This window comes from Macaca thibetana, chromosome X, assembly GCF_024542745.1.
Source record: "Macaca thibetana thibetana isolate TM-01 chromosome X, ASM2454274v1, whole genome shotgun sequence".
Taxonomy (NCBI): domain Eukaryota; kingdom Metazoa; phylum Chordata; class Mammalia; order Primates; family Cercopithecidae; genus Macaca; species Macaca thibetana.
This window is the reverse complement of record NC_065598.1, coordinates 58636662-58708750: the sequence shown is the minus strand read 5'-3', so window position 1 is coordinate 58708750 and position 72089 is coordinate 58636662.

Genomic DNA, 72089 nt, shown 5'->3' with positions numbered 1-72089 from the left:
GGTTTCTCAGAAAGCTTCTTTCTCATTTTTATCAGAAAATATTTAATTTTTCACTATAGGCCTCCATGCACTCCCAAATATCCCTTTGCCAATTCCATGTAAACAGTATTAGGAAACTGTTCCATGAAAAACAAGGTGTAACTCCGTGAGATGAATTCACATATCACAAAGAAGTTTCTCAGAAAGCCTCCTTCTAGTTTTTATCTGAGGAGATTTCCTTTGTGACCATAGGCCTCAAAGTGATCCGAAATATCCCTTCTCAGATTCCCCAAAACAGAGCTACCAAACTGATCCATGAAAAGAATCATTTAACGCTATGATTTGAATTACCACATCATAAAGCAGTTTCTCAGAAAGCTTCTTTTTAGTTTTCATATGAGGATATTTCTTTTGTTACTTAAGCTTCAATGCTCCCTTTGCAGATTCCATGAAAAGAGTGTTAGCAAACTGCTCAATGAAAAGAATGGTGTAACGCTGTGATATGAATTCACACATCACTAAGCAGTTTATCAGAACGATTCTTTCTAGTTTTTATCTGAGGATATTTTCATTTTCACAATAGGCCTTCTTGCACTCCCAAATATCCCTTTGCAGTTTGCATGAAAAAAAGTGTTAGCAAACTGCTGAATGAAAAGAACGGTGTACTCTGTGAGATTAATTCACGCACCACAAAGCAGTTTCTCAGAAAGCTTCTTTCTTGTTTTTATCTGAGGATATTTCCTTTGTCACCATAGGCTTCAATGCGATTCAAAATATCCCTTCTCAGATTCCCCAAAAACAGAACTACAAAACTGCTCCATGAAAGGAATCGTGTAACTCTGTGAGATGAATTCACAACTCACAATGCAGTTTCTCAGAAAGATTCTTTCTAGTTTTTGTCTGTGGATATTTCTTTGTCACCATAACCTTCAATACACTCCGAATATCCCATTGCAGATTCCACGAATTCAGTGTTAGCAAACTGCTCAATGTAAAGAACAGTGTGACCCTGTGAGATGAATTCACACATCACAAAGTGGTTTCTCAGAAAGCTTCTTTCCAGTACTTTCATGAGGGTATTTCCTTTTGTCACCATAAGCTTCAATGAGATCCCAAATATACCTCTGCAGATTCCATGAAAACAGTGTTAGCAAACTGCTCGGTGAAAAGAACAGTGTAACTCTGTGAGATGAATTCATGCATCAGAAAGCAGTTTCTCAGAAAGTGTCTTTCTAGTCTTTATCTGACTATAATTCCTTTGTCACCATAGGCTTCAAAGCGATCCAAAGTATCCCTTCTCGGATTCCCCAAAAACAGTGCTACTAAACTGATCCATGAAAAGAATCGTGTAACTCTGTGAGATGAATTCACACATCACAAAGCAGTTTCTGAGAAAACTTCTTTCTCGTTTCTATCTGAGGATATTTAGTTATTCACCATAGGCGTCAATGCCCTCCCAAATATCCATTTGCAGTTTTCACGATAACAGTAATAGCAGGAGCAAGATGGCCGAATAGGAACAGCTCCAGTCTCCAGCTCCCAGTGTGAGTGACACAGAAGACAGGTGATTTCTGCATTGTCAACTGAAGAACGCAGTTCATCACCATCAACGGATCAAAGCTGGATGGAGAATGAACTTGATGAGATGAGAGAAGAAGGCTCCAGTCCATCAAACTTCTCAGAGCTAAAGGAGGAATTACATACCCAGTGCAAAGAAACTAAAAAGTTTGAAAAAAGAGTGGAAGAACTGATAACTAGAATAATTAATGCAGAGAAGGCCATAAACGAACTGACAGAGATGAAAACCATGACACGAGAAATAAGTGACAAATGCACAAGCTTCAGTAACCGACTCGATCAACTGGAAGAAAGAGTTTCAGCGATTGAGGATCAAATGAATGAAATGAAGCGAGAAGAGAAAGCTAAAGAAAAAAGAAGAAAAAGAAATGAACAAAGCCTACAAGAAGTATGGGATTATGTAAAAAGACCAAATCTATGTCTGATTGGGGTGCCTGAAAGTGACGGGGAAAATGGAACCAAGCTGGAAAACACTCTTCAGGATATTACGCAGGAGAACTTCCCCAACCTAATAGGGCAGGCCAACATTCAAATTCAGGAAATACAGAGAATGCCACAAAGATACTCCTCGAGAAGAGCAACTCCAAGACACATAATTGCCAGATTCACCAAAGTTGAAATGAAGGAAAAAATCTTAAGGGCAGCCAGAGAGAAAGGTCGGGTTACCCACAAAGGGAAGCCCATCAGACTAACACTGGATCTCTCAGCAGAAACTCTACAAGCCAGAAGAGAGTGAGGGCCAATATTCAACATTCTTAAAGAAAAGAATTTTAAACCCAGAATTTCATATCCAGCCAAAGTAAGTTTCATAAGTGAAGGAGAAACAAAATCCTTTACAGATAAGCAAATGCTTAGAGATTTTGTCAACACTAGGCCTGTCTTACAGGAGACCCTGAAGGAAGCACTAAACATGGAAAGGAACAACTGGTACCAGCCATTGCAAAAACATGCCAAAATGTAAAGAACATCGAGGTTAAGAAGAAACTGCATCAACTAACGAGCAAAATAATCAGTTAATATCATAATGGCAGGATCAAGTTCACACATAACAATATTAACCTTAAATGTAAATAGACTAAATGGTCCAATTAAAAGACACAGACTGGCAAACTGGATAAAGAGTCAAGACCCATCAGTCTGCTGTATTCAGCAGACCCATTTGACATGCAAAGACATATATAGGCTCAAAATAAAGAGATGGAGGAAGATCTACCAAGCAAATGGAGAACAAAAAAATTCAGGGGCTGCAATACTAGTCTCTGATAAAACAGACTTTAAACCATCAAAGATCAAAAGAGACAAAGAAGGCCATTACATAATGGTAAAGGGATCAATTCAACAGGAAGAACTAACTATCCTAAAAATATATGCACCCAACACAGGAGCACCAAGATTCATAAAGCAAGTCCTTAGAGACTTACATAGAGACATGGACTCCCATAGAATAATAATGGGAGACTTCAACCCCCCAGTGTCAACATTAGACAGATCAACGAGACAGAAAGTTAACAAGGATATCCAGGAATTGAGCTCATCTCTGCAGCAAGCAGACCTAATAGACACACATAACTCTCCACCGCAAATCAACAGAATATACATTCTTCTCAGCACCACATCACACTTATTCCAAAATTGACCACATAATTGGAAGTAAAGCACTCCTCAGCAAATGTACAAGAACAGAAATTATAACAAACTGTCTCTCAGACCACACTGCAATCAAACTAGAACTCAGAAATAAGAAACTCTATCAAAATCACGCAACTACATGGAAACTGAATAACCTGCTCCTGAATGACTACTGGGTACATAACGAAATGAAGGCAGAAATAAAGATGTTCTTTGAAACCAATGAGAACAAAGATACAACCTACCAGAATCTCTGGGACACAATTAAAGCAGTGTGTAGAGGGAAATTTATAGCACTAAATGCCCACAAGAGAAAGCAGGAAAGATCTAAAATTGACACTCTAACATCGCAATTAAAAGAACTAGAGAAGCAAGAGCAAACCCATTCGAAAGCTAGCAGAAGGCAAGAAATAACTAAGATCAGAGCAGAACTGAAGGAGATAGAGACACAAAAACCCTCCAAAAAATCAATGAATCCAGGAGTTGGTTTTTTGAAAAGATCAAGAAAATTGATAGACCGCCAGCAAGACTAATAAAGAAGAAAAGAGAGAAGAATCAAATAGATGCAATAAAAAATGATAAAGGGGATATCAACACCGACCCCACAGAAATACAAACTACCATCAGAGAATACTATAAACACCTCTATGCAAATAAACTAGAAAATCTAGAAGAAATGGATAATTTCCTGGACACTTACACTCTCCCAAGACTAAACCAGAAAGAAGCTGAATTCCTGAATAGATCAATAGCAGGCTCTGAAATTCAGGCAATAATTAATAGCCTGCCAACGAAAAAAAGTCCAGGACCAGATGGATTCACAGCTGAATTCTACCAGAGGTACAAGGAGGAGCTGGTACCATTCCTTCTGAAACTATTTCAATAAGTAGAAAAAGAGGGAATCCTCCCTAACTCATTTTTTGAGGCCAACATCATCCTGATAACAAACCTGGCAGAGACACAACAAAAAAAGAGAATACTAGACCAATATCCCTGATGAACAACAATGCAAAAATTCTCAATAAAATATTGGCAAACCAGATCTAGCAGCACATCAAAAAGCTTATCCACCATGATCAAGTGGGCTTCATCCCTGGGATGCAAGGCTGGTTCAACATATGCAAATCAATAAATGTAATCCAGCATATAAACAGAACCAAAGACAAAAACCACATTATTATCTCAATAGATGCGCAAATGGCCTTTGGCAAAATTCAACAGCCCTTCATGCTAAAAACGCTCAATAAATTCGGTATTGATGGAACGTATCTCAAAATAATAAGAGCTATTTATGACAAACCCACAGCCAATATCATACTGAATGGGCAAAACCTGGAAAAATTCCCTTTGAAAACTGGCACAAGACAGGGATGCCCTCTCTCACCACTCCTATTCACGTAGTGTTGGAAGTTCTGGCTAGGGCAATCAGGCAAGAGAAAGAAATCAAGGGTATTCAGTTAGGAAAAGAAGAAGTCAAATTGTCCCTGTGTGCAGATGACATGATTGTATATTTAGAAAACCCCATTGTCTCAGCCCAAAATCTCCTTAAGCTGATAAGCAACTTCAGCAAAGTCTCAGGATACAAAATTAATGTGCAAAAATCACAAGCATTCTTATACACCAGTAACAGACAGAGAGCCAAATCATGAATGAACTTCCATTCACAATTGCTTCAAAGCGAATAACATACCTAGAAATCCAACTTACAAGGGATGTAAAGGACCTCTTCAAGGAGAACTACAAAACACTGCTCAGTGAAATAAAAGAGGACACAAACAAATGGAAGAACATATCATGCTCATGGATAGGAAGAATCAATATCATGAAAATGGCCATACTGCCCAAGGTAATTTATAGATTCAATGCCATCCCCATCAAGCTACCAATGAGTTTCTTCACAGAATTGGAAAAATCTGCTTTAAAGTTCATATGGAACCAAAAAAAGGCCCACATTGCCAAGACAATCCTAAGTCAAAAGAACAAAGCTGGAGGCATCACACTACCTGACTTCAAACTATACTACAAGGCTACAGTAACCAAAACAGCATGGTACTGGTACCAAAACAGAGATATAGACCAATGGGACAGAACAGAGTCCTCAGAAGTAATACCACACAGCTACAGTCATTTGATCTTTGACAAACATCAGAAAAACAAGAAATGGGGAAAGGATTCCCTATTTAATAAATGGTGCTGGGAAAATTGGCTAGCCATAAGTAGAAAGCTGAAACTTGATCCTTTGCTTACTCCTTATACGAAAATTTATTCAAGATGGATTAGAGACTTAAATGTTAGACCTAATACCATAAAAACCCTAGAAGAATACCTAGGTAATATCATTCAGGACATAGGCATTGGCAAGGACTTCATGTCTAAAACACCAAAAGCAATGGCAACAAAATCTAAAATTGACAAGTGGGATCTAATTATACTAAAGAGCTTCTGATCAGCAAAAGAAACTACCATCAGAGTGAACAGGCAACCTACAGAATGGGAGAAATTTTTTGCAATCTACTCATCTGACAAAGGGCTAATATCCAGAACATACAAAGAACTCAATCAAATTTACAAGAAAAAAACAAACAACCCCATCAAAAAGTAGGCAAAGGACATGAACAGACATTTCTCAAAAGAAGACATTCATACAGCCAACGGACACAGGAAAAAATGCTCATCATCACTCGCCATCAGTGAAATGCAAATCAAAACCACAATGAGATACCATCTCACACCAGTTAGAATGGCAATCATTCAAAAGTCAGGAAACAACAGATGCTGGAGAGGATGTGGAGAAATAGGAACACTTTTACACTGTTGGTGGGATTGTAAACTGTTTCAACCATTGTGGAAAACAGTATGGCGATTCCTCAAGGATCTAGAACTAGAAGTACCATATGACCCAGCCATCCCATTACTGGGGATATACCCAAAGGATTATAAATCATGCTGCTATAAAGACACATGCACATGTATGTTTATTGCGGCACTATTCACAATAGCAAAGACTTGGAATCAACCCAAATGTCTATCAGTGACAGATTGGATTAAGAAAATGTGGCACATATACACCATGGAATACTATGCAGCCATACAAAAGGATGAGTTTGTGTCCTTTGTAGGGACACAGATGTAGCTGGAAACCGTCATTCTCAGCAAACTATCTCAAGAACAGAAAACCAAACACCGCATGTTCTCACTCATAGGTGGGAACTGAACAATGAGATCACTTGGACTCGGGAAGGGAAACATCACACACCGGGGCGTATCATGGGGAGGGGGGAGTGGGGAGGGATTGCATTGGGAGTTATACCTGATGTAAATGACGAGTTGATGGGTGCTGACGAGTTGATGGGTGCAGCACACCAACATGGCACAAGTATACATATATAACAAGCCTGCGTGTTATGCACATGTACCCTAGAACTTAAAGTATAAAAATAATTAAAAAAAGAAAAAAATGATATAAGTCTGTGAGATAAATTGTTCCATCACAAAGCAGTTTCTCCAAAGCAGTTTTCTAGTTTTTATCGGAGGATATTTACTTTTCCACCATAGGCTTCAAGGTGCTTCCAAATATCCCTTCTCAAACACCACAAAAACAGTAATACCAAAGTGCTCCCTCAACAAAAATGTTTAGCTCTGTGACATGAATGCACACATCACAAAGATTTTCTCAGAAAACTTTTCTCCAGTATTTACCTGAAGAATTTTCTTTTTTCTCCTTAGGCCTCTACGTGCTCGGAAATATCCCTCTGAAGATTCCACAAAAACAGTTCTAACAAACTGCTCCATGAAAAGAAAGGTGTATCTCTGTGAGATGAGTTCACTCATCACAAAGCAGTTTCTCTGAAAGCTGCATTTCTAGTTTAAATCTGAGTATATTTCCTTTTTCACTGTAGACTTCAATGTGTTCCTAAATATCTATTTTCAGATAGCACAAAAACAGTAATGCCAAACTGCTCAATCAACAAAGAGTCTAAACTCCATGAGATGAATACACACAACAAAACTGTTTCTCGAAAAGCTTCTCTCTCATTTTTATCTGAAGTTATTTCCTTTTTCACCATAGATCTCGGGGAGCTCCCGAATATACCTTTGCAAATTCTTTGAAAACAGTGCTACCAGACTGTTCCATAAAAAGAATCGTGTAACTCTGTGAGATGAAATCACAAAAGACAAAGCAGTTTCTCAGAAACCTTCTTTCTGGTTTTTGTCTGAGGATATTTCCTTTGTCACCCTAAGCATTGATGCACTCCAAAGTATCCCATTGTAGATTCCAGGAAAACAGTGGTAGCAAACTGATCAATGAAAAGTATAGTGCAACTCTGTGAGACGAATTCACACATCCCAAAGCAGTTTCTCAGAAAGCTTCTTTTTGGTTTTTATCTTGGATATTTCCTATGTCACCGTAGGCTTCAATGCATTCCAAAATATCCTATTGAAGATTCCATGAAAACATTGTTACCAAACTGCTCCATGAAAAGAAGGTTGTAACTCTGTGACCTGAATTCACACATCACAAAGCAGATTCTCAGAAAGATTCTTTCTAGTTTTTATAACAGGATATTTCCTTTTTCACTATGGGCCTCAATGCACTCCCAAATATCCCTTTGCAGATCCCATGAAAACAGTGTCAGCAAACTGCTCCATGAAATAAAGGTGTAACTCTGTGAGAATAATTCACACATCACAAAGAACATTCTCAGAAAGCTTCCTTCTACTTTTAATCTGAGGATATTTCCTTTGTAATCATAGGCTTCAATGCGATCCAAAATATCCCTTCTCAGATTCAACAAAAACAGTGCTACCAAACTGCTAATCGTGTAACTCTGAGATGAATTAACACATTACTAAGCGGTTTCTCAGAAAGCTTCTTTCTATTTTTTATATGAGGATATTTCCTTTTCCACCTTAGGCTTCAATGCATTCCCAAATATCCGTTGTCAGTCACCACAAAAACAGTGATACCAAAGTGCTCCCTTAACAGAAATGTTTACTTTTATGAGATGAATGCACACCTCAAAAAGGAGTTTCTCAGAAAGTTCTCTCCAGTTTTTACCTGAAGAATGTTTTTTTCACCTTAGGCCTCTATGCGCTCCCAAATATCCCTCTGCCAATTCCACAAAATCAGTGCTACCAAACTCTGCATTGAAAACAAAGGTTTAACTCTGTGAGATATATTCACCCATAACAAAGTTGTTTCTCAGGAAGCTTGTTTCTAGTTTTTATTTGAGGATATTTCTGTTGTCAGCATAGGCTTGCATGTGATCCAAAATATCCTTTCTCAGATTCCACAAAAACAGTGTTAACAAACTGTTCCATGAAACGAAATTGTAACTCTGGGAGATGAATTCACAAATTACAAACCAGTTTCTCAGAAAGCTTCTTTCTAGTTTTTATCTGAGGATATTTTCTTTTCCACCATAGACTTCAGTGGGCTCCCAAGTATCCCTTCTCAGATACCATAAAAACAGTGAAGCCAAAGTGCTCCCTCAACAGAAAGGTTTAGCTCTATGAGATGAATACACACATAATAAAGTAGTTTCTCAGAAATCTTCTCTCCAGTTTTTACCTGAAGAATTTTCTTTTCTCACGTTAGGCCTCTATGTGCTCCCAAATATCCCTGTGCAGATTCCACAAAAACAGTGCTACCAAGCTGCTCAATAAAAAGAATGGTGTAATTCTGTGAGATGAATTCACCCATTACAAAGCAGTTTCTCAGAAAGCTTCTTTCTAGTTCAAATCTGAGGATATTTCCTTTAGAACCATAGCCTTCAATGTGCTCCCAAATATATCCTCTCAGATACCACAAAAACAGTGATGCTGAACTGCTCAATCAACAAAAATGTTAAACTCTATGATATGAATAAAAACATCAAAAACCAATTCTCAAAAACCTTCTCTCCAGTTTTTATCTGAAGTTATTTCCTTTCTCACCATAGGCCTCTGGGAGTTCCCGAATATCCCTTTGAAGATTCCATGAAAACAGTGCTACCAAACTGCTCCATGTAAAGAATCAGGTAACTCTGTGAGATGAATTCACAAATCACAAAACAGTTTTTCAGAACGCTTCTTTCTAGTTTTTGTCTGAGGATATTTTCTTTGTTACCCTAAACTTAAATGTGCTCCAAAATATCCCATTGCAGATTCCAAAAACACAGGATTTAGCAAACTTCTCAATGAAAAGAACAGTGTAATTCTATGAGATGAATTCACTCATCACAAAGCAGTTTCTGAAAAAACTTCTTTTCGGTTTTTATCTGAGGATAATTCCTTTGTCACCATAGGCTTCAATGTGCTACAAAATATACTATTGAATATTTCACGAAAACATTGCTAGCAAAATGCACAATGCAAGAACAGTGTAACTCTGTGAGATTAATTCACACATCACAAAGCAGTTTCTCAGAAAGCTTCTTTCTAGTTTTAATCTGAGGATATTTCCCTTTTCGCCATATGTCTCAAATCGCTCATAAATATCCCTTTGCAGATTCCACGAAAACAGTGTTAGCAAACTTTCCCATGAAAAGAAAGGTGTAACTCTGTGAGATGAATTCACACATCACAAAGCAGTTTCTCAGAAAGCTTCTTTCTAGTTTTAAACTGAGGATATTAACTTTGTCACCATAGGCTTCAATGCGATCCAAAGTATGCCTTCTTAGATTTCCCCAAAACAGTGCTACCAAACTGTTCCATGAAAAGAATCGTGTAACTCTGTGAGATGAATTCAGAAATCACAAAGCAGTTTCTCAGAAATCTTCTTTCTAGTTTTTGTCTGCGGATATTTCCTTTTTCACCATAAGCCTCAAGGCATTCGTGAATATCACTTTGCAGATTCCACGAAAACAGTGTTAGCAATCTGCTCCATGATAAGAAAGGTGTAAATGTGTGAGATGAATTCACACATCACAAAGAAGTTTCTCAGAAAGCTTGCTTTTTGTTTTTTTCTGAGGACATTTCCTTTGTCACCATAGGCTTCAATACACTCCCAAATGTCCTATTGCAGATTCCACGAAAACAGTATTATCAAACTGCTAAATGAAAACACCTGTGAATCTCTGTGAGATTAATTCACCCATCCAAAAGTAGTTTCTTAGAAAGCTTCTTTCTTGTTTTTATCTGAGGATATTCTCTTTTCCACCATAGGCTTCAATGCACTCCCAAATATCCCATCTCAGACATCACAAAAACACTGATGCCAAAGTGCTCCCTCAACAGAAACGTTTAGCCCTATGAGATGAATGCAGACATCACAAAGGAGTTTCTCTGAAAGCTTCACTAAAGTTTTTAACTGAAGAATTTTGTTTTTTCACCTTAGGCCTCTATGTGCTCCCAAATATCCCCTTGCAGTTTCCACAAAAACAGTGTTACAAAACTAGAAAAAGAAAAGAAAGGTGTAACTCTGTGAGATGAATTCAACCATCACAACGACATTTCTCAGAAAGCTTCTTTCTAGTTTAAATCTGAGGATATTTCCTTTTTCACCATTGGATTCAATGTGCCCCCAAAAACTCTTCTCAGATACCACAAAAACAGTGATGCCAAATTGCTCAGTAAACAAAAAGGTTAAACTCTATGACATGAATACAAACATCACAAAACCGTTTCTTGAAAAGTTTCTCTCCAGTTTTCATCTGATGTTATTTCCTTTTTCACCATAGGCCTCTAGCAGCTCCTGAATATCCCTTTGCAGATTCCATAAAATCAGTGCAGCCAAACTGCTCAAAGAAAACTAAGGTGGAACTCTGTGTGTTGAATTCACCCATCACAAAGAAATTTCTCAGAAAGGTTCTTTCTAGTTTTTATCTCAGGATATTTCCTTTTCCACCATCGGCTTCCATGTGCTCCTAAATATCCCTTCTCAGACACCACAAAAACACTGATGCCAAACTGCTCTCCCAACTGAAAGCTTCACCTCTATGAGATGAATGCACGCATCACAAAGGAGTTATCAGAAACATTCTCTCCAGTTTCAACCTGAAGATATTTCCTTTTTCAACTTTGGCATCTATCTGCTCTTGATTATCCCTTTTCATATTCAAAAAAAAAAAAAAAACAGTGTTACCAAACTGCTCAATGAAAAGAGAGATTTAACTCTGTGAGAAAATTTCACCCAACACAAAACAGTATCTTAGAAAGCTCCTTTCCAGTTTTCATCTGAACATATTTACTTTTCCACCATCAGCCTCAATGTGCTCCCAAATATCCCTTCTCAGACACCACAGAAACAGTGAGGCCATACTGCTCAATAAACAAAATGGTTTATCTTTATGAGGTGAATACGCACATCACAAAACAGTTTCTCAAAAGCCTTCTCTCCAGTTTTTATCTGAAGATATTTCCTTTTTCACATTAGACCTCTGTAAGCTCCCGAAAATTCCTTTGCAGATTCCCCAAAAACAGCACTACCAAACGGCTCAATGAAAAGAAAGGTGTAACACTTTGAGACGAATTCATCCATCACAAAGCAGTTTCTCACAAAGCTTCTTTCTAGTATTCATCTGAGGATAACTCCTTTTTCACTATAGACCTCAATGCGCTCCAGAATATTCCATTGCAGATTCCATGAAAACAGTGTTAGCAAACTGCTTCATGAAAAGAAAGGTGTAACTCTGTGAGATGAATTCACACATGAAAAAGAACTTTCTCAGAAAGCTTCTTTCTAGATTTTATCTGAGAATATTTCCGTTGGCACCATCAGCTTCAATCCAATCCAAAATATCCCTTCTCATATTTCACAAAGAGTGCTCTACCAAACTGCTACATGAAAAGATTCGTGTAACTCTGTGAGAAGAAGTCACAAATCACAAAACGGTTTCTCAGAAAGCATCCTTCTAGTTTTTGTATGAGGATATTTCCTTTGTCACCATAAGCATCTAGGCGCTCTAAAATATCCCATTGCAGATTACAAGAAAACACTTTTAGCATCCATCTCAACGAAAAGAACAGTGTAACCCTCTGAGATGAATTCACACATCACAAAGCAGTTTCTCAAAAAGCTTCTTTCTAGTTTTTATCTGAGGATATTTCCTTTTTCACCATAGACCTCAGTGCGCTCCCAAGTATCCCTTTGCAGATTCTATGAAAACAGTGTTAACAAACAGCATCATGAAAGGAAAGGTGTAAGTCTGTGAGGTGAATTCACACATCACAAAGAACTTTCTAAGAATGTTTCTTTCCAGTTTTTATCTGAGGATATTCCCTTTGTCACCATAGGCTTCATTGCGATCCAAAATATCCCTTCTCAGATTCCCAGGAAGCCCTGCTAACAAACTGCTCCATGAAAAGAATTGTGTAACTCTAAGATGAATTCACAAATTGCAAAGCAGTTTTTCAGAAAGCTTCTTTCTAGTTTTTGGCTGAGGATATTTCCTTTGTCACCATAAGCTTCAATGTGCTCCGAAATATCCCATTGCAGACTCAAAGAAAACGATGTTAGCAAACTGGTCAATGAAAAGAACAGTGTAACTCTGTGAGATGAGTTGACACAACACAAAGTTTTTCAGAAGGCTTCTTCTTGGTTTTCATCTGATTATAGTTCCTTTGTCACCGTAGGCTTCAGTGTGCTCTGAAATAACCATTGCAGATTCCAGGAAAACAGTGTGACCAAGCTTCTCAATGAAAACAACAATGTAACTCTGTGAGATGAATTCACATATCACAAAACAGTTTCTCAGAAGGATTGTTTTTAGCTTTTAACTGATAATATGCACTTTTTCAACATAGTCCTCAATGAGCTCCCAAATATCCCTTTGCAGATTCCACGAAAACAGTGCTAGCAAACTGCTCCATGAAAAGAAATTTGTAACACTGTGAGTTGAATTCTCACATGATGAAGAACTTTCTCAGAAAGCTTCTTTCTGGTTTTCATCTGAGGATATTTCCTTAGTCAACATATACTTCAATGCACTCAAAAATATCCCTTCTCAGGTTACCAAAAACAGTGCTACCAAACTGATTGATGAAAACAGTGGTGTAACGCTGTGAGATGAATTAACACATCACATAGCAGTTTCACAGAAAGCTTCTTACTAGTTTTTATGTGAAGATATTTCCTTTGTCACCATAAGTTTCAAGGCGCTCCGCAATATCCCATTGCAGATTCCAAGAAAACACTGTTAGTAAACTGCTTGATGAAAAGAACCGTGTAACTCTGTGAGATGTATTCACACATCACAAAGCTGTTTCTCAGAAAGCTTTTTTTCTAGTTTTTATCTGAGGATATTTACTTTATCACCCTACACTTCAATGCAATTCAAAATACCCCTTCTCAAATTCCCCCAAAACAGTGCTGGGGAATTGCTCCAGGAAAAGAAAGTTGTATCACTGTAAAGTGAATTCACACATCACAAACAGGTTTCTCAGAAAGCTTCTTTCTAGTTTTTGTCTCAGGATATTTCCTTTGTCACCATTAACTTCAATGTCCTCTGAAATATCCAATTGCAGATTCCAAGAAAACAGTGTTAGCAAACTGATCAATGAACAGAACAGTGTAATGCTGCGAGATGAATTCACACATGAAAAAGCAGATTCTCAGAAAGTTTCTCTCTAATTTTTTTCTGAGGATATTTCCTTTGTAACCATAGGCTTCAGTGCACTCTGAAATATCCTATTGCAGACTCCATGAACACAATGTTATCAAATGGCTCAAAGAAAACAATGATGTAGCTCTGTAAGATGGATTCACCCATCACAAAGCAGTTTCTCAGAAAGCTTCTTTTCAGTTTTTACCTGAGGATATTTCCTTTTTCACCATAGGCCTCATTGCGCTCCCAAATATCCCATTGCATAATCCGTGAAAACAGTGTTAGCGAATTGCTCCTTGAAAAGAAAGGTGTACAATTGTGAAGTGAATTCACGCATCACAAAGAAGTTTCTCAGATAGCTTCTTTCTAGTTTTCATCTGAGGATAATTCCTTTGTCACCAAAGGCTTCAATGCAATCCAAAATATCCCTTCCCAGATTCCTCAAAAACAGTTCTACCAAACTGCTCCATGAAAAGAATGATGTAACTCTGTGAGGTGAATTCATACATCACAAAGCAGTTTCTCAGAATGCTTCTTTCTAGTTTTTATCTGAGGATATTTTCTTTTTCACTATAGGCCTCCATGTGCTCCCAAATATCCCTTTGCAGATTCCACAAAAACAGTGATGGCAAAGTGCTCCAAGAAAAGAAAGGGGTATAACTCTGTTAGGTGAACTAACACATCACAAAGTGGTTTCTCAGAGAGATTCTTTCCAGTTTTTGTGAGGATATTTCCTTTGTCACCATAACATTCAATGCAACGCAAAAAATCCCTTCTCAGATTCCCCAGAAACACTGCCGGTAAACTGCACCATTAAAAGAGTCGTGTAACTCTGTGGGATGAATTAACACATCACGAAGTGGTCTCAGAAAGCTTCTTTCTAGCTTTTATGTGATATTATTTATTTTGTCACCATAAGCATCAATGTGCTCTGAAATATCCCGTTGCAGATTCCAAGAAAACAGTGTTAGCAAACTGCTTAATGAAAAGAACAGTGTAACTCAGTGAGTTGAATTCACACATCACAAAGGAGTTTCTCAGAAAGCTTCTTTCTAGTTTTTACATATGGATATTTCCTTTTAAACTATAGGTTTCAATGTACTCCCAAGTATCCCTTCTCAGACACCACAAAAACAGTGATGCCAAAGTGTTCACTCAACAGAAATGTTTAGCTGTATGAGATGAATGCACAAATCACAAGGGACTTTCTCTGAAAGATTCTCTCCAGTTTTTACCTGGAGAATTTTCTTCTTTCAACTCAGGACTCTATGTGCTCCCAAATATCCCATTACTGATTCCACAAAAGCAGTGTTACCAAACTGCTCAATGAAAAGAAAGATTTAACACTGTGAGATACATTCACCCATCACTAAACAGTCTCTCAGAAAGCTTCTTTCTAGTTTTTATCTGAAGTTATTTCTTTTTTCACCATAGGCTTCTCTGTTCTTCATATATCCCTTTGTAGATTCCACAAAAACAGGGTTAACAAACGGCTCAATGAAAAGAATGGTTTACCTCTGGGAGATGAATTCACCCATCACAAAGAAATTTCTCAGAAGTCTCCTTTCTACCTTTCATCTGTACAGCATATTTACTCTTCCACCATCAGCCTCAAAGCGTTCCAAAATATCCCTTCTCAGACACCACAAAAACAGAGATGCCAAACTGGTCAATCAAAAATATGGTTTATCTCTATGAGGTGAACGCACACATCACAAAACAGTTTCTCAAAAACCTTCTCTCCAGTTTTTATTTGAAGATATTTCCTTTTTCACCATCAGCCTCTATGAGCTCCAGAATATCCCTTTGCAGATTCCCCCAAAAAAGTGCTACCAAACTGCTCAATGAAAATAAAGGTGTAACTCTGTGAGATGAATTCAACCATCATGCAGCAGTTTCTCATAAAGCTTCTTTCTACTTTTTATCAGAGGATGTTTCTCTTCTCACCATAGGCCTCAAGGTGCTCCCAAATATCCCTTTGCAAATTGCAGGAAAGCAGTTTTAGCAAACTGCTCCATGAAAAGAAAGGTGGAACTCAGGAAGATGAACTCACACACCACAAAGTAGTTTCTCAGAAAGCTTCTTTCTAGTTTTTATCTGAGGATATTTCCTTTGTCACTATGGGCCTCAATGCACTCTAAAGTGCCCTATTGCATATTCCACGAAAACAGTTTTGGCAAACTGCTCCATGAAAACAATGGTGTACTTCTGTGAGATTAACTCAGGCATCACAAAGACCTTTCTCAGAAAATTTTTTTTTTAGTTTTTAACTGTGGATATTTCCTTTGTCACCAGAGGCTTCAATGTGATACAAAATATCCGTTCTCAGATTCCCCAAAAATAGTGCTACCAAACTGCTCCATGAAAAGTATTGTGTGACTCTGTGAGATGAATGATCACATCACAAAGCGGTTTCTCAGAATTATTTTTTCTAGTTTTTATATCAGGATTTTCATTTGTCACCATAAGCTTCAATGCACTCCCAAATATCCCATTGCAGATTCCAAGAAAACTGTGTTAGCAAACTGCTCATTGAAAAGAACAGTGTAACTCTGAAATGAATTCACACATCAGAAGGACCTTTCCCAGAAAGCTTCTTTCCAGTTCCTCCCTGAGGATATTTCCTTTGTCACTATAAGCTTCAATGTGATCCAAAATATCCCTTCTCAGATTTACCAAAAACAGTGCTACCTTACTGATCCATGAAAGAATCGTGTAATTCCATGTGATGAATTCACACATCACAAAGTGGTTTCTCAGAAACCCTCATTCTAGTTTTTATCTGAGGATATTTCCTTTATCACCATTTGCCTCAGAGCACTCCCAAATATCCTTTGGCAGATACCACAAAAACAGTGTTAGTAAACTGCTCCATGAAAAGTAAGGTGTAACTCTGTGAGATGAATTGACACAACAGAATGTAGTTTCTCAGAAAGCTTCTGTTTGGTTTTTATCTGAGCATATTTCCTTTGTTACCATAGGCTTCAATGCACTCCCAAACACCCTATTGCAGATTCCACGAAAAACAGTGTTATCAAACTGCTCAAGGAAAAGTGTGGTGTAACTCTGTGAGATGAAATCACACATCACAAAGCAGTTTCTGAGAAAGGTTCCTTCTAGTTTTTATCTGAGGGTACTTCCTACTTCACCATAGTCCTCAATGCACTCCCAAATATCCCTTTGCAGATTCTAGGAAAACAGAGTTAGCAAACTGCTCCATGAAAAGAAAGGTGTAACACTGTGAGGTGAATTCACACATAACAAAGAACTTTCTCAGAAAGCTTCTTTCTACTTATAATCTGAAGATATTACCTTTATCATCGTAGGTTTCAATGAGATCAACATATACCTTCTCAGATTGAGTAAAAACAATGCTAACAAACTGTGCCATGAAAAGAATTGTGTAACTCTGTAAGATGAATTCAGAAATTCCAAGGCAGTTTCTCAGAATGTTTCTTTCTAGTTTTTGTCCTTTGTCACCTTAAACTTTAATGTGCTCTAAAGTATCCCATAGGAGATTCCAAGAAAACAGTGTTAGCAAACTGCTCAATGAAAAGAACAGTGTAACACAGAGAGGTGAATTCACACATTACAAACCTGTTTCTCAGAAGGCTTCTTTTTTTTTGTCTGAGGATATTTCCTTTGTCTCCATAGGCTTCAATGCACTCCCAAATATCCTATTGCAGTTTCCACAAAAACAGTGTTATCAAATGGCTCAATGAAAAGCACAGTGTAACTCTGTGAGATGAAATTACACATCACAAAGCTGTTTCTCAGAAAGGTTCTTTCTAGTTTATATCTGAGGATACTTTCTTCTTCACCCTATGCCTCAATGCTTTCCCAAATATCCCTTTGCAGATTCCAGGAAAACAGTGTTAGCAAACTGCACCATGAAAAGAAAGGGTTCAGTCGTTCACATGAATTCACACAACAAAAGGAATTTTCTCAGAAAGCTTCTTTCTACTTTTTTGTCAGAGGATATTTCCTTTGTCACCATAGGCATCAATGCATTTCAAAATATCCCTTCTCAGATTCCCCAAAAGCACTGCTACCAAACTGCTCCATGAAATGAACACTGTATCTCTGTAAGATGAATTCACACATCACAAAGCAGTTTGTCACAAAGCTTCTTTCTAGTTTTTATCTGAGGATATTTCCTTTTTCACTATTGGCCTCAACGTGCTCCCAAATATCCCTTTGCAGATTCCACGAAAACAGTGTTAGCAAACTGCTCCACAAATACAAAGGTGTAACTCTGTGAGATGAATTCTCACATCACCAAAGCCTTTCTGAGAAAGCTTCTTTCTAGCTTTTATCTGAGGATAATTTCTTGTCACCCTAGGCTTCAATGCTATCCAAAATATCCCTACTCAGATTCCCCAAAAACAGTGATAAAAAATTGATCCAAGTACAGATTTGTGTAACTCTGGGAGATGAATTAATACATCACAAAGTGGTAAACTAGAAAGCTTCTTTCTAGTTTATATGTGAATGTATTTCCTTTGTCACCATAAGTCTCAATGCACTCCAAAATATGAAATTGCAGATTCCTTGAAAACAGTGTTAGCAAACTGCTCAATGAAAACAACAGTGTAACTCTGTGAGATGAATACACACATCACAAAGAAGTTTCTCAGAAAGTTTATTTCTAGTTTTAACCTGAGGATATTTCCTTTTTCACCATAGGTCTTGGTACACTCCAAAATATTCCTTTGCAGATTCCATGAAAACAGTGTTAGCAAACTGCTCAATGAAAAGAAAGTTGTAACTCTGTGAGATGAATTCACACATCACCAAGAAGTTTCTCTGAAAATTTCTACTTAGTTTTAATCTGAGGATATTTCCTTTGACACCAGGCTTCAAAGTGATCCAAAATATCCCTTCTCAGATTCCCCAAAAACAGGGCTACAAAGCTACTCCATGAAAGGAAAGGTGTAACTCTGTGAGATGATTTTAGAAATCAAAAAGCAGTTCATCAGAAAGCTTCTTTCTAGTTTTTGTCTCAGGATATTTCCTTTGTCACCATAAACTTCAATCCACTCCGAAATATCATATTGCAGATTCCAAGAAAACAACGTTAGCAAACTGATCAATGAAAAGAACAGTGTAACGATGTGAGATGAATTCACATGTCAAAAAGCAGTTTCTCAGAAAGCTTCTTTCTAATTTTTTTCTGAGGGTATTTCCTTTGTCACCATAGGCTTCAATGCACTCAAAAATGTCTTATTGCAGACTCTATGAAGACAGAGTTATCAAACGGCTCAAAGAAAAGCATGATGTAGCTCTGTGAGATGAATTCACCCATCACAAAGCAGTTTCTCAGAAAACTTCTTTCAACTTTTTATCTGAAGTTAATTCCTTTTTCACTACAGGCCTCAATGTGCTCCAAAATATCCCTTTGCAGATTGCATGAAAACAGTTTTAGCAAGCTACTCCATGAAAAGAAAGGTGTAACTCTGTGAAATGAATTCACACATCACAAAAACTTCCTCAGAAAGCCTCTTTCTAGTTTGTATCTGATTATATTTCCTCAGTCACCATAGGTTTCAATGCGTTCCAAATTATCCCTTCTCAGAATCCCCAAAAACAGTGCAATCAAACAGATCCAAGGAAAGAATCATGTAACTCTGTGAGATGAATTCACAAATCACAAAGCAGTTTCTCAGAAAGTATCTTTCTAGTTTTTGTCTGATGATTCTTCCTAATTCGCAGTAAGTTTCAATGCACTCTGAAATATCTCATTGCAGATTCCAAGAAAACAGTGTTAACAATCTCCTCAATGAAAAGAACTGTGTAACTCTGTGAAATGAATTCACACATCACAAAGCAGTTTCTCAGAAAGCTTCTTTTTGGTTTTTCTATGAGGATATATCCTTTGTCAGCAGAGGCTTCATTGACCTCCTAAATATCCTATTGCAGATTCCAAGACAAAAGCGTTAGCAAACTTCTCAATGAAAAGAATGATGTAACTTTGTGAGATGAATTCACACATCAGAAAGCAGTTTCACTGAAACCTTCTTTTTGGTTTTAAACTAAGGATATTTCCTTTGTCAACATAGGATTCAAGTGCCCCAAAATGTAATATTGCAGATTCCATGAAAACAGTCTTAAAAAACTGCTCAATGAAAAGATAGTGTACCGATTCAATGCCATCCCCATCAAGCTACCAATGAGTTTCTTCACAGAATTGGAAAAAACTGTTTTAAAGTTCATATGGAACCAAAAAAGAGCCCGCATCTCCAAGACAATCCGAAGTCAAAAGAACAAAGCTGGAGGCATCACGCTACCTGACTTCAAGCTATACTACAAGGCTACAGTAACCAAAACAGCATGGTACTGGTACCAAAACAGAGATATAGACCAATGGAACAGAACAGAGTCCTCAGAAATAATACCACACATCTACAGCCATTTGATCTTTGACAAACCTGAGAGAAACAAGAAATGGGGAAAGGATTCCCTATTTAATAAATGGTGCTGGGAAAATTGGCTAGCCATAAGTAGAAAGCTGAAACTGGATCCTTTCCTTACTCCTTATACGAAAATTAATTCAAGATGGATTAGAGACTTAAATGTTAGACCTAATACCATAAAAATCCTAGAGGAAAACCTAGGTAGTACCATTCAGGACATAGGCATGGGCAAAGATTTCATGTCTAAAACACCAAAAGCAACGGCAGCAAAAGCCAAAATTGACAAATGGGATCTCATTAAACTAAAGAGCTTCTGCACAGCAAAAGACACTACCATCAGAGTGAACAGGCAACCTACAGAATGGGAGAAAATTTTTGCAATCTACTCATCTGACAAAGGGCTAATATCCAGAACCTACAAAGAACTCAAACAAATTTACAAGAAAAAAACAAACAACCCCATCAAAAAGTGGGCAAAGGACATGAACAGACATTTCTCAAAAGAAGACATTCATACAGCCAACAGACACATGAAAAAATGCTCATCATCACTGGCCATCAGAGAAATGCAAATCAAAACCACAATGAGATATCATCTCACACCAGTTAGAATGGCAATCATTAAAAAGTCAGGAAACAACAGGTGCTGGAGAGGATGTGGAGAAATAGGAACACTTTTACACTGTTGGTGGGATTGTAAGCTAGTTCAACCATTATGGAAAACAGTATGGCGATTCCTCAAGGATCTAGAACTAGATGTACCATATGACCCAGCCATCCCATTACTGGGTATATACCCAAAGGATTATAAATTATGCTGCTATAAAGACACATGCACACGTATGTTTATTGCAGCACTATTCACAATAGCAAAGACTTGGAATCAACCCAAATGTCCATCAGTGACAGATTGGATTAAGAAAATGTGGCACATATACACCATGGAATACTATGCAGCCATAAAAAAGGATGAGTTTGAGTCCTTTGTAGGGACTTGGATACAGCTGGAATCCATCATTCTTAGCAAACTATCACAAGAACAGAAAACCAAACACCGCATGTTCTCACTCATAGGTGGGAACTGAACAATGAGATCACTCGGACTCAGGAAGGGGAACATCACACACCGGGGCCTATCATGGGGAGGGGGGACGGGGGAGGGATTGCATTGGGAGTTATACCTGATGTAAATGACGAGTTGATGGGTGCAGCACAGCAACATGGCACAAGTATACGTATGTAACAAACCTGCATGTTATGCACATGTACCCTACAACTTAAAGTATAATAATAATAAATAAATTAAAAAAAAAAAAAAAAAAAAAGAAAAGATAGTGTACCTCTGTATGATGAATTCACACATCACAGAGCAGTTTCTCAGAAAGCTTCTCCCTAGATTTTATCTGAGGATATTTCCTTTGTCACTACAGGACTCAATGCGCTCCTACATATCCTACCTCAGATTCCACGAAAACAGTGTTATCAAACTGCTCAATGAAAAGAATAATGTAACACTCTAAGATGAATTCACACATTGCAAAGCAGTTTCCACAGAAACTGTGCTTCTTTCAGGTTTTAATCTGAAGATATTTCCTTTGTCACCATAGGCGTCAATTTGATAGAAAATATCCCTTTTCAGATTCCCCAAAAACAGTGCTAACAAACTGATCCATGAAAAAAAAAGCTGTATCTCTGTGAAATGAATTCACAAATCAGAAAGCAGTTTATCAGAAACCTTCTTTCTAGGTTTTCTCTAAGGATATATCCTTTGTCACCATCGGATTCAATGCACTCTGAAATGTCACATTGTGGATTCCAAGAAAACAGTGTTAGCAAACTGCTATATGAAGAGAACAGTGTAACTCTGTGAGATAAATTCACACAGCACTAAGCAGTTTCTCAGAAAGCTTCTTTCTAGTTTTTATCTGAAGATATTTCCTGTTAATCCATAGGCCTCAATATGCTCATGAATATCCCTTTGCAGATTACACGAAAACAGTGTTAGCAAATTGCTCCATGAAAAGAACGGTGTAAATCTCTGAGATGAATTTACACATCTCAAAGCAATTTCTCAGAAAGCTTCTTTTTAGATTTTGTCTGAGGCTATTTCCTCTGTCACCACAGGCTTCAAAGCCATCCAAATATCACTTCTCAGATTCCCCAAAAACAGTGCTACCAAACTGCTCCATGAAAAGAATGGTGTAACTCTCTGAGATGAATTCACACATCACACACCAGTTTCTCAGAAAGCTTTTTTCTAGTTTTAATCTGAGGATATTTCCATTGACACCATATGCTTCAATGCAATCCAAAGTATGCCTACTCAGATTCAACAAAAACAGTGCTACCAAACTGCTCCATGAAAGGAGTGGTGTAACTCTGTTAGTTGAATTCACACATCACAAAGCCATTTCACAGAAAGCTTCTATCTAGTTTTTACTTGAGGATATTTCCTTTTTCACCAGAGGCCTCAACTCGCTCCCAAATATCCCTTTGTAGATCCGCAAAAGTTTTAGCAAACTGCTCTATGAAAAGAAAGGTGTTACTCTGTGACATGAATACATGAATCACAAGAAAGTTTTTCAGAAAGCTTCTTTATAGTTTTTATCTGAGGATATTTCCTCTGTCACCATAGGCTTCAATGCAATCCAAAATATCCCTTCTCAAATTCCCTGTAAACAGTGCTATCGAAGTGATTCATGAAAAGAATCGTGTAACTCTGTGAGATGAATTAGCACATCACAAAGCACTTTCTCAGAGAGCTTCTTTCTAGCTTTTCTGTGAGGATATTTCCTTTTTCAAATTAAACTTCAAACGTTCTACAATATCCCATTGCAGATTCCAAGAAAACAGAGTTAGCAAACTGCTCAATGAAAAGAACAGTGCAACTCTGTGAGATGAATTCACACATTGCAATGCAGTTTCTCAGAAAGATCCTTTCTATTTTTTTATCTGAGGAAATTTCTTTTATCATTGTAGGCCTCAATGTGCTCACAAATATCCCTTTGTGTATTGCACGAAAATAGTGTTAGCATACTGCTCCATGAAAGGAAAGGTGTAAATCGGTGATTAATTCACACACCACAAACCAGTATCTCAGAAAGATTCTTCTTGGTTTTTGTCTGAAGATATTTCCTTTGTCACCATAGGCTTCAATGAGCTCCCAACTATGCTCTTGCAGATTCCACAAAAACAGTGTTAGCACACTTCTCCAAGAAAAGAATCTTGTAACTCTGTGAGATGAATTCACATATCACAAAACAGTTTCGTAGAAAGCTTCTTTCTAGTTTTTATCTGAGGATATTTCCTTTTTCAACATAGGCTTCAATGTGATCGAAAATGTCCCTTCTCAGATTCCCCAAAACAGGCCTACCAAACTGCTCCATGAGAAGAATGGTGAAACCCTGTGAGATGAATTCACACATCACAAAGCTGTTTCTCAGAAAGCTTCTTTCTGGTTTTTATCTCAGGATATTTCGATTTTCACCACATTCCGCAATGCGCTCCAGAATATCCCATTGCATATTCCACGAAGAAAGTGTTAGCAAAGTCCTCAATGAAAGGGAAAGTGTAACTATGTGAGATGAATTCACAACTCACAAAGCAGTTTCTCAGAAAGATTCTTTCAAGTTTTTTTCTAAGGATATATACTTTTTCACCACAGGCCTCAATGCACTTGCAAATATCCTTTTGCAGATTCCACGAATATAGTGTCAGCAAACTGCTCCATGAAAGGAAAGGTGTAAATCTGTAAGATGAATTCACACATCAGAAAACAGTTTCTCAGAAAGCATCTTTTTCGTTTTTGTCTGAGGATGTTTCCTTTATCACTCTAGGCTTCAATGTGCTCCCAAATATCCTATTGAAGTTTCCACGAAAACAGTGTTAGCAACCTATTCCAATAAAACAATCATGTAACTCTGTTAGATGAGTTCACACATCACAAAGGAGTTTCTCAGAAAGCTTCTTTCTACTTTTTATCTGAGGAGATTTACTTGGTCAACATAGGCTTCAAAGCAATCCAAAATATCTCTTGTCAGCTGCCTCAAAAACAGTTCTACCAAACTGATCCATCAAAAGAATCGTTTAACTCTGTGAGATGAATTAACATATCACAAAAGGGTTTCTCAGAAATCTTCTTTCTAGTTTATATATGGGGTTATTTCCTTTCTCACCATAAGCTTCTGGGCACTCCAAAATATGCCAATGCAGTTTCGAAGAAAACAGTGTTATCAAACTGCTCAATGAAAAGAGTGAACTTCTTTCTAGTTTTAATCTGAGGATGTTTCCTTTTTATTATTACTATTTTTTTTTATTATACTTTAAGTTCTAGGGTACATGTGGATAATGTGCAGGTTTGTTACATATGTATACCTGTGCCATGTTGGCGTACTGCACCCATCAACTCGTCAGCACCCATCAACTCGTCATTTACATCAGGTATAACTCCCAATGCAATCCCTCCCCCCTCCCCCCTCCCCGTGAAAGGCCCCGGTGTGTGATGTTCCCCTTCCCATGTCCAAGTGATCTCATTGTTCAATTCCCACCTATGAGTGAGAACATGCAGTGTTTGGTTTTCTGTCCTTGCGATAGTTTGCTGAGAATGATGGTTTCCAGCTGCATCCATGTCCCTACAAAGGACACAAACTCATCCTTGTTTAAGGCTGCATAGTATTCCATGGTGTATATGTGCCACATTTTCTTAATCCAGTCTGTCACTGATGGACATGTAGGTTGATTTCAAGTCTTTGCTATTGTGAATAGTGCCGCAATAAACATACATGTGCATGTGTCTTTATAGCAGCATGATTTATAATCCTTTGGGTATAGACCCAGTAATGGGATGGCTGGGTCATATGGTACTTCTAGTTCTAGATCCTTGAGGAATCGCCATACTGTTTTCCATAATGGTTGAACTAGTTTACAATCCCACCAACAGTGTAAAAGTGTTCCTATTTCTCCACATCCTCTCCAGCATCTGTTGTTTCCTGACTTTTGAATGATTGCCATTCTAACTGGTGTGAGATGGTATCTCATTGTGGTTTTGATTTGCATTTCTCTGATGGCCAGTGATGATGAGCATTTTTTCATGTGTCTGTTGGCTGTATGAATGTCTTCTTTTGGGAACTGTCTGTTCATATCCTTTGCCCACTTTTCGATGGGGTTGTTTGTTTTTTACTTGTAAATTTGTTTGAGTTCTTTGTAGGTTCTGGATATTAGCCCTTTGTCAGATGAGTAGATTGCAAAAATTTTCTCCCATTCTGTAGGTTGCCTGTTCACTCTGATGGTAGTTTCTATTACTGTGCAGAAGCTCTTCAGTTTAATTAGATCCCATTTGTCAATTTTGGCTTTTGTTGCTGTTGCTTTTGGTGTTTTAGACATGAAGTCCTTGCCCATGCCTATGTCCTGAATGGTACTACCTAGGTTTTCTTCTAGGGTTTTTATGGTATTAGGTCTAACATTTAAGTCTCTAATCCATCTTGAATTAATTTTTGTATAAGGAGTAAGGAAAGGATCCAGTTTCAGCTTTCTACTTATGGCTAGCCAACTTTCCCAGCACCATTTATTAAATAGGGAATCCTTTTCCCATTTCTTGTTTTTCTCAGGTTTGTCAAAGGTCAGATGACTGTAGATGTGTGGTATTATTTCTGAGGACTCTATTCTGTTCCATTGGTCTATATCTCTGTTTTGGTACCAGTACCTTGCTGTTTTGGTTACTGTAGCCTTGTAGTATAGTTTGAAGTCAGGTAGCATGATGTCTCCAGCTTTGTTCTTTTGACTTAGGATTGTCTTGGCAATGCAGGCTCTTTTTTGGTTCCATATGAACTTTAAAGCAGTTTTTTCCAATTCCGTGAAGAAACTCATTGGTAGCTTGATGGGGATGGCATTGAATCTATAAATTACCTTGGGCAGTATGGCCATTTTCACGATATTGATTCTTCCTATCCATGAGCATGGTATCCCTGGGATGCAAGGCTGTTTCAACATACGCAAGTCAATAAACGGAATCCAGCATATATAAACAGAACCAAAGACAAAAACAACATGATTATCTCAATAGATGCAGAAAAGGCCTTTAACAAAATTCAACAACCCTTCATGCTAAAAACGCTCAGTAAATTCGGTATTGATGGAACGTATCTCAAAATAATAAGAGCTATTTATGACAAACCCACAGCCAATATCATACTGAATGGGAGAAAACTGGAAGCACTCCCTTTGAAACCTGGCACAAGACAGGGATGCCCTCTCTCACCACTCCTGTTCAACATAGTGTTGGAACTTCTGGCTAGGGCAATCAGGCAAGAGAAAGAAATAAAAGGTATTCAGTTAGGAAAAGAAGAAGTCAAATTGTCCCTGTTTGCAGATGACATGATTGTATATTTAGAAAACCCCATTGTCTCAGCCCAAAATCTCCTTAAGCTGATAAGCAACTTCAGCAAAGTCTCAGGATACAAAATTAATGTGCAAAAATCACAAGCATTCTTATACACCAGTAACAGACAAACAGAGAGCCAAATCATGAGTAAAGTTCCATTCACAATTGCTTCAAAGAGAATGAAATACCCAGGAATCCAACTTACTAGGGATGTAAAGGACCTCTTCAAGGAGAGCTACAAACCACTGCTCAGTGAAATAAAAGAGGACACAAACAAATGGAAGAACATACCATGCTCATGGATGTTTCCTTTTTAACCAGAGGACTCAATGTGCTCTCAATTATCCCTTTGCAGATTCCAGGAAGGCAGTGTTAGCAAATTTTTCCATGAAAAGAAAGCTTTAACTCTGTGAGATGAATTCACTCATCACAAAGAGTTTCCACAGAAAGCTTTTTTCTAGTTTTTATCTGAGGATATTTTCTTTGTCACCATAGGCTTCAATGTGTTCCTAAATATCCTATTCCAGATTCCACAAAACCAGAATTAGCAAACTGCTCCATGAAAAGATTCGTGTAACACTGTTAGATGAATGCACACATCACAAAGGAGATTCTCAGAAAGCTTCATTTTGTGTTTATCTGAGTATCTGTCCTGTGTCACCATAGGATTCAATGCACTCCCAGATATCCCATTGAAGATTCCACGAAACCAGTGATATCAAACAGGACAATGAAAAGAAAGGTTTAACTCTGTGAGATGAATTCACATATAACAAAGAAGTTTCTCAGAAATCGTCTTTCTAGTTTTTATCTGAGGATATTTCATTTTTTACTATAGGCCTCAAAGGGCTCCCAAATATCCTTTCACAGATACCACAAAAACAGTGTTATTAAACTGCTCAATGAAACGAAAAGTGTAACCCTGGGGGATGAATTCACACATCACAAACCATGTATTCAGAAAGCTTCTTTCTAGTTTTGTCTAAGGATATTTCCTTTGACACCATAGGCTTCAATGCACTCACAAATATCCCATTGCATATTGCAGGAAAACAGTGTTATCAAACTGCTCAATGCAAATAATGGCCTAATTCTGTGAGTTGAATTCACACATCACAAAGCAGTTTCTCAGAAAGCTTCTGACTAGTTATTATTGGAGGATACTTCCTTTTTCTCCATAGGCCTCAATGTGTTCCCAAATATGGCTTTACAGGCTCCACGAAAACAGTGGTAGCAAACTGCTCAATGAAAAGAACGGTGTAACTCTGTGAGATGAATTCACACATCACAAAGTAGTTTCTCAGAAAGCTTCTTTCTAGTTTTTATCAGAGGATATTTCTTTTTTCAGTATAGGCTCCAAAGCATTCCAAAATATCCCTTCTCAGATTCCCAAAAACAGTGTTATCAAACTGCTCAATAAAAAGAAGAGTGTAACTCTGTGAGATGAATTCACACATCACAAAGCAGTTTCTCAGAAAGCTTTCCAGTTTTTATCTGAGGATAATTAATTGTCACCATAGGCTTCAATATGATACAAAATATCCTTTCTCAGATTACACCAAAACAGTGCTACCAAACTGATCCATGAAAAGAATCATTAACACTGTGAGACGAATTAACACACCACAAAGCAGTTTCTCAGAAAACTTCATTCTAGTTTTTATATGAGGACATTTTCTTTGTCACTATAGACTTCAATGTGATCCAAAATATCCCTTCTCAGATTCCCCAAAAACAGTGCTACCATACTGCTCCATGTAAAGAATCACGTATCTGTGTGAGGTGAATTCACGTATCACAAAGGAGTTTCTCAGAAAGCTTTTTTCTAGTTTCTGTCTGAGGATATTTCCTTTGTCACCCAAAGCATCAATGCGTTATGAAATATCCCATAGCATATTCCAAGAAAACAGCATTAGCAAACTGCTCAGTGAAAAGAACAGTATAATTCTGTGATGTGAATTCACACATCACAAAGCAGATTCTCAGATAGCTTGTTTTTGGTTTTTATCTGAGGATATTTCCTTTGTCACAATTGGCTTCAATGTGCTCAAAAATATCCCATTGCATGTTCCAGGAAAACAGTGTTAGCAGACTGCTCAATGAAAAGAACAGTGTAAATCTGTGAGATGAATTCGCACATCACAAAGCAGTTTCTCTGAAAGCTTCTTTCTAGTTATTATTGGAGGATACTTCCTTTTTCTCCATAGGTCTCAATGCTCTCCCAAATACGGCTTTGCGGATTCCACGAAAACAGTGGTAGCAAACTGGTCAATGAAAACAATGGTGTAAATCTTTGAGTTGAATTCACACATCACAAAGCAGTTTCTCAGAAAGCTTCTTTCTAGTTTTTATCTGAGGATATTTCTTTTTTCACTATAGGCTCCAAAGCATTCCAAAATATCCCTTCTGTGATTTCCAAAAACAGTGTTATCAAACTGCTCAATAAAAAGAATGGTGTAACTCTGTGAGATGAATTCACACATCACAAAGCAGTTTCTCAGAAAGTTTCTCTATAGTTTTTATATGAGGATATTTCCTTTTTCACTGTAGTCCTCAATGTGCTCCTAAATATCCCATTGCAGATTCCACGAAAACAGTTTTAGCAAACTTCTCCAGGAAAAGAAATATGTAGCTCTGTGAGATGAAATCACAGATCACAAAGAACTTTCTCAGAAAGCTTCTTTCTAGTTTTTATCTGAGGATATTTCCTTTGTCACTGTAGGCTTCAATGCAACCCACAATATCCCTTCTCACATTCTCCAAAAACTGTGCTAAGAATCTGCTCCATGAAAAGAATGGTGGTACTCTGTTAGATGAATTCACGTATCAAAAAGCAGTTTCTTAGAAAGCTTCTTTCAAGTTTTTGTCTGAGTATATATCCTTTTTCACCATAAGCTTCAATGCACCCCAAAATATCCCATTGCAGATTCCAATAAAACAGTGCTAGCCAACTGCTCAATGAAAACAGCAGTGTAACTCTGTGAGATGAATTCACACATCACAATGCTGTTTCTCAGAAAGCTCCTTTCTTGTTTTTGTATGATGATATTTCCTTTGTCACCATGAGCCTCAATGCACTCCAAAGTATCCCATTGCAGATTCCAAGAAAACAGTGTTAGCAAACCGCTCAAGGAAAAACACAGTGTAACTCTGGGAGATGAATTCATACATCACAAAGAGCTTTCTCAGAAAGCTTCTTTCTAGTTTTTATCTGAGGATATTTACTTTGTCACCATTGGCTTCAATGTGATCCAAAATATCCGTTTTCAGATTACCCAAAAACAGTGCCACCAAACTGCTCCAAGAAAAGAATCATATAACACTGTGAGATGAATTAATACACCAGAAAGTGTTTATTCAGATAGCTTCTTCTAGTTTTTATATGTGGATATTTCCTTTGTTACCAAATGGTTCAATGCGCTCCAAAATATCCCTTTGCAGATTCCACGAAAACTGTGTTCCCAAACTGTTCAAACAGAAGTACTGTGTAACTCGTTGAAATGAATTAACACATCAGAAAGCCGTTTCTCAGAAAGCTTCTTTCTAGTTTTTATCTGAGGATATTGCCTTTTTCACAATAGGCCTCAATGCACTCCCAAGTATCCCTTTTAGGATTCCACAAAAACAGTGTAAGCAACCGCTCCAAAGCAAGAAAGGTGTAACTCTGTGAAATCAATTCACACATCACAAATAACTTTCCCAGAAAATTTCTTTCTAGTTTTTATCTGAGGATATTTCCTTTGTCTCCTTAGGCTTCAATGCAATCCAAAATATCCCTTCTCAGATTCCCCGGAAACATTGCTACCAAACTGCTCCATGAAAAGAATCGTGTAAGTCTGTGAGATAAATTCTCAAATCAGAAAGCAGTTTCTCAGAAAGCTTCTTTCTGTTTTTTGTCTCAGGATATTTCCTTTGTCACAATAACCTTCAATGTTCTCCGAAATATCCCATTGCAGATTCCAAGAGGGCAGTGTCAGTAAACTGCTGAGGGAAAAGAACAGTGTAACTCTGTGAGATGAATTTACACATCAAAAAGCAGTTTCTCAGATATCTTCTTTTTGGTTTTTTTTATGAGGATATTTCCTTTGTCACCTAGGCTGCAATGCACTCCCTAATATCCTATTGCAGATTACATGAAAACAGTGTTACCAAACTGATAAATGATAAGAAAGGTTTATCTCTGTGAGGTAAATTCACACATCACAACGAATTTTCTCAGAAAGCTTCTTTCTAGTTTTTATCTGAGGATATTTTCTTCGTCACCATTGGCTTCAAAGTGATCCAAAATATACTCTCTCAGATTCCACAAAAACAGTGCTAACAAACAGATCCATGTAAAGCATCGTGAAGTGCTGTGAGTTGAATTAACACATCACAAATTGGTATATCAGAAAGCTTCTTTTTAGTTTTTATATGAGGATATTTCCATTGTCTCTATATGCTTCAATGCAGTCCGAAATATCCCATAGCAGATTCCAAGAAAACAGTGTTAGCAAACTGCTCAATGAAAAGGATAGTTTAACTCTGTGAGATGAAACCACACATCACTAAGGAGTTTCACAGAGGCTTCTTTCTAATTTTAATCTGAGGATATTTCCTTTTCAGTGTAGACTTCAATGCAATTCAAAATATGCCATCTCAGACCCCCAAAAATAGTGCTACCAAACAACTCCATAAAAACTGAAGTGTAACTCTGAGAGATTAATTCACACATCTCAAAGCTGTTTCTCAGAAACCTTTTTTATAGTTTCTTCTCAGAGTTTATATCCTTTTTGACCATAATCCTCAATGAGCTATGGAATACCCCATTGCAGATTCCACGAAAAAAGTCTTGGAAAACTTCTGAAAGAAAAGAAAGGTGTAACTCTGTGAGATGAATTCACACATCCCAAAGGAATTTCACAGAAAGCTTCTGTTTGTTTTTTATCTGAGGATAATTTCTTTGTCACTATTGGCTTCAATATACTCCCAAATATCGTATTGCAGATTCCATGAAAACAGTGTTATCAATCTTCTCAATGTAAAGAATGGTGTGTCTCTGTAAGATGAAAAAACACATCACAAAGCAGTTTTTCAGAAAACTTCTTTCTAGTTTTCATCTGAGGATATTTCCCTGTTTACTGTAGGCCTCAATGCACTCCCAAATATCCCTTTACAGATTCCACAAAAATGGTGTTCGCAAATTGTTCCATGAAAAGAAAGGCGTAAATCTGTGAGATGAAATCAAACACCTCAAAGAACTTTCTCAGAAAACATATTTCTAGTTTTTATCTGAGGTTATTTCCTTTGACACCATAGGCTTCAATGTGATCCAAAATATCCTTCCTCAGATTCTGCCAAAACAGTGGTACCAAACTGAACCATGAAAAGAATCATGTAACTCTGTGAATTGAATTAACACATCACAATGCAGTTTCTCAGAAAGCTTCTTTCTAGTTATTATCTGAGGATAATTCCTTTGTCACCATAAGTTTCAATGTGCTCCAAAATATCCCACTGCAGATTCCAAGAACAGTGTTAGCAAACTGCTCAATGAAAAGAACAGTGTAACTCTCTAAGATGAATTCAAACATCATGAAGCAGTTTCTCAGAAAGCCTCTTTCTATTTTTTTATCTGAGAATATTTCCTTTTTCACCATAGGCTCTATGTGTTCCCAAATATCCCTTTGCAGATTCCAGGAATACAGTGATAGTAAACTACTCCATGAAAAGTTTCAATACATTCCAAAATATCTCATTGCACATTCCATGAACACAGTGTTAGTAAACTGCTCAATGAAAAGAACAGTGTAATTCTGTGAGACCAATTCACACATCCCAAAGCAGTCTCTCAGAAAGATTCTTTTTGGTTTTTATCTGAGAATATTTCCTTTTTCACCATAGGCTTCAATGTGCTCCCAAATATCCTTTTGCAGGTTCCATGAAAACAGTGTTAGGAAACTGCTCCAAGAAAAGAAAGGTGTAACTCTGTGAGATGAATTCATACATCCAAAGAAATTTCTCAGAAAGCTACTTTCTCGTTTTTCTCTGAGGATATTTCCTTTGTCACCATAGGCCTCAGCTCACTCCCATATGGAGTGACCTTTGTAGGTTCCATGAAAACAGTGTTAGCAAATTGCGCCATGAAAAGAAAGGTATTATTCTCTGAGATGAATACACACACCACAATGCAGTTTCTCCTAAAGCTTCTTTGTAGTTATTTTCTGAAGATATTTCCTTGGTCACCATATGCTTAAATGTGATCCAAAATATCCCTTCTCAGATACCCCAAAAATGTGCTACTAAACTGCTCCATGAAAAGAATGGTGTAACTCTGTGGAATGAATTCACACATCACAAAGCTGTTTCTCAGAAAGCTTCTTTCTAGTTTTTATCTGTGCATATTTACTTTTTCACCATATTCCTCAATGCACTACCAAATATCCCATTGCAGATTCCAGAAAAAATGTGTTAACAAACTTCTCAATGAAAAGAACAGTGTAACACGATGTGTGAGGTGATTACACACATCACAAAGTAGTTTCACAGAAAGTTTCTCTTTGGTTTTTATCTGATACATCCTCTGCAACCATAGGCTTCAATGCTTCAATGTGTTCCAACATATCAGAATGCAGGTTCCAAGAAAACACTGTTAGCAAACTGCTAAATGAAAACAACAGTGTAACCTTGTGAGATGAATTCACACATCACTAAGCAGTTTCTCAGACAGTTTCTTTCTAGTTTTTGTCTGAGAATATTTCCTTTGTCACCATAGGCTTCAATGCAATCAAAAATATCCCTTTCCAGATTCCCCAAAAACAGTGGTACCAAACTGTGCTATGAAAATAAAGTGTAACTCTGTGAGGTGAATTCATACATCACTAAGCAGTTTTACAGAAAGCTTCGTTTTGGTTTTTGTCTCAGGATATTTCATTTGTCACCAAAGGCTTCAATGAACTCCAAAATATCCTATTGCAGATTCCATGAAATCAGTGTCAGCAAACTGCTCCATGAAAAGTGTGGTGTAACTCTGTGAGATGAAATCACACAACACAAAGAAGTTTCTCAGAAATCTTCCTTCTAGTTTTTATCTGAGGATATATTCCTTTTCACCATAGGTCTCAACTCACTTCCAAATATCACTTTGTAGATTCCACAAAAACAGTGTTAGCAAACTGCTCCCTGAAAAGAAAGATATTACTCTGAGAGGTGAATACACACATCACAAAGAAGTTTCTCAGAAAGCTTCTTCTAGTTTTTAACTGATTATATTTCCATATGTCACACATAGGCTTCAATGTGATAAAAAATATCCCTTCTCAGATCCCCAAAAACAGTGCTACCAAACTGCTCCATGAAAGGAATAGTGTATCTCTGTGAGATAAATTCACACGCCACAAAGCCATTTCTCAGACCGCTTCTTTCTAGATCTTGTCTGAGAATATTACCTTTTTCTCCATATTCCTCAATGCTCTCTGGGATATCCCATTACAGATTTCACGAAAAAAGTGTTACCAAACTTCTCAATGAAAAGAACGGGGCAATGCGGTGATATGAATTCACACCTCACAAAGCAGTTTCACAGAAAGTTTCTTTCTTTATTTTTATCTGAGGATATTTCCTCTTTCACCATAGGCATCAATGCGCTCCCAAATATCTATCCCTTTGCAGATTCCATGAAAACAATGTGAGCAATCGGTTCCATGAAAGGAAAGGTGTAACTCTGTGAGATGAATTCATGCATCATGAACTTTCTCAGAAAGCTTCTTTCTAGTTTTTATCTGAGGATATTTCCTTTTTCACTATAGACCTCAAAGTGCTCGCAAATATCCCTTTGCAGATTCCATGAAAAGAGTGTGAGCAAACTGCTCCATGAAAACAAAGGTGGAATTCTGTGAGATGAATTCAGACATCACAAAGCAGTTTCTCGGAAAGCTGCTTTCTAGTTTTCTTCTGAGGATATTTCCTTTTCCAAAATAGGCTTCACCTCGCTCCCAAATATCCCTTTGTTGATTCCATGAAAAGAGTGTTAGCAAACTGCTCCATGAAAAAAAAGGTGTTACTCTGTGAGATGAGTACAAGCATCCCAAGAAGTTTCTCAGAAAGCTTCTTTCTATTTTTATCTGAGGATATTTCCTTTGTCACCATAGGCTTCAATGCAATCCAAAATATCCCTTCTCAGACTCCCCCAAAACAGTGCTATTAAACTGCTCCATGGAAAGAATGGTGTAATTCTGTGAGATGAATTGACACATAACAAAGCAGTTTCTCAGAAAGCTTCTTTCTAGTTTTTAACTGAGAATATTTCCTTTTTCACCATATTCCTTCATGAGCTCTGGAATATCGCAGATTCCAGGAAAAATGTGTTAGCAAACTTCTCAATGAAAGCAACAGTGTAACACTATGAGGTGAACTGACACATTACAAAGCAGTTTCACAGAAAGATTCTTTTTGATTTTTATCTGAGGATATTTCATTTATCACAATAGACATTAATGCACTCCCAAATATCCTATTGTAGATTCCAAGAACACAGTGTTATCAAACTGCTCAAAGATAATAACAATGTAACTCTGTGAGATGAGTTCACACGTTACAAAGCAGTTTCTCAGAAATCTTCTTTCTCGTTTTAATCTGGGGTATTTCCTTTTTCACTATAGGCCTCAATGCGCTCTCAAATATCCCTTTGCAGATTCCATGAAAACAGTGTTAGCAAACTGCTCCATGAAAGGAAAGGTGTTACTCTGTGAGATGAAGACATACATTAAAAAGAATCTTCTTGGAAAGCTGATTTCTACTTTTTATCTGAAGATACTTCCTTTATCAGCATAGGCTTCAATGCAATTGAAAATATGCCTTCTCAGATCCCCCACAAGTAGTGCTACCATACTGCTCCTTGAAAGGGACCATGTAACTCTGTGAGATGAATTCACACATCACAAAGCAGTTTCTCAGAAACCTTCTTTCTAGTTTTTGTCTGAAGATATTTCCTTTGTCACCCTAAGCTTCAATGATCTCTGAATTATCCCATTGCATATTCCAAGAAAACTGTGTTAGCCAACTGCTCAATGATAGGAACGGTGTAACTCTGTGAGTTGAATTCACACATCACAAAGCAGTTTTTCAGAAAGCTTCTTTCTAGTTTTTATCTGAGGATATTTCCTTTTTCACCATAGGCTCTATGTGTTCCCAAATATCCCTTTGCAGATTCCAGGAATACAGTGATAGCAAACTACTCCATGAAAAGAAAGGTCTAACTCTGTGAGATGAATTCATACATCACAAAGAACTTTCTCAGAAAGCTTCTTTCTAGTTTTAATCAGAGGATATTTCCTTTGTCATCATAGGCTTGAATGAGATCCAAAATATTCCTTCTCAGTTTCCCCAAAACTATTGCTACCAAACTGCTCCATGAAAAGAATCGTGTAACTCTGAGACATGAATTAACACATCACAAAGCAATTATCAGAAAGCTTCTTTCTAGTTGTTATATGAGCCTATTTCCTTTACAACCATAGGCTTCAATGTACTCCAAAATATCCCTTCTCAGACACCAAAAAATCAGTGATGCCAAAGTGCTCCCTCAATAGAAACGTTTAGCTCTATGAGATGAATACCCACATCACAAAGGGGTTTCTCAGAAAGCTTCTCTTCAGTTTTTACCTGAAGTTATTTCCTTTATCACCATTGGACTCTGTGTGCTCCCAAATATCCCTTTGCAGATTCCCCAAAGCAGTGTTACCAAATTGCTCAATGAAAAGAAAGGTGTAACTCTGTGAGATGAATTCACCCAGCACAAAGCAGTTTCTCAGAAAGCTTCTTTCCAGTTTAAATCTAAGGATACTTCCTTTTTCACCATAGTCTTCATTGTAATCCCAAGTATCTCTTCTCAGATACCACAAAAACAGTGATGCCAGACTGCTCAATCAACAAAAAGGTTAAACTCTATGAGATGAATACACACATCACAAAACTGTTTCTCAAAAAGCTTCTCTCCAGTTTTTATATGAGGTTATTTCCTTTTTCACCATAGGGCTCTAGGAGCTCCCGAATATCAGTTTGGACATTCCACAAAAACAGTGCTACCAACGTGCTCAAAGAAAACAAAGGTTTAACTTGCTGTGATGAAATCACCCATCAAAAGAAATTTCTCAGAAAGCTTCTATCCAGTTTTTATCTCAGGATATTTCCTTATCCACCATCGGCTTCGTGTCCTCTGAAATATCCCTTCTAAGGCAACACAAAACTGTGCTACCAAACTGATTCTTAAAAAGAATCGTGTAACTCTGGGAGATGAATCAACAAATCACAAAGGGGTTTCTCAGATAGCTTCTTTCTACTTTTTGCCTGAGGATATTTTCTTTGTCAACATAAGCTTCAATACGCTCCGATATATACCATTGCAGATTCCAAGGAAACAGTTTTAGCAAAGTGCTCAATGAAAAGATCTGTGTAACTCTGTGAGATGAATTCACACATCACAAAGCAATTTCCCTGAAAGACTCTTTTTAGTTTTTATCTGAGGATATTTCCTTTTTCACTATAGGCCTCAGTGCACTCCAAAATATCCCTTTGCGGATTCCACATAAATGGTGTTAGTAAACTGCTCCATGAAAAGAAAGGTGTAACTCTGTGAGATGAATTCACACAACACAAAGAATTTTCTCATAAAGCTTCTTTCTAGTTTTTATCCTAGGATATCTCCTTTGTCACCATAGGCTTCAATGCAATCCTAAATATCCCTGCTTAGATTATCCAAAAGCAGTGCTACCAAACTGATCCATGAAAAGAATCATGTAACTGTGTGAGATTAATTCACAGATCACAAAGCAGTTTCTCAGAATGATTCTTTCTAGTTTTTGTCTAAGGATATTTTCTTTGTCTCCCTAAGCTTCAATGCGCTCCAAAATATCCCATTACAGGTTCCAAGAAAACAGTGTTATCAAACTGCTCTATGAAAACAACAGTGTAACTCTGTGAGATGAATTCACACATCACAAAGCAGTTTCTAAGAAATCTTCCTGTTGGCTTTTATCTGAAGATATTTCCTTTTCCACCCTAGGCTTCAATGTGCTCCCAAACATCCTATTGCAGATTCCGTGAAAACAGTGTTATCAACCAGCTGAATGAACAGAACGGTGTACCTCTGTGAGATAAATTCACACATCACAAAGCAGTTTCTCAGAAAGCTTCTTTCTAGTTTTTATGTGAGGATATTTAGTTTTTCACCATAGGCCACAATGTGCTCCTAAATATCCTTTGCAGATTCCATGAAAATTATGTTAGCAAATGATTCCATGAAAAGGAAGGTGTAATTCTGTGAGATGAATTCGCACATCACAAAGAAGTTTCTCAGAAAGATTCTTTCTAGTGTTTATCTGAGGATATTTTCTTTCTCACTATAGGCCTCAATGCACACCCAAATATGTCTTTGCATATTCCACAAAAATATTGTTATCAAACTGCTCAATGAAAAGAACAGTGTAACTCTCTGAGATGAATTCCCATGTCACAAAGCAGTTGCTCACAAAGCTGCTTTTTGCTTTTTAGCTTGGATATAACCTTTGTCACCATAGGCTTCAATGCGCTCCCAAATATCCCTTTGCAGATTCCAGCAAAACAGTGATAGAAAACGGCTCCATGAATAGGAAGCTGTAACTCTGTGAGAAATCACACATCACAAAGAACTTTCTCAGAAAATTTTTTTCTATGTTTTTTCTAAGGATATTTCCTTTGTCAGCATAAAGTTCAATGCTCTCCTAAGTATGCCATTGCATATTCCAACAAAAGAGTGTAAGCAAACTGCCCAAAGAAAAGACCAGTGTAACTCTGTGAGATGAATTCAGAAATCACAAAGCAGTATCTCAGAAATCTTCTTTTTGCTTTTTATCTGAGGACATTTCCTTTGTCACAATAGGTCTCAAAGCACTCCCAGATATCCCTTTCCAGATTCCTCAAAAACAGTGTTTACAAATTGCTCCCTTGAAAGAAAGGTGTCTACCCAACTTCAAACTACACTACAAGGCTACAGTAACCAAAACAGCATGGTACTGGTCCCAAAACAGAGATATAGACCAATGGAACAGAACAGAGTCCTCAGAAATAATACCAGACATCTATAGCCATCCGATCTTTGACAAACCTCAGAAAAACAAGAAATGGGGAAAGGATTCCCTATTTAATAAATGGTGCTGGGAAAATTGGCTAGCCATAAGTAGAAAGCTGAAACTGGATCCTTTCCTTACTCCTTATCCTTTCCTTACTCCTACAAAAATTAATTCAAGATGGATTAGAGACTTAAATGTTAGACCTAATACCATAAAAACCCTAGAAGAAAACCTAGGTAATACCATTCAGGACATAGGCATGGGCAAGGACTTCATGTCTAAAACACCAAAAGCAATGGCAACAAAAGCCAAAATTGACAAATGGGATCTAATTAAACTAAAGAGCTTCTGCACAGCAAAAGAAACTACCATCAGAGTGAACAGGCAACCTACAGAATGGGAGAAAATTTTTGCAATCTACTCATCTGACAAAGGGCTAATATCCAGAACCTACAAAGAACTCAAACAAATTTACAAGAAAAAAACAAACAACCCCATCGAAAAGTTGGCAAAGGATATGAACAGACAGTTCTCAAAAGAAGACATTCATACAGCCAACAGACACAAAAAATTGCTCATCATCACTGGCCATCAGAGAAATGCAAATCAAAACCACAATGAGATACTATCTCACACCAGTTAGAATGGCAATCATTCAAAAGTCAGGAAACAACAGATGCTGGAGAGGATGTGGAGAAATAGGAACACATTTACACTGTTGGTGGGATTGTAAACTAGTTCAATCATTATGGAAAACAGTATGGCGATTCCTCAAGGGTCTAGAACTAGAAGTACCATATGACCCAGCCATCCCATTACTGGGTCTATACCCAAAGGATTATAAATCATGCTGCTATAAAGACACATGCACATGTATGTTTATTGCGGCACTATTCACAATAGCAAAGACTTGGAATCAACCCAAATGTCTATCAGTGACAGACTGGATTAAGAAAATGTGGCACATATACACCATGGAATACTATGCAGCCATAAAAAAGGATGAGTTTGTGTCCTTTGTAGGGACATGGATGAAGCTGGAAACCATCATTCTCAACAAACTATTGTAAGAACAGAAAACCAAACACCGCATGTTCTCACTCATAGGTGGGAACTGAACAATGAGATCACTTGGACTCGGGAAGGGGAACATCATACACCGGGGCCTATCATTGGGAAGGGGGAGGGGGGAGGGAATGCATTGGGAGTTATACCTGATGTAAATGACGAGTTGATGGGAGCTGACGAGTTGATGGGTGCAGCACACCAACATGGCACAAGTATACATATGTAACAAACCTGCACGTTATTCACATGTACCCTAGAACTTAAAGTTTAATAAAAAAAAAAATTGCTGAACCTTTTATTTGGTCATTTACCAAACTGGTAATAATGCCTGCTTCAAAATATTTGCTAAAATTAAACAACATAGTATTTGAGGTACATGCAGTAAAAATAAATAAAATTCACTTAAAAAAGAAAGGTGTAACTCTGTGAGGTGAATTCACACATCACAAAGAACTTTCTCAGAAAGCTTGTTTCTAGTTTTAATCTGAGGATATTTCCTTTGTCACCATAGGTTTCAATGCAATCCAAAATATCCCATCTCAGATGAACCAAAAACAGTGCTAACAAACTGCTCCATGAAAACAATTGTGTAACATTGAGGGATGAATTAACACATCAGAAAGCGGCTTCTCAGAAAGCTTCTTTCTAGTTTTTGTATGAGGATATTTACTTTTTCACCATAAGCTTCAAAGTGCTCAGAAATATCAGATTTCAGATTCCAAGAAAGCAGTGTAAGTAAACTGCTCAATGCAAAGAACAGTGTAACTCTGTGAGATGAATTCACGCATCACAAAGAAGTTCCTCAGAAAGCTTCTTTCTAGTTTTTATCTGAGGATATTTCCTTTTTCATCATATTCTTCAATGCCCTCTGGAATATCCCATAACACATTCCATGAAAAAAGTGTTAGCAAACTTCTCAATGAAAAGAATGGTGTAACTCTGAGATATGAATTCACACATCACCAAGAAGTTTCTCAGAATGATTCTTTCAAGATTTTATCTGAGGATATTTCCTTTGTCACCACAGGCTTCAATGCGATCCAAATTATCCCTTCTCAGATTCCCCAAAAGCAGTGCTACCAAACTTCTGCATGAAAAGAATGGTGTAACTCTGAGAGATGAACTCACAAATCACAAAGCAGTTTCTCAGTAAGCTTCTTTCTAGTTTTGTCTGAGGATATTTCCTTTTTAACCTTTTACCTCATTGTACTCTCAAATATCCCTTTGTAGATTCCAGGAAAATAGTGTTTGCAAACTGCTTCGTGAAATGAAAGCTGTAAACCTGTGAGACAAATTCAAACATCACAAAGCAGTTTCACAAAAAGCCTCTTTTTTTTCTGAGGATATTTCCTTTGTCACTATAGGCTTCAATGTTCTCCTACATATCCTATTGCAGATTCTACAAAAACAGTGTTATCAAACTGCTCAATGAAAAGAACGGTATAACATGGTAAGATGAATTCACACATCACCTAACTGTGTCTCAGAATCCTTCTTTAAAGTTTTTATCTGAGGATATTTCCTTTTTCACCACAGGCCTCAATGTGCTCCAAAATATAACTTTGCAGTTATTATAACAGTGTTAGCAAACTTCTTCATGAGGAGAGAGTTGTAACTCTGTGAGATGAATTCTCACATCACAAAGCAGTTTCTCATAAAGCTTCTAGTTTTTATCTGAGTTTTTTCTTTGTCACCATAGGTTTCAATGCGATCCAAAATATCCCTTCTCAAATTCCCCAAAAACAGTGCTACCAAGCTGCTACATGAAAAGAAACGTGTAACTCTGTGAGATGAATTCACAAATCACAAAGCAGTTTCTCAGAAAGCTTCTTACTAGTTTTTGTCTGAAGATATTTCCTTTGTCATTATAAGCTTCAATGTGCTCCGAAACATCCCATTGCAGATTCCAACAAAACAGTGTTAGCATACTGCCCAATGAGAAGAACAGTGTAACTCTGTGAGATGAATTCACACATCACAAAGCAGTTTCTCAGAGAGCGTCTTTTCGGTTTTTATTTGAGAATATTTCCTTCTTCACTACAGGCCTGAATGCACTCCCGAATATTCCTTTGCAGATTCCAGGGAAACAGGATTAGCAAAGTGTACCATGAAAAGAATGATGTATCTCTGTCAGATGAATTCATACATCCGAAAAAACTTTTGCAGAAAGCTTCTCTTTAATTTTTATCTGAGAATATTTCCTTTGTCACCATAGGCTTCAATGCGATCCAAATTATCCATTCTCAGATTCCCCAAAAACATTGCTACCAAACTTCTGCATGAAAAGAATCATGTAACTCTGAGAGATGAATTCACAAATCATAAAGTAGTTCTCAGTAAGCTTCTTTCTAGTTTTGTCTGAGGATACTTCCTTTTTCACCTTTTGCCTCAATGTGCTCATGAATACCCCTTTGCAGATTCCAGGAAAATAGTGTTAGCAAATTGCCCCATTAAACGAAAGGTAAACCTGTGAGATGAATTCACACATCAAAAAGAAGTTTCACAGAAAGCTTCTTCTTGGTTTTTATCTAAGGATATTTCCTTTGTCACTATAGGCTTCAATGTGCTCCCAAATATGCCATTGCAGATTAATTGAAAACAGTGTTATCAAACTGCTGAATGAAAAGAACGGTGTAGCACTGTTAGATGAATTCACATATCACAAAGCTGTTTCTCAGAAAGCTTCTTTCCAGTATTTATCTGAGGACATTTTCTTTTTCACTACAAGCCTCAAGGTACCCTGGAATATCCCTTTGCAGATTCCATGAAAACCAGATTAGCAAACTGCTCCATGAAAAGAAATGTGTAAATTTGTGAGATGAAACCACACATCACAAAGCAGTTTCTCAGAAAACTTCTTTCTAGATTTTATCTGAGTTTTTCCTTTGTCACCATAGGCTTCAATGCAATCCAAAATATCCCTTCCCAGATTTCTCAAAAACAGTGCTACCAAACTGCTACATGAAAAGAAATGTGTAACTCTGTGAGATGAATTCACAAATCACAAAGCAGTTTCTCAGAATGCTTCTCACTAGTTTTTGTCTGAGGATATTTCGTTTGTCACCATAATCTTCAATGTGCTCCAAAATTCCAACAAAACAGTGTTAGCAAACTGCCCAGTGAGAAGAACAGTGTAATTCTGTGAGATGAATTCACGCATCAAAAAGCAGTTTCTCAGAGAGCTTCTTTTCGGTTTTTATTTGAGGATATTTTCTTTTTTCACTACAGGCCTGAATGCGTTCCCAAATATCCCTTTGCAGATTCCGGGGAAAACGTGTTAGCAAACTGCACCATGAAAAGACTGGTGTAACTCTGTGAGATGAATTCAAACATCACAAAGAACTTTCCCAGAAAGCTTCTATCTAATTATTTTCTGACAATATTTCCTATGTCAACCAAGGTTTCAATGCTATCCAAAACATCCCTTCACAAATTATCCAAAATCCATGCTACCAATCTGATCCATGAAAAGAGTCATATATCTCTGTGAGATGAATTAATATAGCATGAAGCAGTTTCTGAGAAAGCTTCACTCTAGTGTGTATATGAAGTTATTTCCTTTGTCACCAGAAGATTCAATGTGCTCTGAAATATCCCATTGTAGAATCCAAGAAAACTGTGCTAGAAAACTGCTCAATGAAAAGAACAGTGTAATGCTGTTACGTGAATTCACACACCACAAAGTACTCTATTAGAAAGTTTCTTTCTTGTTTTAATTAGAGGATATTTCCTTTCTCACCATAGACCTCAATGCACTCCAAAATATTCCTTTGCAGATTCCACGAAAACAGTGTTAACAAACTGCTCCATGAAAAGAAAGGTGTAACTCTGTGAGATGAATTAACAAATCACTAAGCAGTTTCTCAGAAAGCTTGTTTCTAGTTTTGTTCTGTTAATATTTCCCTTGTCACCATCAGCCTCAATGTGCTTCGAGATATCCCATTCCAGATTCCAAGAAAACAGTAAATTAAGCAATGAAAACACAGTGTAACTCTGTGAGATGAATTCACATATCACAAAGCAGTTTCTCAGAAAGCTTCTTTTTAGTTTTTATCAGAGGACATTTCCTTTTTCATAATAGGTCTCAATGTGCTCATGGATAGCTTTGCGGATTCCACGAAAATAGTGTTAGCAAACTGCTCCATGAAAAGAAAGATGTAAATCTCTGAGATGAATTCACACATCATGAAGCAGTTGCTCAGAAAGTTTCTTTTTGATTTTTGTCTGAGGATATTTCCTTTGTCACCATGGGTTCAATGTGCTCCCAAATATCCTATTGCAGATTCCCCCAAAACAGTGCTACCAAGGTGATCCATGAAAAGAGTTGTGTAACTCTGTGAGTTGAATTAAGACATCACAAAGTGGTTTATCAGAAAGCTTCTTTCTAGTTTTTATATTAGGATATTTCCTTTGTCACCATAAGCTTCAATGCACTCCGAAATATCCCATTACGGATTCCAAGAAAACAGTGCTACCAAACTACTCCATGGAAAGAATTGTATAACACTGTGAGATGAATTCACATATCACAAAGCAGTTTCTCAGAAAGCTTCTTTCTAGTTTTTGTCTGAGGATATTTCCTTTTTCTTAATAGGCCTCAATGCACTCGCGAATGCCTTTGCAGATTCCACGAAAATAGTGATAGCAAACTGCTCCATGAAAAGAAAGGTGTAAATCTCTGAGGTGAATTCACACATCTCAAAGCAGTTTCTCAGAAAGTTTCTTTTTGGTTTGTGTCAGGATATTTATTTTGTCACCATAGGCTTCAATGCACTCCCAAATATCCTATTGCAGATTCCCCAAAAACAGTGCTACCAAATGGATCCATGATAAGTATCATGTAACTCTGTGAGATGAATTAACACATCACCAAGTGGTTTCTCAGAAAGCTTCTTTCTAGTTTTTATATGAGGATATTTCCTTTGTCACCATAAGCTTCAATGAGTTCCAAAATAGCTGATCCGATTGCAGATGCCAAGAAAACAGTGTTCACAAACTACTCAACAAAAGCAACATTGTAACTCTCTGAGATGAATTCACACATCACAAAGCAGTTTTTCAGAAAGCTTCTTTCTAGTTTTTTCTGAGGATATTTCCTTTGCCATCATAGGTTTCAATGCAATTCCAAATATCCCTTCTCCAGTTCCCCAAAAACAGTCATAATAAACTTCGTCATGAAAAGTGTGGTGTAACTCTGTGAGATGAATTCTCACATCACAAAACTGTTTCTCAGAAAGCTTCTTTATACTTGTTATCTGAGGATAAATCCTTTTTCACCATATTCCTCAATGCGCTCCTGAATATCCCTTTGCAGATTCCATGAAAACAGTTTTAGAAAACTGTTCCAAGGAAAGAATTGTACTACTCTATGAAATGAATGCACACATCACAAAGCAGTTTCTCAGAAAGCTTCTATCTAGTTTTTATCTGAGAATATTCCGTTTGTCACCATATCCTTCAATATGATCCAAAATATCCCTTCTCAGTTTCCCCAAAAACGTTGCTACTAAGCTTCTCCATGGAAAGAATTGTGCACATCTGTTAGATGAACTCACAAGTCAGAAAGCAGTTTCATAGAAAGCTTCTTTCTAGTTTTTGCCTGAGGATATTTCCTTTGCCACCGTTGGCTTCAATGCACTCCCAAATATCCTATAGCAGATTCCACAAAAACAGTTTTACCAGACTGCTCTAAGGAAAGAATTGTGCCACTCTGTGAGATTAATACACACATCACAAAGAAGTTTGTCAGAAAGCTTCTTTCTAGTCTTTATCTGAGGGTATTTCCTTTTTCACCATAGGCTTCTAGGTGATCCAAAATATCCCCTCTCACCTTCCCCAAAAACAGTGCTATTAAACTTCCCCATGAAAGAATGGTGTACCTCTGAGATGAATTCAGAAAACACAAAGCAGTTTCTCAGAAGACATTTTTCTAGTTTTTTTGTGAGGATACTTTCTTTGTCACCATAACCTTCAATGTGCTCTGAAATATCTGATTGCAGATTCCAAGAAAACAGTGTTAGCAAACTGCTCAATAAAAACAACATTGTAACTCTCTGAGATGAATTCACATATGACAAAGCAGTTTCTCAGAAAACTTCTTTCTAGTTTTTATCTGAGGATATTTTCTTTTTCACCATAGACCCCAATATGCTCCCCAATATCAATTTACAGATTCCACAAAAGCAGTGTTAGCAAAATGCTCCTTGAAAGGAAACATGTAACTCTATGAGATGAATTCACATATCATGACGAAGTTTCTCGGAAAGCTTCTTTCTGGTTTTGATCTGAGGATATTTCCTTTGTCACCGTAGGCTTCAAAGCGATCAAAAATATTCCTCCTCAGATTCCCCAAAAACAGTGCTACCAAACTGATCCATGAAAATAATCCTGTAACTCTGTGAGATCAATAAACCCATCACAAATTGGTTTCTCAGAAATATTTTTTGTACTTTTTATATGAGGATATTTCCTTTGTCACCATAAACTCCAATGCACTCCAAAATATACCATGGCAGGTTCCAAGAAAAGAGTGTTAGCAAACTCCTCAATGAAAAGAACAGTGAAACTCTGTGAGATGAATTCACACATCACAAAGCAGTTTCTCAGAAAGCTTCTTTCTAGTTTTTATCTGAGGATATTTCCTTTTTCACCAGAATCCTCAATGCTCTCCCATATATCACTTTTCAGATTCCACCAAAAAAATGTATGCAAAGTGCTCTATGAAAAGAAAGGTGAAACTCTGTGAGATGAATTCACACATCACAAAAAAGTTTATCAGAAAGATTCTTTCTAGATTTTATCTGAGGATATTTCCTTTGTCACCATAGTCTTCAATGCATTCCAAAATATCCCTTCTCAGATTCCCCAAAAACAGTGCTACCAAATGGCTCCATGAAAAGAATGGTGTAACTCTGTGAGATGAATTCATAAATCACAAAGTAGTTTCTCAGAAAGCGTCTTTCTAGTTTTTATCTTAGGATATTTCCTTTATCACCCTTTGCCTCAATGCACTAACGAATATCCCTTTGCAGATTCCACGAAAATAATGTTAGCAAACTCCTCCATGAAAAGAAAGGTGTAAATCTGTGAGATGAATTCTCACATCACAAAGCAGTTTCTCTGAAAGCGTCTTTCTGGTTTTTTTCTGAGGATATTTCCTTTGTCCTTTGTCACCATAAGCTTCAATGCACTCCCAAATATCCCGTCTCAGACACCACAAAAACAGTGATGCCACAGTCTTCCCTCCACAAAAATGTTTAGCAATATGAGATGAATGCACACATCAGAAAGGATTTTCTCTGAAAGCTTCTCCCCAGTTTTTACCTAGAGAATTTTTTTCACCTTAGGCCTCTATGTGCTCCCAAATATCCCTTTGCAGATTCCATAAAAAAAAAAGTGTTACCAAATGGCACAAAAAACCAAGGTGTAGCTCCGTGTGAAGAATTCACCAATCACAAAGAAATTTCTCAGAAAGCTTCTTTCTAGTTTTTATCTCAGGATATTTCCTTTTCTACCAGGGGCTTCCATGCACTCCCAAATATCCCTTCTCAGACCCAACAAAAACAGTGATGCCAAACTGCTTTCTAAAAAGAAAGCTTTACCTCTATGAGATGAATGCACACACCAAAAAGGATTTATCAGAAAGTTTCTTTCCGGTTTTTACCTGAAGATATTTCCTTTTTCAAACTTGGCCTCTATCCGCTCCCAAATATTCCTTTGCATATTTTACGAAAACAGCATTACCTAACTGCTCAATGAAAGAAAGATATAACTCTGTGAGATGAATTCACCCATCACAAAACGGTCTCTCAGAAAGCTTCTTTCTAGTTTGTATCTGAGGGTATTTCTTTTTTCACCATAGGCTCCTCTACATTCTGAATATCCCTTTGTAGATTAAATAAAAGCAGGATTACCAAATTGTTCAATGAAAAGTTTACCTCTGGGAGTTGAATTCACCCATCACAAAGAAATTTCTCAGAATGCTCCTTTCTAGTTTTTATCTGTGCATATTAACTTTTCCACCATCAGCCTCAATACGCTCCTGAATATCGCTTCTCAAACACCAGAAAAAGAGTGATGCAAAACTGCTGAATCAACAAAATGGTTTATCTCTATGAGTGAATACACACATCACAAAACCGCTTCTCAAAAACCTTCTCTCCAGTTTTTATCTGAAGATATTTCCTTTTTCACCATAGGCCTATATGAGTTCCCGGTCGTCCCTTTGCAGATCCCCAAAAACAGTGCTACCAAACTGCTCAATGAAAAGAAAGGTGCAACTCTGTGAGATGAATTCACCCATCACAAAGCAGTTTCTCAGAAAGCTTCTTTCTAGCTTTTGGCTGAGAATACTTCCTTTTTCACTGTAGTCTCAATACGCTCCTGAATATCCCTTGGCAGATTCCACGAAAAGAGTGTTAGCAAACTGCTCCATGAAAAAAAAGGTATGAATCTGTGAGGTGAATTCACACATCACAAGGAAGTTTATCAGAAAGCTTCTTTTTGGTTTTTTTCTGAAGATATTTCCTTTGTCAACATAGGCTTCAATGTGCTCCCAAATATCCTATTTCAGTTTCCACAAAAACAGTGTTATCAAACTGCTCAATGAAAACAACAATGTATCGCTGTGTGATGAATGCATACATCCAAAAGTACTTTCTCAGAAAGCTACTTTCTAGTTTTTATCTGAGGATATTTCCTTTTTCACCATAGACCTCAATGTGCTCCGGAATATCCCATCTCAGATTCCACAAAGATAGTGTTAGCAAACTTCTCACTGAAAGAATGGTGTAACTCTGTGAAATGAATTCACACATCACAAAGAAATTTCTCAGAAAGTTTCTTTGTAGATTTTATCTGAGGATATTTCCTTTGTCACCATAGGCTTCAACACGATCTAAAATATTCTTTCTCAGATTCCCCAAATACAGTGCTACCAAACTGCTCCATGAAAAGGATCGTGAGATGAATTCACAAATCACAAAGCAGTTTCTCAGAAAGCTTCTTTCAATGTTTGCCTCAATGAGCTTGTGAATATCCCTTTGCAGATTCCACAAAAAATAGTGTTAGGAAAATGCTCCATGAAAAGAAAGGTGTAAATCCATGAGATGAATTCACACATTGCAAGGCAGTTTCTCAGAAAGCATCTTTTTGGTTTTTCTCTGAGGATATTTCCTTTTCCACCATCAGCTTCTGTGTATTCCCAAATATTCCTTCTCAGTCACCACAAAAACAGTGATGCCAAACTGCTCTCTCAACAGAAAGCTTTACCTCTATGAGATGAATGCACACTTCACAAAGGAGTTATCAGAAACTGTCTCTCCAGTTTTTACTTGAAGACATTACCTTTTTCAACCTTGACCTCTTTCCGCTCCCGAATATCCCTTTACATATTCCACAAGAAGAGTGTTACCAAACTGTTCAATGAAAAGAAAAATTTAACACTGTGAGATGAATTCACCCATCACAAAGTAGTCTCTCAGAAAGCTTCTTTCTAGTTTTAATCTGTGGATATTTGTTTTTTTCCAATATAGGCCTCAATATGCTCCCAAATGACCCTTTGAAGATTCCACAAAAATGGTGTTAGCAAACTGCTCAATGAAAAGTACAGTGTAACTCTGTGAGATGAACTCACACATCACAAAGCAGTTTCTCAGAGCACTTCTTTCTAATTTTTATCTGAGGATATTTGTTTATTTCACTATAGGCCTCATTGCACTCCCAAATACTGCTTTGCAGATTCCATGAAAAAAGTGTTAGGTAACTGCTCAATGAAAAGGAAGGTGTATTTCTGTGAGATGAATTCACATATCACAAAGGGCTTTCTTGGAAGGTTTCTTTCTAGTTTTTGTCTGAGGATATTTCCTTTGTCACCATAGGCTTCACTGCAATCAAAAATAACCCTTTTCAGATTCCCCAAAAACAGTGCTTCCAAACTGATCCATGAAAAGAATTGTGCAACTTTGTGAGATGAATTATCACATCAAAAAGTAGTCTCTCAATATGCTTATTTCTAGTTTTTATATGAGGATATTTACTTTGTCACCATAAGCTTCAATTCGCTTGGAAATATCCCCTTGCAAAGTCCTAGAAAAGAATGTTAACAAACTGGTAAATGAAAAAAACAGAATACATCTTCGTGAGATGTATTCACACATCACAAAGCAGTTTCTCGAATGTTTCTTTCTAATTTTTATCTTAGGATATTTCCTTATTCACCATATCCCTCAGAGCACTCAGAAATATCCCTTTGCAGATTCCATGAAAACTGTGTTAGCAAACTGCTCAATGAACTGAACAGTGTAACTCTGTGAGATGAATTCACACGTCACAAAGCAGTTTCTCAGAAATCTTCTTTCTAGTTTTTATCTGAGGATATTTCCTTTGTCACCATACCTTTCAAAGTGATCCAAAATATCCCTTCCCAGATGCACCAAAAACAGTGCTACCAAACTGTTCCATGAAAAGAATAGTGTACATTTGTGAGATGAATTAACACAACAGAAAGCGACTTCTCAGAAAGCTTCTTTCTAGTTTTCATATGAAGTTATTTACTTTGTCACCATAAACTTCAATGCGTTCAGAAATATCAGATTGCAGATTGCAAGAAAACAGTGTAAGCAAACTGTGCAATGCAAAGAACAGTGTAACTCTGTGAGATGATTTCACACATCACAAAGTAGTTTCTCAGAAAGCTTCTTTCTAGTTTTTATCTGAGTGTATTTCCTTTTTCACCATATTCCTCAATGCCTTCCCGAATATCCCATTGCAGATTAAATGAAAAAAGTTTTAGCAAACTTCTCAATGAAAAGAATGGTGTTATGCAGTGAGATGAATTCACACATCACAAAGCAAAGTTTCCTTTTGGTTTTTATTTGAGGATATTTCCTTTGTCAATATAGGCTTCAATGCATTCCTAAATACCCTATTACAGATTCCACAAAAACAGTGTTATCAAACTTCTCAATGACAATAATGGTGTAACTCTTTAAGATGAAATCACACATCACAAAGCTCTTTCCCAGAAAGCTTCCTTCCAGTTTTTACATGAGGGAATTTGCTTTTTCACTATAGGCCTCAATGTGCTCGAGAATATCCCATTGCATATTCCATGAAAACAGAGTTAGCAAACTGCTCCATGAAAAGAAGGGTGTAACTTTCTGAGATGAATTCACAGATCACAAAGAACTTTCTCAGAAAGCTTCTTTCAAGTTTTTATCTGAGAATATTTCCTTTGTCACCATAGGTTTCAATTCGATTCAAAATATCCCTTTCAGATTCTCCAAAAACAATGCTACCAAACTGATCCATGAAAGGAATCATATACCTCTGTGGTATGAATTAACACATCACAAAGTGGTTTCTCAGAAAGCTTCTATTTTTTATATTAGGATATTTCCTTTTCCACCTTAAGATTCAATGCACTTCCAAATATCCCTTTCCACACACCACAAAAACAGCGATGCCAAGTGCTCCCTCGACAAAAACTTTTAGCTCTATGAGATGAATGCAGACATTACAAAGGAGTTTCTCTGAAATCTTATCTCCTGTTTTTACCTGAAGAATTTTCTTTTTTCACCTTTGGCCTCTATGTGTTTCCAAATATCCCTCTACAGATTTCACAAAAACAGGGCTACCAGACTGTACAATGAAAAAGAAGGTTTAACTCTGTGAGATAAATTCACCCATCACAAAATAGTTTCTCAGGAAGCTTCTTTCCAGTTTTTATCTGAGGTAATTTTCTTTTCCACTGTAGGCTTCAATGCCCTCCCAAATATCCCATCTCAGATACCACAAAAACAGTGATGCCAAACTGCTCCCTCAACAGAAACGTTTAGCTCTATGAGATGAATGCACACATCACAAAGGAGTTTTTCCGAAAGCTTCTCTCCAGTTTTTACATGAAGATATTTCCTTTTTCGCCATTGGACTCTATGTGCTCCCGAATATCCCTTTGCAGATTCCACAAAAAGAGTGTGACCAAACTGCTCAATGAAAAAAAGGTTTAATTCTGTGAGACAAATTCGCCCACCACAAAGAATTTCTCAGAAAGCTTCTTTCTAGTTTAGATCTCAGGATATTTCCTTTTTCACCATAGGCTTCGATGTTCTCCAAAATAACTCCTCAAAGATACCACAAAAACAGTGAGGATGAACTACTCAATTAAAAAGAGATTAAATTCTATGAGATGAATACATACATCACAGAAGAGTGTCTCAAGGAGCTTCTCTTCAGTTTTCATCTGAAGTTATTTTCTTTCTCACCATAGGCCTCTAGGAACTCCCGAATATCCCTTTGCAGATTCCATAAAAACAGTGCTACCAACCTGCTCAAAGAACATAAACATGTAATTCTGTGTGATGAATTCATGCATCCCAAAGAAATTTCTCAGAAAGCATCTTTCTAGTTTTTATCTGAGGATATTTCCTTTTCCACCATCGGCTTCCCTGCGCTCCCAATTATCCCTTGTCAGACACCACAGAAACAGTGATGCCAAACTGCTCTCTCAACAGAAAGCTTTACCTCTATGACATGAATGCATACATCACAAAGGAGTTATCAGAAACTTTCTCTCCTGTTTTACCTGAAGATATTTCCTTTTTCAACATTGGCCTCTATCCGCTCCTGAATATCCCTTGTGCATTCCACAAAAAGAGTACTAACAAACTGCTCAATGAAAAGAAAGATTTAACTCTGTGAGATGAATTCGCCCATCACAAAACAGTCTCTCAGAAAGCTTCTTTCTAGTTTTTATCTGAGGGTATTTCCTTTTTCACCATAGGCTTCCCTGCACTCCAAATATCCCTTTGCAGATTCCCCAAAATAGTGTGACCAAACTGCTCAATGAAAAGAATGGTTTACCTCTGGAAGATGAATCCACCCATAACAAAGAACTTTCTTGGAAAGCTCCTTTCTAGTTATTATCTGTGCATATTTACTTTTCCAACATCAGCCTCAACACGCTCTGAAATATCTCTTCTCAGACACTACAAAAACAGTGATAAAAAACTACTCAATCAACAAAATGGTTTATCTCTATGAGGTGAATATGAAGTGAATACACATATCACAAAACAGTTTCTCAAAAACCTTCTCTCCAGTTTTTATCTGAAGATATTGCCTTTTTCACAATAGGCCTCTATGAGCTCCAGAAAATTCTTTTGTAGATTCCCCAAAACAGTGCTACCAAAGAGCTCAATGAAAATAAAGGTGTAACTCTGTGAGATGAATTAAGCCATCACAAAGCAGTTTGTAAGAAAGCTTTTTTCTAGTTTTTATCTGAGGATATTTCCTTTTTTACCATAGGCTTCAAAGCGCTCCCAAATATCCCTTTGCAGATTCCATGAAAACAGTGTTTGCAAACTGCTCCATGAAAAGAAAGGTGTAATTCTGTGAGATGAATTCACACATCACAAAGAATTTTCTCAGAAAGTTTCTTTCTAGTTTTTAATCTAAGGATATTTCCTTTGTCACCATAGGCTGCAATGCACTCAAAAATATCCTATTTCAGATTCCACAAAAACAGTGTTATCAAACTGATCATTGAGAGGAATGGTGTAACTCTGTAAGATGAATTCTGACACCACAAAGCTGTTTCTCATAAAGCTTCTTTCTAGTTTTTATCTGAGGATATTTCCTTTTTCACTATAGGCTTCAAGGGGTTCCTGAATATCCCATTGCAGATCCCATGAAAACAGTGTTAGCAAACTGCTCCATGAAAAGGAAGGTGTAACTCCATGAAACAAATAAACACTTCAGAAAGAACTTTCTCAGAAAGCTTCTTTCTAGTTTTACCTAAGGATATTTCCTTTGTCACGATAGGCTTCAATGTGATATAAAATATTCCTTCTCAGATTCCACAAAAACACTGCTACCAAACTGATCCATGAAAAGGATCGTGTAACACAGTGTGATGAATTAACACATCATGAAGCAGTTTCTCAGAAGGCTTCTGTCTAGTTTCTATATGAGGATATTGCGTTTGTCACCACAAGCTTCAAAGCGCTACTAAATATACCATTGCAGATCCCAAGAAAACAGTGTTAGCAAACTACTCAATGAAAAGAACAGTGTAACACTGTGAGATGAATTCACACAGCAAAAAGACGTATCTCAGAAAGCTTCTTTGTAGTTTTTGTCCGAGGATATTTCCTTTTTCAGCATAAGCCTCAAGGCGCTCCCAAATATCCCTTTACAGATTCCAGGAAAACAGTGTTAGCAAATTCCTCCATGAAAAGAAAGGTGTATCTCTGTGAGGTGAATTCACAGATCACAAAGAACTTTCTCAGAGCTCCTTTCTAGTTTTTATTTGAGGATACTTCCTTTGCCACTATAGACTTCAAAGTGATCCAAAATATCCCTTCTCAGATTCCCCAAAAACAGTGCTACCAAACTATTCCATGAAAAGAATCGTGTAACTCTGTGAGGTGAAATAACACATCACAAAAGGGATTCTCAGATAGCTTCCTTCTGATTTTTAAATGAGGATATTTCCTTTTTCACTATGGGCCTTAATGTGCTTCGGAACATCTCATTACAGATTCCATGAAAACAGTGTTAGCAAATTTCTGCATGAAAACAAAGGTGTAAATCTGTGAGATGAATTCTGATATCACAAAGCAGTTTTTCAGAAAGTTTCTTTTTCGTTTTTGTCTGAGGCTATTAAATTTGTCACCACAGGCTTTGATGTGCTCCGAAATATCCTATTGCAGATTCCACGAAAACAGTGTTATCAAACTGCTCAATGAAAAGAACAGTGTAACTCTGTGAGATGAATTCACACATCACAAAGGACTTTCTTAGAAAGCTTCTTTCTAGTTTTTATCTGAGGATATTTCCCTTTTCACTGTAGGCCTCAATGTGCTCCCAAATATCCTATTGCAGACTCCAGGAAAAGTGTTACCAAACTGCTCAGTGAAAAAGAAAGGTGTAACTCTGTGAGACGAATTCACACATTACAAAGAACTTTCTCAGAAAGTTTCTTTCTAGTTTTTATCTGTGGATATTTCCTTTGTCAGCATAGGCTTCAATGTGATCCAAAATATCCCTTCTCTTATTCCCCAAAAACAGTGCTACCAAGCTGTTTCATGAAAAGAATGGTGTAACTCTGTGGGATGAATTCACATATCACAATGCAGTTTCTCACAAAACATCTTTCTAGTTTTTATCTGAGTATATTTCCTTTTTCACCATATTCCTCAATGCATTCTCAAATATCCCATTTGAGATAGATGAATAAATGAAAAAAGTGTTAGCAAGTTTCTCAATGAATAAAAAGGTGTAACCCTGTGAGGTGAATGCACACATCACAAAGCCATTTCACAGAAAGCTTCTCTTTGGTTTTTATCTGAGGATAGTTCCTTTGTCACCATGGGCATCAATGTGCTCCCAAATGTCCTATTGCAGATTCCACAAAAACAGTGTTATCAAACTGCTCCATGAGAAGAAAGGTGTAACTCTGTGAGCCAAATTCACACATCATAAGGAACTTTCTCAGAAAGCTTCTTTCTAGTTTTCATCTGAGGATATTTCCTTTGTCACCATAGGCTTCAATGCAATCCAAAATATCTCTTCTCAGATTCCCCTAAATCAGTGCTACCAAACAGATCCATGAAAAGAATCGTGTAACTCTGTGAGATGTAATAACACATCACAAAGTGGTTTCTCAGAAAGTTTCCTTCTAATTTTTATATAAGGATATTTCCTTCTTCACTATAGGCCTCAATGTGCTCTGGAATATCCAATTGCAGATGCCATGAAAAGAGTGTTAGCAAACTGCCCCATGAAAAGAGAGGTGTAGCTCTGTAAAATGAATTCACACATCATGAAGAAGTTTCTCAGAAAGATTCTTTCTAGTTTTTGTAGAAGGATATTTCCCTTTTCACCATTTGCCCCAATTTGCTCACAAATATCCCTTTACAGATTCCACGAAAATACTGTTGGCAAACTGCTCCATGGATAGAAATGTGTAATTCTGTGTTATGAATTCACAAATCACAATGCAGTTTCTCAGAGAACTTCTTTCTTGTTCATACCTGAGGATATTACCTTTTTCACCATATTCCTCAATGTGCTCTCAAATATCCCATTGCAGAATAAAGGAAAAAAGTCTTAGCAAACTTCTTAATGTAAAGAATAGTGTAACTCTGCGAGATATATTCACACATCACAAGCCGTTTCTCACAAAGCTGCTTTTTGGTTTTTATCTGAGGATAATTCCTTTGTCACCATAGATTCAGTGCACTCCCAAATATCCTATTGAAGATTCCAGGAAAACAGTGTTATCAAACTGTTCCATCAGAAGAAAGGTTGAACTCTGTGAGGTGAATTCACAAATCAAAACGATCTTTCTCAGAAAGATTCTTTCTAGTTTTTTTCAGAGGATATTTCATTTGTCACCATAGGCTTCAATGCCATCCAAAATATCCCTTCTCAGATTCCCCAAAAACACTGCTACCAAACTCACAAATGAATACGATCGTGTACCTCTGTGAGATGAAATAATACATAACAAAGCTCTTTCACAGAAAACTTCTTTCTAGTTTTTATATGAGGATATTTCGTTTTTCACTATAGGCCTCAATGCACTCCAGACTATCTTATTGCAGATTCCATGAAAACGGTGTTAACAAACTGCTCCATGAAAAGAGAGGTGTAACTCTGTCAGATGAATTCACACGTCACAAAGACGATTCTCAGAAAGCTTCTTTCTAGTTTTTATCTGAGGATATTTCCTTTCTCACCATAGGCTTCAATGAGATCCAAAGTATCCCTTCTCAGATTTCCCCAAAACACTGCTACCATAATGATCCATGAAAAGAATCATGTAACTCCGTGACATAAACTAACACATCACAAATCAGTTTCTCAGAAAGCTTCTTTCTAGTTTTTATTTGAGGATATTTCCTTTGTCACCATAAGCTTCAAGATGCTCCAAAATATCCCATTGCAGGTTCCAAGAAAACAGTGTAGACAAACTACTCAAGGCAAAGAACAGTGTAACTCTGTGAGATGAATTCACACATCATTAAGCAGTATCTCAGAAAGCTTCTTTCTAGTTTTTATCTGAGGATATTTCCTTTTTCACCATAGGACTCAATGCGCTCCCAAATATTCCTTTGTAGATGTCACAAAAACAGTGTTAGCAAACTGCTCCATGAAAAGAAAGGTGTAACACTGTGAGATTAATTCACACATCACAAAGAACCTTCTCAGAAAGCTTCTTTCTCGTTTTTACCTGAGGATATTTCCTGTGTCACCATAGGCTTCAAAGGGATCAAAAATATCCCTTCTCAGATTCCCCAAAAACAGTGCGACCAAACTGCTCCATGAAAAGAACCGTGTAACTCTGTGAGATGAATTCACATATCACAAAGCAGTTTCTCAGAAAGTTTCTTTTTTGTTTTAGTCTGAGGATATTTCCTTTGTCACCAGAGACTTCAAAGGGCTCCCAAATATCCTATTTCAGAATCCCCAAAAACAGTGCGACCGTACTACTCCATAAAAATAATTGTATAACCCTGAGAAATGAATTGATACATCACAAACTGGATTCTCAGTAAGCCTCTTACAAGTTTTATCTGAGGGTATTTCCTTTTTCACCATATTCCTCTATGCACTCCCAAATATCCCATTGTGGGATTGCATGAAAAATGTGTTAGCAAACTTCTCAATTAAAAAAAGAAAGATTGTCACTTTGTTAGATGAATTCACACATCACAAATCACTTTCACAGAAAGACTCCTTCTGGTTTTTATCTGAGGATATTTTCTTTGTCACCAGAGGCTTCAATGCACTGCAAAATATCCTATTGCGGATTGCACAAAAACAGTGTTATCAAACTGCTCAATGAAAAGTACGTTGTAACACTGTAAGATGAATTCGCACATCCTAAAGCCGTTTCTCAGAAAGCTTATTTCTAGTTATTACTTGAGAATATTTCCTATTTCACCTTAGGCCTCAAAGCTCTCCCAAATAACCCTTTGCAGATTCCACGAAAACAGTGTTATCAAACTTCTCCATGAAAAGAAAGGTGTACCTTTGTGAGATGAATTCACACAACACAAATAACTTTCTCAGAAAGCTTTTTTTCCGGTTTTTATCTGAGAATATTTCCTTTGTCAACATAGGCTTCAATGCAATCCAACATATCCCTTCTCAGATGCCCCAAAAACAGTGCTAGCAAACTGATCCATGAAAAGAATTGTGTAACTCTGTGAGATGAATTAACACATCACAAAATGGTTTCTCAGAAAGCTTCTTTCTAGTTTTCATGTGAGGGTATTTCCTTTGTCACCATCAGCTTAAAATGCGCTCCAAAATATCCCATTGTGGATTCCAAGAAAACAGTGATAGCAAAGTGATCAATGAAAAGAACTGTGTAATTCTGTGAGATGAATTCACACATCATAAAGAATTTTCTTAAAAAGCTTCTTTCTAGGTTTTGCTGAGCATAGTTCTTTTGTCACTAGAAGCTTCCACTCGCTCCGAATTATCACATTGCAGATTTCAAGAAAACAGTGTTAGCAAACTGGTCAATGAAAAGAACTGTGTTACTCTTTGAGATGAATTCACACATCACAAAGCATTTTCTCAGAAAGATTCTTTTTGGTTTTTATCTGAGTATAATTCCTTTGTCACTATAGGCTTCAGTGAGCTCCCAAATATCGTACTGCAGATTCCATGAAAACAGTGTTATCAAACTGCTCAATGAAAAGAACAGTGTAACTCTGTAAGATGAAGTCAAACATCACAAAGCAGTTTCTCAGAAAGCTTCTTTCTAGTTTTCATTGGAGGATATTTCCTTATTAACTATAGGCCTCAATGTGATCCCAAATATCCTTTTGCAGATTACACGAAAATATTGTTAGCAAACTGCTCCATGAAAAGAAGGGTGTAACACTGTGGGATGACTTCACACATCACAAAGAAGTTTTTCTGAAAGATTCTTTCTAGTTTTTATCTGAGAATATTTCCTTTTCCACCATAGGCTTCAATGTGATCCAAAGTATCCCTTCTCAAATTCCCCAAAAACACTGCTACCAAACTGCTCCATGAAAAGAATCCTGCAACTCTGTGAGATGAATTCACACATCACAAAGCAGTTTCTCACAAAGCTTCTTTCAAGTTTTTATATGAGGATATTTCCTTTTTCACTATAAACTTCAAAGTGCTCCAAAATATCCCATTGCAGGTTCTAAGAAAATAGTGTTAGCAAAAAGGCCAATGAAAAGAGCAGTGTAACCCTGTAAGATTAATTCACACATCACAAAGCAGTTTCTCAGAAAGCTTCTTTCTAGTTTCTAGCTGGGGATATTTCCTTTTGCACTATAAGCCTCAATGAGCCCCCAAATATCCCTTTGCAGACTCCACGAAAACGGTGTCAGCAAACTGCTCAATGAAAAGAAAGGTGTAACTCTGTGAGATGAATTCACACATCACAAAGATCTTTCTCAGAAATCTTCTTTCTAGTTTTTATCTGAGGATATTTCCTTTGTCACCTTAGGCTTCATTGCAATTGAAAATAACCCTTCGCAGATTCCTCAAAAACAGTGTAACAAAACTGGTCCATGAAAAAAATCATGTAACTCTCTGAGATGAATTAATACATCCAAAGAGATTTCTCACAAAGCTTCTTTCTAGTTTTTGTCTGACGATATTTCCTTTGTCACCATAGGCTTCAATGCCATCCAAAACATCCCTTCTCAGATTCCCCAAAAAGAGTTGTACCAAACTGCACCATAAAAATAAAGGTGTAACTTTGTGAGGTGAATTCACATATCACTAAGCAGTTTCACAGAAAGCTTCTTTTTTTGTCTGATGCTATTTCTTTTGTCACCAAAGGTTTCAATGCACTCTGAAATATCCTATTGCAGATTCCACGAAAACAGTGTTAGCAAACTGCTCCAAGAAAAGTGTGGTGCAACTCTGTGAGATGAATTCACACATCACAAGCGTTTTCTCAGAAAGCTTCCTTCTAGTTTTTAGCTGAGGATATTTCCTTTTTCTCCATAGGTCTCAACTCCCTCCCAAATATCATTTTGTAGATTCCACGAAAATTGTGTTAGCAAACAGCTCCATGAAAAGAAAGGTGTTACTCCATGAGATGAGTACACACATCACAAAGAAATTTCTCAGAAAGTTTCTTGCTGGTTTTTATCTGATTATATTTCCATTGTCACCCTAGTCTTCAAGGTGATCCAAAATATCCCTTCTCAAATTCCCTAAAAATAGTGCTACCAAACTGTTCCATGAAAATAATGGTGTAACTCTGTAAGATGAATTCACACATCACAAAGCTGTTTCTCAGACCGCTTCTTTCTATATTTTAACTGCATATTTCCGTTTTCTCCATATTCCTCAATGCACTCCAGAATATCCCATTGCAGATTCCACGAGAAAAGTGTTAGCAACCTTCTCAATGAAAAGAACTTGGCAACTCTGTGAGATGAATTCACACATCACAAAGCAGTTTCACAGAAACCTTCTTTTTGATTTTTATCTCAAGATATTTCCTCTTTCACCATAGTTCTCAAGGCACTCCCAAATAACCCTTGGCAGATTCCATGAAAACAGTTTGAACAAATGGTTCCATGAAAGGAAAGGTGTAACTCTGTGAAATGAATTAACGCATCACAAAGAACTTTCTCAGCAACCTTCTTTGTAGTTTTTATCTGAGGATATTTCCTTTGTAACCATAGACTTCAATGAGATTCAAAATATCCCTTTACAGATTCCCCAGAAATGGTGCTACCAAACTGCTCCATGAAAAGAGTGGTGTAACTCTGTGAGATGAATTCACACAACACAAAGCAGTTTCTTAGAAAGCTTCTTTCTAGTTCTTTTCTGAGGATATTTTCTTCGTCACCTTAGGCTTCAATGATATTGAAAATATCCCTTCTCAGACTCCCTAAAAACAGTGCTACAAAACTGCTCCATGAAAATAACGGTGTAACTCTGTGAGATGAATTGACACATAACAAAGCGTTTTCTCAGCAAGCTTCTTTCCAGTTTTTATATGAGGATATTTCCTTTTTTACCATATTCCTCAATGAGCTCTGGAATATCCCATTGCAGATTCCAGGAAAAAAGTGTTAGCAAGCTTCTCAATGAAAGGAACTTTGTGACTCTGTGAGCTGAATTGAAACATCACAAAGCAGTTTCACAGAAAGCTTCTTTTTGGTTTTGATCTGAGGATATTTCCTTTGTCACAATAGATGTCAATGCACTCCCAAATATCCTATTGCAGATTCCAAGAAAACAGTTTTTCAAACTGCTCAATGAAAGTAATAGTGTAACTCTGTGAGATGAATTCACCCATCACAAAGCAGTTTCTCAGAAAGTTTCTTTCTAGTTTTTATGTATGGATATTTCCTTTTCATTATAGGCCTCAAAGTTCTCAAAAATATTCTTTCTCAGATTCCCCAAAACAGTGCTACCAAACTGCTCCATGAAAACAGTCTTGTTACTCTGTGAGATGAATTCACAAATCACAAAGAAGTTTGTCAGAAAGTTTCTTACTAGTTTTTGTCTGAGGATATTTGCTTTGTCAACCTAAGCATCAATGCACTCAGAAGTATACCATTGCAGATTCCAAGAACACAGTGTTAGCAAACTCCTCAATGAAAAGTACAGTGTAACTGTGTGAGATGAATTCACATATCAAAAAGCAGTTTCTAAGAAAACTTCTTTTTTTTTATCTGAGAATATTTCCTTTGTCACCATAGGTTTCAATGTGATCCAAATTATCCCTTCTCAGATTCCCCAAAAACGGTGCTACCAACTGCTCCACGAAAAGAATGTGTAACCCTGTGAGACGAATTAACACATCACCAATCAGTTTCTCAGGAAGTTTCTTTCCAATTATTTCCTGAGGTTATTTCCTTTTCCACCCTACCCTTCAATGCACTCACAAATACCCTTCTCAGACATCACAAAAACAGTGATACCAAAGTGCTCCCTCAACAGAAATGTTTAGCTCTATGAGATGAATGCACACATCACAAAGGAGATTCTCAGAAAGCTTCTCTCCTCTTTTTAACCTGAAAATATTTCCTTTCTCACCACTGGACTCTGGTCACTCCTGAATATCCCCTTGCAGATTCCACATAAACAGTGTTACCGAACTGCTCAATGAAAAGAAACGTGTAACTCTGTGAGATGAATTAACCCATCACAAAGCAGTTTCTCAGAAAGCTTCTTTCTAGTTTAAATCTGAAGATATTTCCTTTTCACCATAGACTTCAATGTGCTCCCAAATATCTCCTCTCAGATACCACAAAACCATGATGCCAAACTGCTCAATCAACAAAAAGTTTAAGCTCTATGAGATGAATACACACATCACAAAACCATTTCTCGAATATGTTCTCTCCAGTTTTTATCTGAAGTTATTTCCTTTTTCACCATAGACCTCTAGGAGCTCCCAAATATCCCTTTGCAGATTCCTTAAAAAGAGAGCTAGCAAACTGCTCAATGAAAAAAAAAGATGTAACTCTGTGTGATGAATTCACCCATCACAAAGTAATTTCTCAGAAAGCTTCTATCTAGTTTTTATCTCAGAATATTTCCTTTTCCACCACCAGCTTCCATGCACTCCCAAATAACCCTTCTCAGACACAACAAAAACAGTGCTACCAAACTGATCCATGAAAAGAATCCTGTAACACTGTGAGCTGAATTAACACATTACAAATTGGGTTCTCAGTAAGCTTCTTTCCAGTTTTTATATGAGTATATTTTCTTTGTCACCATCAGCTTCAATGCACTCCATAATATCCCATTGCAGATTCCAAGAAAACAGTGTTAGCAAACTGTACAATGAAAATAACAGTGTAACTCTGTGAGATGAATTCACACATCACAAAGCAGTTTCTCAGAATTCTTTGTTTTGGTTTTTATCTGAGGATATTTCCTTTTCCACAAGTGGCTTCAATGTGCTCCCAAATATCCCTTCTCAGACACCACAAAAACAGTGATGCCAAAGTGCTCCCTCTACAGAAACGTAGAGGTCTATGAGACAAATGCACACATCACAAAGGAGTTTCTCCAAAAGCTTCTCTCCAGTTGTTACCTGAAGAAATTTCTTTTTTCACCTCACATCCCTATGTGCTCTAAAATATCCCTCTGCAGCTTCCACAAAAACAGTGCTAACAAACTGCTCCATGAAAAGAATGATGTCACTCTGTGTGACATAAATTGACTCATCAAAAAGCAGTTTCTCAGAAAGCTTCTGTGTTGTTTTTATCTGAGGATATTTCCTTTTCCACCATAGGCTTCAATGCACTCCCAAATATCCCTTCTCTGACACCACAAAAACAGTGATACCAAAGTTCTCCCTCAACAGAAACGTTTAGCTCGATGGAACAAATGTACACACCACAAATGGGTTTATCTGAAAGCTTCTCTCCAGTTTTTACCTGAAGAATTTTCTTTTTCATCTTTGGCCTCTTTGTACTCCCAAATATCCCACTGCAGATTCCACAAAAACAGTGCTACCAAACTGTGCAATGAAAAGAATGGTTTACCTCTGTGAGAAAAATTCACCCATTACAAAGTAGTTTCTCAGGAAGCTTCTTTCTAATTTTTATCTGAAGATATTTTCTTTTCCACTACAGACTTCAATGCGCTCTCAAATATCCCTTCTAAGAGGCCATAAAAACTGTGATGCTAAAGTGCTCCCTCAACAGAAACCTTTAGCTCTATGAGATGAATGCACAAATCACAAAGGATTTTCTCTGAAAGCTTCTCTCCAGTTTTTACCTGGAGAATTTTCTTTTTTCACCTTAGGCCTCTATATGCTCCAAAATATCCCATTACAAATTCAACAAAAACAGTGTTACCAAACTGTTCAATGAAAAGAAAGATTTAACTCTGTGAGATGAACCCACCCAACTCAAAACAGTCTCTCAGAAAGCTTCTTTCTAGTTTTTATCTGAGGGTATTTCCTTTTTCACCATAGGCTTCTCTGTGCTCTGAATATCCCTTTGTAGATTCCTCAATATCAGGGTTAACAAACTGCTCCATGAAAAGAGTAGTTTACTTCTGGGAGACGAATTCACCCATCACAAATAAATTTCTCAGAAAACTCCTTTCTAGCTGTAATCTGTGCACCATATTTACTTTTCCAGCATCAGCCTCAATGCATTCCCAAATATCCCTTCTCGGCCACCACAAAAACAGTGATGCCAAACTGCTCAATCAACCCAGTGGTTTATCTCTCTTAGGTGAACACACACATCACAAAATAGTTTCTCAAAAACCTTCTCTCCAGGTTTTATCTAAAGATATTTCCTTTTTCACCATCAACCTCTATGAGCTCCAGAATATCCCTTTGCAGATTCCCCAAATACAGTGCTACCAAACTGCTCAATGAAAAGAAAGGTGTAACTCTGTGAGATGAATTCATGAATCACAAAGCAGTTTATCATAAGGCTTCTTTCTAGTTTTTGTCTGCAGATGTTTATTTTGTCACTGTAGGCCTCAAGACACTCCCAAATATCCCTTTTCAAATACCAGGAAAGCAGTTTTAGCTAACTGCTCTATGAAAAGAAAAGTGTAACTCAGTGAGATGAACTCACACATCACAAATAACTTTCTCAGATAGCTTCTTTCCAGTTTTTTTTTTTTTTTTTTGAGATGGAGTCTCGCTCTGCTGCCCAGGCTGGAGTGCAGTGGCCGGATCTCAGCTCACTGCAAGCTCCGCCTCCCGGGTTCACGCCATTCTCCTGCCTCAGCCTCCCGAGTAGCTGGGACTACAGGCGCCACCACCTCGCCCAGCTAGTTTTTTGTATTTTTAAAGTAGAGACGGGGTTTCACCGTGTCAGCCAGGATGGTCTCGATCTCCTGACCTCGTGATCCACCCGTCTCGGCCTCCCAAAGTGCTGGGATTACAGGCTTGAGCCACCGCGCCCGGCCTCCAGTTTTTATCTGAGTATATTTCCTTAGTCACCAAAGGCTTCAATGCAATCCAAAATATCCCATCTCAGATTAAAGAAAAATAGTGCTACCAATCTGATCCATGAAAAGGATTCCTGTAACTCTGTGAGATGAATTGATGAATTAACACATCACAAAACGGTTTCTCAGAGAGCTTCTTTCTAGTTTTTATATGAGGATATTTCCTTTATCACCATAACCTTCAATGCACTCCTAAATATCCCATTGCAGAATGCAAGAAAACAGTGTTAGCAAACTGCTCAATCAAAAGAACAGTGTAACTCTGTGAGATAAATTTACACATCAGATAGCAGTTTCTGAGAAAGCTTCTTCTGGTTTTTATGTGAGGATATTTCCTTTTTCACCATAGGCCTCAAAGTGCTCACAAATATACCTTTGCGGATTCAAAAAAAAAAAAAAAAAAACAGTGTTAGCAAACTGCTACATGAAAAGAAAGGTGCAACTCTGTGAGATGAATTCACAAATCACAAAGCAGTTTCTCAGAAAGCTTCTTTTTGGTTTTTGTCTGAGGATATTTCCTTTGTCACCATAGGCTTCAATGCGCTCCCAAATATCCTATTGCATATCCCACGAAAACAGTGATATCAAATTGCTCAATGGAAACAACATTGTAACTCTGTGAGATGAATTCACACATGATGTAGTAGTTTCTCAGAAATCTTCTTCCTAGTTTTTGATTGAGGATATTTCCTTTGTCTCCATAGGCTTCAATGTGGCCCAAAATATCCCTTCTCAGATTCCCCAAAAACAGTGCTAAAAATCTATTCCATGAAAAGAATGGTGTAATACTGAGAGATGAATCCACATATCACAAAGATGTTTCTTAGAAAACTTTCTCGTTTTAATCTGAGGATATTTCCTTTTTCACCATTTTAATCAATGCGTTCCCCAATATCCCATAGCAGATTAAACGAAAAAAGTGTTAGCAAACTTTTCAATAAAATGAACGTTGTAACTCTGTGAGATGAATTTTCACATCACAGAACAGTTTAACAGAAAACTTCTCTTTGGACTTTTATCTGTGGATATTTCCTTTGTCACCATAGGCTTCAATGCACTCTGAAATATCCTATTGCAGATTGCACAAATACAGTGTTATCAACCTGCTCAATGAAAAGAACGGTGAAACTCTGTGAGATGAAATCACACATCACAGAGCTGTTTTCCAGATGTCTTCTTTCTAGTTTTAATCAGAAAAAAGTTCATTTTTCACTATAGGCATCAAAGGGCTCTGGAATATCCCATTGCAGATTCCATGAAAACAGTGTTAGCAAACTGCTCCAGGAAAAGAAAGGTGTAACACTGTGAGATGAATTCACACATCATTAGGAACTTTCTCAGAAAGCTTGCTTCTAGTTTTGATCTCAGGATATTTCCTTTGTCACCGTAGGCTTAAATGCGATCCAAAATGTCCCTTCTCAGATTTCCCAGAAACAGTGCTAACAAACTGCTCCATGAAAACAATGGTGTATCTCTGTGAGATGAATTCACACATCACAAAGCTGTCTCTCAGAAAGCTTCTTTCTAGTGTTTATATGCGGATATTTCCTTTTAAACCATAGGTTTCAATGTGCTCCAAAATATCCCTTCTCAGACACCACAAAAACAGTGATGCCAAAGTGCTGCCTCAACAGAAACGTTTAGCTCTGTGAGATGAATGCGTACATCACAAAGGAGTTTCTCAGAGAGTTTCTCTCCAGTTTTTACCTGAAGATATTTCCTTTTTCACCATTGGACTCTTTGCCCTCCCGAATATCCCTTTGCAGATTCCAGAAAAACAGTGTTACCAAACTGCTCAATGAAAAGAAAGGTGTAACTCTGTGAGATGAATTCACCCATCACAAAGCAGTTTCTCAGAAAACTTCTTTCTAGTTCAAATCTGATGATATTTCCTTTTTCATTGTAGGCTTCAACATGCTCAAAAATCACTCCTCTCAGATACCACCAAAACATTGACACAGAACTACTCAATCAACAAAAAATTTAAACTCTTTGAGACGAATACACACATCACAAAACCATTTCTCGAAAAGTTTGTCTCTAGTATTTATATGAATTTATTTCCTTTTCCACCGTAGGCCTTCAGGAGTTTCTGAATATCCCTTTTCAGATTCCATAAAAACAGGGCTACCAAACTGCTCAAAGAAAACAAAGTTGTAACTCTATGTGATGAATTCTGCCATCACAAAGAAATTTCTCAGAAACCATCTTTCTAGTTTTTATCTCAGGATATTTCCTTTTCCACCATCGGCTATCATGCGCTCCCAAATATCCCTTCTCAGACACCACAAAAACAGTGATGCCAAAGTACTCTCTCAACAGAAAGCTTTACCTCTATGAGGTGAATGCACACATCACAAAAGAGTTATCAGAAACTATCTCTCCAGTTTTTACCTGAAGATAATTCCTTTTTCAACATTGGCCTCTATCCACTCCTGAATATCCCTTTGCATATTCCACAAAAACAGTGTTAACAAACTGCTCAATGAAAAGAAAGATTTAAATCTGTGAGATGAATTCACCCATCACAACACAGTCTATCAGAAATCTTCTTTCTAGTTTTTATCTGTGCATATTTTCTAATCCACCATCAGCCTAAATGCACTCCCAAATATCCCTTTTCAGACACCACGAAAACAGTGATGCCAAACTCAATCAACAAAATGATTTATCTCCATGAGTTGAATGCATACATCACAAAACAGTTTCTCAAAAACCTTATGTCCAGTTTTTATCTGAAGATATTTCCTTTTTCACCATATTCCTCTCTGAGCTCCTAAAAATCCCTTTGCAGATTGCCCAAACACAGTTCTACCAAACTGCACAACGAAAGGAAAGATGGAACTCTGTGAGGTGAATTCACCCATCACAAAGCAGTTTCTCAGAAAGCTTCTTTATAGTTTTTCTCTAAGGATATTTCCTTTTTCACCATAGGCCTCAAGACACTTCCAGGTATCCCTTTGCGGATACCAGGAAAGCAGTGTTAGTAAGCTGCTCCATGAAAAGAAAGGTGCAACTATGTAAGGTGAATTCACACATCACAAAGAACTGTCTCAGAAAGCTTCTTTCTAGGTTTTATCTGAGGATATTTCCTTTGTCACCATAGGTTTCAATGCGATCCAAAGTATCCATTCTTAGATTTCCCAAAAACAGTGCTACCACAATGAGTCATCAAAAGAATCGTGTAACTGTATGAGATGAATTAACACATCACAAAGCAGTTTCTCAGAAACCTTCTTTCCACTTTTAATATGAGGATACTTCCTTTTTCACCATAAGCTTCATAGCATCCCGAAATAGCCCATTGCAGATTCCAAGAAAACAGTGTTAACATCCTGCTCAATGAAAAGAAAGTTGTAACTCTGTGTGATGAAATCACACATCACAAAGCAGTTTCTCAGAAAGATTCTTTCTAGTTTTTATCTGAGGATATTTCGTTTTTCACCATTGGCCTAAAAGCGCTCAAAATGTCCCTTCGCAGATTCCACGAAAACTGTGTTTGCCAACTGCTCCATGAAAAGAAAGGTGTAGCTCTATGAGTTGAATTCACACATCACAAAGAACTTTCTCAGAAAGCTTCTTTCTATTTTTTATCTGAGGATATTTCCTTTGTCATCATAGGCTTCAATGTGATCCAAAATATGCCTTCTCAGATTCCCCAAAAAGAGTGTGAACAAACTGCACCATGAAAATAAAGGTGTAAGTCTGTGAGATGAATTCACACATCACTAAGCAGTGTCACAGAAAGTTTATTTGTTTTTTGTCTGAGAATATTTCCATTGCTCCAAAGGCTTTAATGCACTCTGAAATATACTATTGCAGATTCCATGAAAACAGTGTTAGCAAACTGCTCCACAAAAAGAGTGGTGTAACTCTGTGAGATGAATTCACACATCACAAAGAAGTTTCTTAGAAAACTTCTTTCTAGTTTTTATCTGAGGATATTTCCTTTGTCACCATATGCTTCAATGTGCTCCAAAATATGCTATTGCAGATTCCACAAAAATAGTGTTAGCAAAATGCTGAATGAAAAGAACAATGTAACTCTGTTAGATGAATTCACACAACACCAACCAGTTTCTCAGAAAGATTCTTTCTAGTTTTTATCTGAGGATATTTCTTTATTCACTATAGACCTCAATGCACTCCCAAATATTCCTTTGCACATTCCTTGAAAACAGTGCTAACAAACTGCACCACAAAAAGAATGATGTAACTCTGTGAGATAAATTGACCCATCACAAAACAGTTTCTCAGAAAGCTTCTTTCTAGTTTTTATCTGAGGATATTTCTTTTTCCATCATAGGCTTCAATGCACTCCCAAATATCCCTTCTCAGACACCACCCAAATAGTGATGCCAAAGTGCTCCCTCAACAGAAATGGTTAGCTCTATTGGATGAATGCACACATCACAAAGGAGTTTCTCAGAAAGCTTCTCTCCTGTTTGTGCCTGAAGATACTTCCTTTTTCACCATTGGACTCTAGGCGCTCCCGAATATCCCATTGCAGATTTCACACAAAAACAGTGTTACCAAACTGCTCAATGAAAAGAAAGGTGTAACTCAGTGAGATGAATTCACAAATCTCAATGCAGTTTCTCAGAAAGTTTCTTTCTAGTTTTTGTCTGAGGATATTTCCTTTTTCGCCATCAACCTCAATGCGCTCACAAATATCCCTTTACAGATTCCACAAAAATAGTGTTAGCAAACTGCTCCATGAAAAGAAAAGTGTAAATTTTTGGGGTGAATTCACACATCACAAAGCAGTTTCTCAGAAAGCTTCTGTTTGGTTTTTGTCTGAGGATATTTCCTTTGTCACCATAGGCTTCAATGCACTCCCAAATACCCTATTGCAGATTACCCAAAAACAGTGCTACCATGCTGTTCCATGAAAAGAATGGTGTAATGCTCTGATATGAATTCACACATCACAAAGCTGTTTCTCCGTAAGTTTCTTACTAATTTTTTTCTGAGGATATTTCCTTTTTCACCATATTCTTCTATGCACTCCTGAATATTCCACTGCAGATTCCACAAAAAACGTATTAGCAAACTTCTCAAAGGAAACAATGGTGTAACTTTGTGAGATGAATTCATGCATCACAAAGTAGTTTCACAGAAAACTTCCTTTTGGTTTTTGTCTGAGGATATTTCCTTTGTCACCATAGGCTTCAATGTGATCTAAAGTATCCCTTGTCAGATTCCCCAGAAACAGTGCTACCACACTGCTCCATGAAAACAATCATGTAACTCTGTGAGATGAAATCACAAATCACAAAGCAGTTTCTCAGAAAGGATATTTCTAGTTTTTATCTGAAGATATTTCCCTTTTCACCATAGGCCTCAAAGCACTCAGAAATATTCCTTTGCAGATTCCATGAAAAGTGTTACCGCAGTGCTCCATGAAAAGAAAGGTGTAACTCTGTGAGATGAAGTCACACATCAAAAAGAACTTTCTCAGAAATCTTCTTTCTCATTTTTGTCTGAAGGTATTTCCTTTGTCACCATAGGCTTCAATTCAATGTAAATTAACACTTCTGGGATTCCCCAAAAACAGTGCTACCAAACTGTTTTAATAAAAGAATCATAACTCTGTGAGATGAATTCACAAATCACAAAGCAGTTTCTCAGAAAGCTTCTTTCTAGTTTTTGTCAGAGGATATTTCCTTTGTCACCATAGGCTTCAATGCAATCCCAAATATTCTATTGCTGATTCCGTGAAAACGGTGTTAGCAAACTGCTCCAAGAAAAGAATCATGTAACTCTGTGAGATGAATATGCACATCACAAAGCAGTTTCTCAGGAAGCTTTTTTCTCATTTTTATCTGAGGATATTTCCTTTTTCACCAGAGTTTCCAATGCAATAAAAATCTTCCCTTCCCAGATTCCTCAAAAACAGTGCCACCAAAGTGCTCCATGTAAAGAATGGTGGAACTCTGTGAGATGAATTCACACACCACAAAGCTGTTTCTCATAAAGCTTCTTTCTAGTTTTTCTCTGAGGATATTTGCTTTTTCACCATATTCCTCAATGCATTTCTGAATATCCCATTGCAGATTCCAGGTAAAAAGTGTTAGAAACTTTTCAATGAAAAGAACTGTGTAACACTGTGAGATGATTTCACACATCACAAGTAATTTCACAGTAAGCTTCTTTTTGTTTTTTTATGTGAAGATATATCCTTTGCAACCACAGGCTTCAATGCATTCCAAAATATCCTATTGCAGATTCCATGAAAACAGTGTTATCAAACTACTCAATGAAAACAAGGGTGTAATTCTGTTAGATGAAGTCACACATCACAAAGCAGTATCTCAGAATGCTTCTTTCTAGTTTTTATCTAAGGATATTTCCTTTTTCAGCATAGGCCTCAGTGAGCTCCCAAATATCCCTTTGCAGATTCCATGAAAACTGTGTTAGTAAACTGCTCAATGAAAAGGAAGGTGTAACTCTCTGAGATGAATTTACACATCACAAAGAAATAAAGAAATATCTCAGAAAGCTTCTATCTAATTTTTTTTAATTTTTTTTTGAGATGAAGTCTCGCTTTGTCACCCTGGCTGCAGTGCAGTGGCACGATCTTGGCTCAATTCAAGCTCCACCTTCCGGGTTCACGTCATTCTCCTGCTTCAGCCCCCAAGTAGCTGGGACTACAGGAGCGCACCACCACAGCCGGCTAATTTTTTGTATTTTTATTAGAGACGGGGTTTCACTGTGTTAGCCAGTATGGTCTTGATCTCCTGACCTCGTGATCCACCTGCCTCAGCCTCCCAAAGTGCTGGGATTACAGGTGTGAGCCACCTCGCCTGGCTCTCTAATTTTTATCTGAGGATATTTCCGTTTTCACCACAGGCTTCATTGAGATCAAAAATAACCCTTCTCAGATTCCCCAAAAACTGCTAAAAATCTGATTCATGAAAAGAATCAGGTAACTCTCTGAGATGAATTAACACATTGCAAAGCAGTTTCTCAGAAAGCTTCTATCTAATTTTTATGTGAGGATATTTCCTTTTTCACCCTAAGCTTCAATGTGCTCCGACATATCAAATTGCAAATTCCAAGGAAACAGTGTTAGCAAACATCTCAACAAAAACAACTGTGTAACCCTGTGAGATGAATTCACACATCACTAAGCAGTTTCTCAGAAAGATTCTTTCTACTTTTTGTCTGAGGATATTTCCTTTGTCACCATAGGCTTTAATGCCATCCAAAATACCCCTTCTCAGATTCCCCAACTCAGTGCTACAAAACTGTGCCATGAAAATAAAGTGTAACTCTGTGAGGTGAATTCACAAATCACTAAGCAGTTTCACAGAATGTTTCCTTTTGGCTTTTGTTTGACAATATTTTGTTTGTCACCAAAGGCTTCAATGCACTCCAAAATATCCTATTGCAGATTCCACAAAAACATTGTAAGCAAACTGCTCCACAAAAGGAGTGGTGTAACTCTGTGAGATGAATTCACCCATCACAA